General features: G+C 37.8%; 6 protein-coding genes across 7 annotated transcripts in view; 4 read left to right on the top strand and 2 right to left on the bottom strand.

Annotated features, from left to right (window-relative positions):
- The window catches only part of LOC137957160 (uncharacterized), a 16,022-nt gene extending 13,825 nt beyond the window's left edge, over nucleotides 1–2,197 (bottom strand). Inside the window, exons 1-2 of one of the 2 annotated variants that reach the window (XM_068804892.1) lie at nucleotides 1,775–2,197; nucleotides 1,460–1,686 (exon numbers count right to left, since the gene is read on the bottom strand). In XM_068804892.1, coding sequence (XP_068660993.1) covers nucleotides 1,460–1,686; nucleotides 1,775–2,073 — 526 coding nt within the window. In that variant the 5' untranslated portion in view covers nucleotides 2,074–2,197. The remainder of the gene's footprint in view (nucleotides 1–1,459; nucleotides 1,687–1,774) is intronic. The other variant, XM_068804893.1, reaches the window with a different exon arrangement.
- Nucleotides 2,198–4,461: 2,264 nt separating this feature from the next.
- Nucleotides 4,462–9,157, top strand: LOC137957162 (uncharacterized protein Os08g0359500-like). Its single transcript, XM_068804896.1, has 6 exons — nucleotides 4,462–4,550; nucleotides 7,779–7,965; nucleotides 8,070–8,223; nucleotides 8,314–8,351; nucleotides 8,432–8,642; nucleotides 8,751–9,157. Exons 1-6 carry the CDS (start codon nucleotides 4,546–4,548, stop codon nucleotides 8,852–8,854), a joined length of 699 nt encoding a protein of 232 aa, XP_068660997.1. The 5' UTR covers nucleotides 4,462–4,545; the 3' UTR covers nucleotides 8,855–9,157.
- A 7,634-nt stretch (nucleotides 9,158–16,791) lies between these two features.
- Nucleotides 16,792–18,767, bottom strand: LOC137957161 (uncharacterized). Its single transcript, XM_068804895.1, has 5 exons — nucleotides 18,505–18,767; nucleotides 17,989–18,095; nucleotides 17,681–17,828; nucleotides 17,312–17,506; nucleotides 16,792–17,212 (listed from the first exon to the last, which is right to left on the bottom strand). The coding sequence occupies exons 1-5, from the start codon at nucleotides 18,703–18,705 to the stop codon at nucleotides 16,943–16,945; spliced, it is 921 nt and encodes a 306-aa protein (XP_068660996.1). The 5' UTR covers nucleotides 18,706–18,767; the 3' UTR covers nucleotides 16,792–16,942.
- Nucleotides 18,768–22,979: 4,212 nt separating this feature from the next.
- LOC137955112 (glutaredoxin-C1-like) lies at nucleotides 22,980–23,267 on the top strand. The gene has a single exon (XM_068801983.1). It carries the CDS (start codon nucleotides 22,980–22,982, stop codon nucleotides 23,265–23,267), a length of 288 nt encoding a protein of 95 aa, XP_068658084.1.
- Nucleotides 23,268–25,461: 2,194 nt separating this feature from the next.
- Nucleotides 25,462–45,510, top strand: LOC137956275 (F-actin-capping protein subunit alpha). The gene is made up of 10 exons (XM_068803693.1): nucleotides 25,462–25,643; nucleotides 25,715–25,830; nucleotides 32,015–32,104; nucleotides 35,357–35,421; nucleotides 36,175–36,336; nucleotides 40,389–40,467; nucleotides 40,638–40,715; nucleotides 41,698–41,772; nucleotides 41,869–41,904; nucleotides 44,930–45,510. Exons 1-10 carry the CDS (start codon nucleotides 25,535–25,537, stop codon nucleotides 45,035–45,037), a joined length of 918 nt encoding a protein of 305 aa, XP_068659794.1. The 5' UTR covers nucleotides 25,462–25,534; the 3' UTR covers nucleotides 45,038–45,510.
- An 11,192-nt stretch (nucleotides 45,511–56,702) lies between these two features.
- On the top strand, nucleotides 56,703–57,014 carry LOC137956739 (glutaredoxin-C1-like). The gene has a single exon (XM_068804343.1). It carries the CDS (start codon nucleotides 56,703–56,705, stop codon nucleotides 57,012–57,014), a length of 312 nt encoding a protein of 103 aa, XP_068660444.1.
- The last annotated feature ends 248 nt before the right edge of the window (nucleotides 57,015–57,262 follow it).

The raw sequence follows: 57,262 nt of genomic DNA, 5'->3' as shown, positions 1-57,262 counted from the left end.
AATTCATTAACAGCTTCCCTACTTTAGGTTCCTTCAGATTGCTCCGAATAATAAAATGACAAAAAGTCACATCATAATGGATCTCATTAGCCAACAGGAAAAACACTAGGACTCCACATAAGTGCTATCTTACTGTTTCGTGTAACAATTTGTCAATTAAATCCTTCATCTATTGCAGATATTATATCTTCCATTACTTGTACTTGGAATCATATTCTTAAGTCAGCCAATTCTGTGGCTGATAGGCTAGCTAAATTTAAAACCTCCCAGCAATTTCTCATTGTTTGGGATGATTCCCCCTCCTTGTAATCTTGCTCTTGTGAGCCTTTTAATATAACTCAGCACTATTTAAAAAAAAAAAAATTGTCAGTTAAATCTACATCAGCTACTCAGAAAACCACAGCAATACTATATTAAATTTTGCCAAATGGAAAACACTTTGTGACCTAAATGTGAAACTAGCCTTTGTTAGTGTCTCTATGTGAGTGTATCAACCAAAGAATAAGAAGCAAAGCAACAAACTTCCTAAATTCAATACTTAGCCCTGGTTCAAGCCACCACTAACATGAACTATAGTGACATCTTGCGACTGATGTGGAATAGCAGTGGCACTGACAGTTATCAACAGGTACTGTGGTGACAGGAGCTCCATATACCTGGTCATCCGTGGCTATAAAAGAGAGAAATTACTAATTACTTGTGTCAACATCTCTAAGTTTGATGCAGCCATGAACCATAAACAAGTTCTACTATTAATAGGAGACTATCTTTCTCTCACAAAGCCCCCATCATCTGACCACGGTTGCCGGTAAAAAGGCATGATACCTGATTTAGCTCTTCACTGATTGGGTCTATTGTCATTTTCAATATGCTCCAAGTAGTCCCTACGTAATTGAGTGTATGGAATGGTAGGCAGAATTTAATATGTTGACTAAGAGGATCGATAACATCAAGTAATTAGTATAAGATTGAACATGGTTGCAACGTGCTTTTACAAACCAAAGTATTTTCTGAGACATTTCTTATCATATTGATGCATAAGTAGTTCCACTCTAAAACATTTTTGAAGATTGTTACTGAGGATTCGGACAATATCAAGCTTTTCTATTCTGAGATTCCTTCAATTGCTCAACACCATGAGGAAACACTATTTACTTGAAGATGAAGAAAATAACCCATACAGAAAACGCACCATTGCTTAAAATTGGGGAACGTGTTATTTTTCACATGCTTGTATTCAAGAAAATGCATCTCCTGTCAGTCGGCCACGATCAACGCTACTATGAGAGAAAAATATAGGAAAAATACAGATGAAAATTCCTCTTGAGTTCGTTTAGCTTTCTTGGGTAAATACAATAAATGCCAGTTTCTGCGGTAAAACTCAAACAACACACAGAAGGAAATGAAACAAGTAGAGGAACAACAAGAGCACATGAGAAACTCAAAGACAAAGCTTTACCAGATCCAAGCAAAAACGCCAGAAGCAGAGTCCCCGTAGACTTCAAAATGCGGCGTAAATCTGCCTTGAAGAGCAGCAAGGGGACAGCCATTGGGAGTAGATATTTCATAACCACAGAGTAAGCGGGAGCTTCTGCAGAAACGAGACCAAGATTACTAGCCGCAAGCCCGACCAGAACACTCACCAGGGCCCCACTCAAGGCGCTCCCTATCTTCGTCTTCTCTGACCTGAAATTTGATACCCGGAGAAAGAATCAGTGAAAATAGACAATTTTGGTTGACAGAGAGTGACATGGTCGATATAAGAAAGCACGACCAGAGACCGAAAGCACCGGTACCGAAGAGCACAGTCCACATTCCCCAGTGGTCATCTGAAGAAACGAGAGGAGTGTTGAAATGGGCTCTGGTTTGCAATAGGCGGGTTTTTGTGGTCAACGTTGCAGTGGAACGTAGAGGAAAGAGAAGGGAATCATCGGGAATGGGCGTCAGAATAGAAGATGATCGGCTCGTAGACGTTCGAAACGGTTGAATGCGGGAATGGGAAGGTAGTTTATTAAAGTTTGGGCAGGAAGACAGGGAGCAAGTGGAGACGAAAAAGGAGAGCGATGTCGTCATGAGATCCTTCGAGTTCGAGATACAAGGAAACGAGGAATTATAACGAGAGCAAGACTCGAGGTACAACGTAGAGAAAACGAAAAGCTCAATCGATATACAGACGAAAATATTCGATAACAGAAGAAACTCGACGGAAGGAGGGAAGAAACTCGATGGAAGGATGGGTCCCGAGCTTCATTTAAATCGTTCGAATTTGAGCTCGAGTGACTCGACCTAGCTACGAATAATTTTAACCGAACTCAACCGAGTTTTCTCACAAAAATTTATATTTAAAAATTTATATAAAATATATGTCAAATAAACTATATATAAAAATATACACATATTTTATATAAAATTGGGCATAACTTGTACTTAAAATTGAGCATCACCTTTGTACATTACCGTTGTATAAAATTATGGATAGTATCGAGTCGACCCAAACCTGCCTATGTTCGAGTTGAGTTTGATTTAAATATTTCGTACTCGAGTTCGATCCGAACTCAATCTTGAGCCTAAAATTGTTATCAAGCCTAATAATTTTAATCGAGTTCAAGCTCAAACTTACATTTAAAATTTTGCATAAAATACATGTCTAATAACCTTGCATAAAATTGTGAATGACAGGATAATTTTTTCTTTCCAATCAGTATAATCGTGTCCATTCAGAGGAATAATATAGGAATAATAAAGTTTCAATAAGTGCAAAATAAACAAAAAACTTACTAAAACATGCAATGAAGTCAAATATTGAATATTAAACCCTAAATAAATTCAAACAAATAAATCAATATGTCATTATAATATTTCATGTGAGCTTAGATTATATCACATAAACGATTTATATATCTTTATGATGGGATCAAAGTTTGTTTGTCAAGAAATTTTCTAGGCCTATGGGCAATTAGATTTTTTTTTCAGTATTTCTATCTCATCTTGATTAATCACTTAAGCATTTACATTGTGGGGTTAAATAATTATATATCCATAATTAATCATAGTTTTTTATGTCATTAACTTTTTTTAACTAAGTTTAATGTTTTCATAATTAAGAATGTTGTGGCTATTACTCAATTATTCAAATGTAAAACAAAAATATGACATCAAGATAATTAACTAAAATTAATGCCAATTATTAATTCATTGTATTTAGGTGAACGAAAAATATGTATAAAAAATTAAGTATGCATAAAAGCCTAAATAATTTTTTTCATAAATATGCATTTATAAATTCATATTTGCATGTAAAATTATTTAATTCATACGAAGTAAATGAGAAATGACATAAAAAACAAATATACTATTTTTTTAGTTATTCAAATATCTATTAAATATATCCAAAGATATCACTCATGGTTACATGGATTATAGGTTATTTTCATAACTTTTAAGTTGAGGTCGTGGATTCAAATCCCACACTCAACAATAAATTTTTTGTTTTTTTTCTTTTTCTTTAGGATTTTCGAGTTGACCGAGTGAGCCCAAATCAACTCAATTCGAACCGTTGTCTTCAACCTCCAGCCCTGCGTTAGCCTCCATCACCACCTCGACATCGGGCGCCATCGTAATCAATGTTGGCACACCTAACAAATAGAAATTTCCTCCACGAATTTTAAACCTGCAGAGCCAAGAACGCACGAGTATAACTCCCTCATTACACCCATTGGTCATTGTCAGCTATGAAGACCTGGACCGATGACGGTATCTCCACTGCGCCAATGTCTCAAAGTGCTTCCAAAATCTCGACAAATCCTTTACCATCGCCAACCTAGCCCTTTAAACAAATCTCTCCATCTTCCACCAGTTCAATGTCCATCACATAACCCAGCTTTTGCTACATCCCCTCCACCGAGGAATGCAAAGACGGCAAATAATGAAGATGCCGAAGAATGAAGACGACGAAGAGAGAAGACGCTCGCTTGAATCCCTGATTTACTACTCCTTGAAATTGAAGCTCGAAGAGAGAATAGAGCCTAAGAGAGGAAAGGAAGACTGAAAGCCGAAAAATATTAGGGTCGCCCCGAAAATTGCTCGTTAAGTAACGAGTCGACTCGCGAGCCGCCGAACCGAACCGTAGTTTGCTCAAACTCGTAAACGAGCCCGAACCTTATCCCAAACTCGGTTCAAGTTCGGGATTTTTGAGCAGGACCGATTCGGGACCTAGCCGAGGTCGAGTTATTTTCTAGCTCGGTTTGATGCGAACCCTCCCAAAAGATTGTTCATAAATTATCATGCTTTGCGCGTTTACTAAAAATGCAAAGAAGCCCACTAAGACGGTGGTGGGCTTCGCTACGCCTGTCCGAACATGGCTGTGGGAACTCACTAACGCCCTGTCCATGGGCTTCCAACCAGTCCATTTGTACTTGTGCTGATTCACTTTTGCGACTCTAATAAAAGCAGAGGCAAGGTTGCTTACTCGCAGGTTTTGCTTTAGATTCGTTCCTGCTAGGGTTTTGGGTTTTCGCTCTCACACGTAAACGCATCGAGCCAAAGATGAGGTATGTGTCAGCAGTCTCTTGAATGATGAACTCTCTTTCCCTCATGGGATCATTTTCCTTCTCTTTACTAATTTCCCTTAATTGTCAAGCACTCTGCACCCGTTCTCTCACTGGAATTTTCGTAATGCTCTTGTAGATTTCGCCTTGGTTTTTGGTTCTATAACTTCGATATCTCGGAAAGTATTGTTATTTTCTATTCTCCCTTGCTTTTTGAGTGTTTGGGCGGAGTCTCTGCGGGGTTATAATTTGTATGTTTTCCATAACAGTTATTCAAAGAAGAAAATCTACTGTTTATGAACTTAAATGTTTTCCATTTTTTCTGGGTAAACTTTGATACCCGGGGTACGGGGAAAATCTGTTTAGGGACGTAACGGTTATGTTTTCAGATTCTAAACGGTTGTTTTTTCAGGTATAGATGGTATCATTTCGATTTGAATAAATTGTTATACATTTAAGTGGCCCTTTTTTGTTTAATTGTGCCTTGTGGGGTTTTTAATCTGTGGTCCAGTTCTAGGTTATCTTCATCTGCTTCCAGATGCTGTAGCGTGATGCAATTTGAGCTTATTTAAATGAGAAATCACACTGGAAGTCCAATCTTGATATAAAGTGTCTGCTTGGACTGAGTTAGTGCATTTTCTGTAAAAACGGATATTTAGAGGTGCTTTCCGTATGTTCTAGGTAATGTCTTAAATTTAACCTTAGTGCTCGGATGCCCATGTCATCAGCACCCTTGTGCTATTAAAGGCAACATTTTCATACTTTGATTGTCTGAAGCATCCCCAAGTTTTTTTAGATATGTTCCTTAACCTGTGGTAGTTTAGCTGGTCTGAGTCATCTTCCTTGATGTCCTGGCGTTGGCAATGCAATTTTATTTATAAAGTATTGACAGCTCAAGGAATGGAACTGTGAATTTTCATTCTCCACATCTCCCCTAAAAGGTCCTGGTTCCTGTGAGGTTGTGTTTTGGATTTCTGTTGGGATGTATTTGTCTATGCTTGGCATTCATGCAGAGAAAGAGACAGCTGGTGTTATGTGTAGCTGATGGTTACTTTTGTTAGTGGTTGCTGTCAGGAGTTTGTTCACACTAATCAATTTCAATGAGGAAGTGTTTTTGAGTTCAAAACATGAACCTGCATTTTCTTTTTAATGTTTTAGTTTAGGCGACTTATGCATTATGTTGTTTAGTTGGTAGTATACTTACCATTTGGTGAAGATACTTATAAATCTAAGATTCTGGATGGATGGCTACTTGAGAGGTAGTCTGTTTTTGCAGGGGCTTATATGTGTCCCCCTTCTTGTGCTGTCAGTGGATGGCTCCCTGCCTTCCCCTCCGCTTTATGGAATCTCCATGAGGCGGAGCAGAGGGTGGGGACCTTACCCTCTGCTGGCACAAGAAGGGAGGAGCGAAGCTTCCCATCCATTACTCTATCTACAACAGGGGAGGTTTCCCCTGGTCTTCTACTGCCACTTGATGGTGGTGAAGCTTGGGAGTTCCTTCTATGTTGCTGTATTGAACAAGGGGAAGAGAGGGGAACTGGCCTCCCCCCCACTCTGTACTAGAGCTGTAAATGTATCCGAACCCAAAATCTCGGATATTATCTGAAATGGGGTTCCATTGGAACTTAATTGGATACCTGCTAAAGGATCCAATATAGTTCCAAAACGGCACCTGAATTTTGAGGTCCAGATCCAGTAAATATATCTGAAATCTCAACTGTTGGATATAAATCCAATGGTGGTGGCTGATCTGTTATCCTAGCCCTCCCTTTCAAGCCTTCTTTTTTTCTTCCAGAAGTATCTGTCATAACTCTGCATTGACCGCTCTTGAAGTCCTCTCTCCTGTCTCTTTGGCTTTTCTCTGTTATCTCTGCAACCAGAAAAGGCTGAGAAAAAATGTCATCACACTATCCCGTAAGCTCACATTTCTCTCTTCTTGCTATACAAAGAGTACTCCAGAGTCCATAGGGAGATATGACCCGACAACAGTATCTCTCTGGATTTTCCACTATCTCTTTTAAAAAAACATCTGTCTTTCTGTTTCCCTGTCTTGGATCTGAAATGCTGCATCCTTGGCCTCTCTGACAGCTTGACAAATTTCTAGTGCATGTGCAAAAACAGAAGCTCCAACTGCCGCTACTAATCTTCCCCCTGTCTAACTTGCTTGATTTTGATACCTGTAACTTTATTCTCATTTATTTCCGTATATCTGTTTTCTCTCACTCAGTGTCCCTTTCTCACATCCTATCTCAGCTTCTTTCTTCTCTTGCAGCCCTTCTCCCTCACTTCTTTCTCTCTTTTGCTCTTTGGCCTTTATTCTTCCCTTTCCTTAGGTCCATGTGGTTGTTTCTCAGACTCTTTTTCCCTACGGCTATCAATATTATTTTTTCTCTTATCTTTTTTTTTCTGTCTAGCTCAATGCCTCAAACTATACATCCTATTGTTTTGTGTATTTTTCATCATTCCATGTTTGGAGCTTATAATATGTACTGAACAGGTTTTCTGTTTTCTAATAACTTTTATTTGAGATTTCTAGTCATTTTTGTTATAGGTTCTCAGATCCTGATATTATGTGATGGAGCGGATTCAGATGTCTAGCTTTGGATAATTATTCAGATTTTGGATATCTGTATAAAACAGATCGAATCCAGAAAGGAAGTCCAGCTTTGGATAGTTATTTGGATGTTGGATATCCAAATATTTGTAAACAAATTGTACCCAGAAAGTTTATGTCTGGACCGAACTGGCAAACATGGCCCTGTCAACCGGGGTTGGGGTTGAGTGGCAGGAGGGAATTATTTTCTCTTGCCTGTGCTACCCAGACTGGTTGAACTGGCAAACATGGCCCAGTCAACTGGGTCTTGTAAGTGTATGACTTGGACAAGAGACTGGGTCTGGTTGATCCTTGTTGGTTAGGCCAGGGTTTTATAACCTTCAACTCAATGATGGAACATTAATATACTATATTTAATAAAATTGTGAGCTCATTTTGTCTCTTGCTGTGGGATATTGATATACATGGTCATGGTTCAATTTTTGGTTTTTAAACTTTTGCTATCTTTTATTGTTGCTATTAGACGGAACATTATAAGTAGTAGATCATGGGTCATTCCGTGCTTAGTTTTTTGTTTGCATTGTTAGAAGCATAACATAAGAATAGAAAACAAAGAATGGGTGAATTGTGTATGGTGTATGTCTGACCTTGATTGGTGATGGTTCAAATTTTTGTAGTCGTCATCCTGAATTGAAGTGGGCTCAGAGAGCAGACAAGGTTTATCTCACTATCTTGTTACCTGATGCAAAAAATGCCAAGGTCAATCTTGAACCAGATGGAGTTTTCTTGTTCTCTGCTACTGCTGGATCAGACAATCACTCCTATGAACTGAAGTTGGACCTTTTTGACAAAGTTAACATAGAGGTAAAATGATTATGCTGATTGTTTTTTAAAGTTCAGTTACTAAATACTGCACCTGCATTTTGTTTTCATTTACTATTTATCTCTAACTGCATGACTGTATCCAGGAAAGCAAAATAAATATTGGTGTTAGGTGCATTTTCTGTGTGCTGGTGAAAGCAGAGAAAGTGTGGTGGAAGAAACTATTGCGTGGTGATGAAAAATCTCCACACTATGTCAAAGTTGATTGGGACAAATGGGTCGATGAAGATGAAGATACTGGTTTGCTATCTATTATTCTATTTGCATTTGAGTTTTAAAACTTTTTATTTGTGATCAAAAGTACATAAATGCATACTTCTTTCACCGCAGGTGCAGGAGATGTGGATTTGGATGGGATGGATTTCTCGGTATGAATTCTCTTATTCCTGTGCTGTCTTATTGAGTGCTTTGCTCTGGAATTTGATCTGATTGATTTTGGTAAATGCAGAAATTTGGTGGCATGGAAGGCATGGGTGGCATGGGCGGCATGGGCGGCATGGGTGGCTTGGGTGGCATGGGTGGCATGGGCGGCATGAGCGGCATGGGCGGCATGGGTGGCATGGGCGGCTTGGGTGGCATGGGTGGCATGGGCGGCTTGGGTGGCATGGGTGGCATGGGCGGCATGGGCGACGAGTTTGATGATGATAGTGAGGATGAAGGTACAATCTTTCTTCTTTTGACTTCAAAACTAAGTAGGAGCCTTGGATTGCTGAGTTTGCAGTGTTTCTTTGGCACTAATAACATTTGTTGCATTTCAACTCTCTCAGGACAAGTGGCTGACGAGACAGAAACCACTGCGAAGACAGATGCTGCCGAAAAGGTTGAAGAAGCTCCTCAAGAGGCAGCAAAAGAGGCAACTGCTAGCACGTAAATAGCAGAATCTGAATTTAATCTTCTGGCAGTTATAGAGAATGTGCTCCGGTCTTGCGTGGTTTTCAGAATGAAATCAGTGGCTCCTGTGTCTCCGTCTGGATCCAGCGGGATGCACTGCTTTTCGTTATTAAATTTTATTTGATGTCTGGTAATTACGGGATCCCAAGGCTACAGACGAGGTTCCCATGTTTGTCTGGCTAGCATGAACGGTGTAAACTTTTGATTGGTTTTTTGCTTTAGCCGGATATGTCCGGAAGTGGGATTTATGACTTATGATGTTGCTAAACTAACGTTACTCTCATTGCCACGCCTCGTTCAGTTAGTTTTACAAGTGCGTTCTCTTTGTGTCCTTCGTGGTGTGACCGAGAGGTTTGTCTCGATCAGTTCAGCAGGTTGATGAACTGTTTTAACAGGCGTTGGTGTAAGAAATTTTGCATGAAGTAGATAACTTTAACAAAGAATAATACCTTCGACTACTTTGGCTACTAAAATCGGCTTTTCTTCCTGGTGAGGTCGTTTGAGCTGAATAAGTTCTTTGGTATAGTTTGTTATGATCCTATTTACTAGCACAGTCACTTGTATGCAGATAATCTTCTGGGATTGGAGAATTGGAAAGCAGATTTCGTGCTTGGAGGAGTCTCATGTCGATGAATTGACACAAGTTAATCCATGTCTGTTATTTTTTCCATTTGAATATCAAATTGCTCCAGAACTCATTTTGATTTGATATTTTCAGTGTACCTTCCATATTCTTCTTCAAATTTTGAACCAATTGTATGTTTCCACTTTGTAGGATTTGCCTCAAATCATCAAAAAAAGCTTATTTCTGCTTCTGTTGACGAACTAGCGTGTATTTTTTTATACTAATGGATACATCAATGATGACAACCATTTAGAATCAGTAAGTAATAGCTTGAGGATCCTATGTACATCATGGTTCAGATCACCAGACGTGCTAGATTTTCATCACTTCTTGGTTTGTAGAAGCAGTTTGTTCCAAATACAGGTATGATGGGGTCTGAGAGAACCTAACTTTATGCTTCAAGGTCTTAAATAATGCCATCATAATCTCATCACGGTTTTGTGTTATGCTTCAGGTGACGAATGTGGGCACTTCTATCGGAAGGGTGGGGTTCTTTGGAGGGGGAAACCGGTTATAAGTGTTTGAAACTTATTGCTTTTCTGATGTGGAATAGTGACATTGGGGAAAAATAGAGGGGAATCAAAGAAAGAGAAGATAAATTGAGAAAAAGAAGAAAGAGGAGTAGAGAAGAAGAAGAGAAAGATCGGGAAGGGGAGAACAAAGGTTAATTCTCAATATATCTCGGTTCATGAAAAACAGTAAGAGGCCTTAGCAATTACTATTTACTTGGAAAATATCAAGACATATCTTGAGGTGGCCAAAACTACTTCTCAACTCCTCAAAACTCCTCAATACTTCTATCGTTCGATAACATAAGTGTAACACTGTTTTGGATACCAAACCCTTCTTCAACCTCTCAAAGTGTGGTATCATTTGCTATGTACTTAGATAATAGGGGTACAAATTCTACCACCAGGACACGGTAGAAATAATAGAGGTGGCCAAGGAAGAGGTGGTAGAACTGGCTCTGGCCCTTCGAGGACTGATAACCAGGTTTGCACCCATTGTGGTGGACAAAATTATCTAGTGGACACTTGTTGGAAGCTTCATGGCAAGTCAAACTAGGCTACTACCCCAATGAGAAAAATGAAGAAAAACCCGAGTTACAAACAGGCAAGAAGACTGTCTCAGGTGATGATTATGAATTATTACAAATGATGAAGACCTTGATGGTATCTACTCCTACATCTTCTACCATTGTTGTTGCCACCACTGCATCTGGTATGATCTCTACTACTACCTCCTCTTCATTCTGGATCATTTGCTCAAGGCCCTCCGAGCATCTTATAGGTAAAAAAAGTTTATTACATTCCACGTTGTTAAGTTGTGGAGTCTAATCAACGCCCTACGTTGAGTCGGTACACGAATTGACCTTTGCGATAAGGTCTCCATTGGGGTTGGAAGGGGGGCGGGAAACTCTATCCCAAGGTTGTGGGGGCGGAGACCTCACCCGGTCTACGATATATTAACTGTTGTTTCATTAAGGGCAGTTTGGGAATACTACTCTTGTATCGTAGTTGCCATTTTTTTTTTTATACTTGGGGTGCCGCTTTAGGGTTTTATCATCCGAGGAGCATCAATTGCGGTCGAGAGAGGTTAGAGATAAACAACTCCTGTAAGTGTGTGCGATGTCTTTTGTAAACTATTTCATCTTCGTAGTGGATTATTGCAGTGGCGGAAGATGGGATGTAGTCTCACTTTGAGGCGAACCTGTATAAATCTTGTTTGTTCTCGTGCTTGTTTTTCCTTTTTTCCACGATTATTATTATTGCTCTCGTTAGTTTGGAATTAGGGCGTCTAATTCCTAGCAAGTGGTATCAGAGCTTTGGTTCATGATTGAGAGCAATGGCTGGCAGAGAAGAATCGACACTTGGAATCAACAAGTTCGATGGTATGGATTTTGCGTTATGGAGGATGCAGATAAAAAATTATCTATACAGTAAAAAGTTGTATGCACTGCTTTTGGATATAAAACCAGAAGATATGAAAGATGACTGGAATCCTCGATAGACAGGTGTTGAGAGTAGTCTGGTTAACACTGTCGAAGAACGTTGCTTACAACATGACGTTAAAGAAAACCACAACAAGGATGATGAAGATTCTGTCTGACATGTATGGGAAGCCTCTAGCAAATAATTAGGTACATCTCATGAAAAAACTCTTCAATATAAATATGATAAATAATATATCAGTGGCATCGCATTTGAATCAGTTTAGCACGATTGTCAATCAATTGACTTCCGTTCAAATTAAATTTGATGATGAGGTTTGTGCTTTAATTCTTTTGAAGTTTCTACCAAATTATCGGGAGCCTATGAGGGCTACGATCAACAACTGTGTAGGCAATGGGAAGTTGATTTTTAATGATGTTCGGGATACCATTCTTGCGGAAGAAGTTCATAGAAATGACTCTAGAGAATCGTCGACATTTAATTCTGCCCTAAGTGTTGATACTAGGGGCAGAAACTTCAAGAGGAATTCCAACAAGGACAATGGTAGAGGGAAGTCCAAATTCGAAAGGAATGTGAAGTGTTGGAATTGTGACAAATTTGGTCACATAAAGAAAAATTGCAAAACACTGAAGAAAGATGAAAAAAAACGATGCTGCAAATGTAGTGACTGAAGAGGTATAAGATGTTTTATTCTTGTCGATTGATAGCCCTATTAACTCCCGGGTGTTAGATTTAGGAGTTTCTTTTCACACCATTGTACACTGTGAGATTATGGAAAATTATATTGTTGCAGATCACGAGAAGGTGTATCTTACTGATGGAAAACTTTGGGATATTGTTGGTATTGGTAATGTCAATTTGAGGATGTCAAATGAATCAATTTGGAAAATTCACAAGGTGAGACATGTACCTAAACTGATGTGTAATCTGATCTCAGTAGGGCAGCTTGATGATGAAGGTCATAGTGTGACTTTTAATGGTGTTGGTTAGAAAGTCACTAAAGAAGTCATGGTTGTTCGAGGAGTTAAAACTAGAACTTTGTATATCACTTCCAATTGGAAAGACACTGTTGCAATTGCTGATGATATTATTGATTCTGACTTGTGGCATTATTGGCTCAGTCACATGAGCGAGAAGGAAATGAAAGTGCTTCAGTCCAAAGGGAAGCTACCAGAGTTGAAAACTGTAAACAACGGTTTGTGTGAAGGCTGTATTTTCGTCAAGCAGAAAAAGGGTTAACTTTTCTGAGGTTGGAAAGGAACAAAAGATAACAAAATTGGAGTTGGTTTACATAGATGTGGGGGGACCTTTAACTATTACTTCCCTTGGTGGTTCTAATTACTATGTGACATTTATTGATGATGCAAGCAGAAAGGCATAGGTTTATTTCTTGGAAAAGAAATTTGATGTCTTTGATACCTTCAAGAGATGGAGAGCAACAGTTGAGATTGAGACATATTTGAAGGTGAAGTATTTATAATCAGATAATGGGGGAGATACATAGATGATGATTTCAAGTGATATTGTGCTGATAATGGAATCAAAATGAAAAATACCATTCTTGAAAAATTTCAATAGAATGGTGTGGCAGAGAGGATGAATAGGATTTTGAACGAGCGTGCTAGGAACATGAGATTTCATGCAAGATTGCCAAAGATGTTTTGGTCTGAGGCTATTAGCATTGCTGCTTATTTGATCAACATAGGTCCTTCAACACCATTGGATTGCAAAATATCAGAAGAGGTATGGAGCAGCAAAGAAGTAACATTTCTTTCTTGAAAGCTTTTTGTTGTGTTTCTTATATTCATATTGATTCTCTTGCTAGAAGTAAACATGATGTTAAATCTACGATATGTTTCTTTATTGGCTAATCTAGTACTGAGTTTGGTTATCGCTTTTGGGATGACCAAAGTTGGAAGGTTATCAGGAGCAAGGACATGATCTTCAATGAAGGTGCCTTGTATACACACAGGTCGAGAACATAGACTGAAAGCACAAGTGATGAAACCAAGAAGTCTGAAGTGATTCAGTTAAGAGATTTTCCAGATATTGAGATGGAGGATATTGCTCAGGAAGACTAGGAAAACGTACCCCTAGAAGTAAATCAAAACATTCTTGTGACTGAAATCAAGAGATCTGCCAAAACTAGCATACCACCACAGAGGTACTCTCATGCATTGAATTATATTTTGTTGACTGATAAAGGCGAACCAGAGAGTTATGAGGAAGGCGTGCAAGTTGATGAATTAACCATGTGGAAGTTGGCCATGAAGGATGAAATAAATTTACTGTTATCTAATCACACATGACACTTGATCGAGCTACCAAAAGGGAAGAAGGCCTTCCAGAATAAATGAGTGTACTAAATAAAAGACGAACATGATGGCAACAAGTGGTACAAAGTAAGACTGGTAGGAAACAACTTTCAACAAAAAGAAGGCATTGACTACATTGAGATTTTCTCTCCAGTAGTGAAATTGACTACTATTAGAACAATTCTTGGATAGTGGCAAATAAAGACTTGAGTTTAGAGTAGTTAGATGTAAAGACAACCTTTTTTCATGGTGATTTGGAGGAGAAAATTTACATGATGCACCACAAAATTGCAAAACATAAGGAAAGAAAAAATGGTGTGCAAATTTCAAAAATACTTTAGTCTTAAACAAGCTCCAAGACAATGGTATAAGAAGTTTGACACCTTTATGAGTAGTAATAGTTTCTTGAGGTGCCAATCAGATCATTGCTGTTATGTGAAGAAGCTTGATGACTCCTATATCATATTGTTACTATATGTTGATGACATTTTGATAGCAGGTGTATTCAAAAAAGAAATAGATAAGTTAAAAAGGGAATTGTCCAAGAAATTTGCAATGAAAGAATTGGGTGTTGCAAAACAAATCCTTGGGATGAGGATTATAGAGATACTGATGTCTTGAAACTGTCACAAGAAGAATATGTGAAGAAGGTACTAATCAAATTGAACATGAATGATGCAAAACCAGTGAATACTCCTTTGGCTAGTCACTTTAGGCTATCTAAGGAACAATCACCTTCTACAAAATAGGAGCAAGCCAACAAGGCCAATGTGCCTTATGCTTATGCTATTAACATCCTCATGTATGTCATGGTATGCACTAGACCAAACATAGCTCGTGTAGTGGGGGGTTGTGAGAATATATATGAGTAATTCGGGTAAGCAACATTGGGAAACAGTGAAGTAGATTCTCAGGTATTTGAAAGACATTGTAGATTGAACCTTATGTTTCAAAAAGTCAGACTTGGGATTACAGGGTTATGTAGATGTTGACATGGCTGGAGACATTGATGGCAGGAAGAGTACCATTGGATATGTATACACATTGGGTGGTACAATAGTTAGTTGGGTCTCTAAGTTGTAGAAGATAGTTGCTCTTTTTACTATTGAGGCAGAATATGTCACCATGATCGAAACCAACAAAGAGATGGTATGGTTGCAGTCTTTTTGGGAAGAATTAGGTCTCAAGCATGGGAATAATGTGTTATATTGTGACAATCAAAGTGTTATTCATTTAGCGAAGAATCCTGTTTATCATGCCAGAACAAAGCACATACAGGTGCGTTTTCACTTCATCAGATAAACTCTAGAGGATGGAGTCTTAGCACTTGAAAAGATTCAAGAAAGTTAGAATTCGGCTAATATGTTGACAAAGACTGTTACGATTGAGAAATTGAAATTGTGTGCAACTTCAGTTGGACTTAACTATAAGGATTGAGAAGTTGTTGCCGCTGCAGAGGAAATATTGATGATGGATTAGTCTCCAAGTGGGAGATTGTTAAGTTGTGGAGCGTAATCAATGCCCTACACTGAGTCGGTACGGGGATCAACCTTTGCGATAAGGTTGTGGTGGGAGCGGAACCCCCGCCCGGTCCATGATATATTAACTACTGTTTTATTAAGGGCACTTTGGGAATTTTCCTCTTGTATCGCATTTGCCCAAATTTCCTTTTTATATCAGGGTTTTATCATCCGAGGAACATCTGTTGCGACCGAGAGAGGTTAGAGAAAGACAACACCTGAAAGTGTGTGTTTTCTCTCTTGTAAACTATTTCATTTTCATAGTGGATTACTACAGCAGCGAAAGACAGGACGTTGTCACACCTTGAGGGGAACCTGTATAGATCTTATTCGTTCTCCTGCTTGCTTTTCATTTCTTCTGCGATTATTATTATTGTTTTCGTTAGTTTAGAATTATGACGTCTAATTCCTAACACGTCTCCATATTTTCCAAACAAGTATGTTACCACAGCAAATGAATCCCAAACCAAAGTTCTTGGGAAGGGATCCTCCTTTGCTACACCCACACTTCCACTTACTGATGTCTTATTTGTTCCCCAATTTTTATAAATTTTTTTGTATGTTAGTTAGTTAACAAAAATGTTTAATTGTTTTATCACATTCTCACCTATTTCTTGTGTTTTCCAAGATCTAGCAATGAAGGAGGTGATTGGTGCATGCCATAAACATTGAGCCTCTATTACTTAGACTCGTCTCTTTTGACTACAATTTCCACTTCTCAAACATAAGCAAAATTATGGTACAACAAATTCAGATATCCGTCAGCAGCATCACTTCAAAACCTGTTTCAGCATCACTTCAAAACCTGTTTCCTTTCCTTGTCTGGTTTAAATCGTGATGTCTATTGAGCAAACACCAAAGGACTACATATTAAATTATTTCATGTCATGGTGTCCACTCAATTTGGCCAAAAAATACAAGTCCTTTGTTCTGATATTGCCAGGGAATACCTATCGGAAGAATTTTAGTCCTTTTGTAAGGATAATGGTATTATCCACCAGACATCTTGTGCCTACACCCCCCAAAAGAAAAAATCGACATCTCTTTAATGTAGCTTGTGGCCTACTCTATTATATGAATGTGCCCTATGTTTATTGGCTTCATGCAATTCTTCCAACTTGTTTCTTTATTAATAAATTATCATCTTTAATATTTAGTTATAAGTCCCCATATTCATTGTTATTTTCTAATGAAGACCCTTTTCCCCTTACTTTGAAGGTCTTTGGTTGCACATATTTTGTTCATGTCACATCCCACAAAAGATTAAGTTGGCTCTTAAGTGTATCTTTTTGGGTCAAATCCCATACCCACAAAATATATGTTTACTATAATCGTTCTCTTTGAAAGCTAATTTTGTCTAAGGATGCCACATTTTTTTGACACATTCTTTTATTCTTCAAAGGACACATCCTAAATAGGGTGAAAGAATGACAAGAAAAAAAGAATTTTTACATCAATGCCACTATAGATAAATTATATCTTATAACAATGAACGTGTTCTAGCAAGTTGTCTTTTGGACCTTTAAACGGATTTCTTTCTCTTCTGAAAAAACTTTTCTGTGTAATAGAACCAGCAAGTCTCGACTTTGCTACAGACAAATCTTCTGTAATGTGCAAACAGCATTTATACAATACTAACAGCAAATGTTAATAAACTTAACTACGGAATGCTGAAACATTTAATACACTTGAAATCATTGCCTGAGCTGAAATAGCTGGCAAATTAGACGAGCAGAAATCCTGCCATGGCTCTGCAACTTCAGTTCCGGTAGTTTTTTCCTGCTCAAGATCACCCATAAACGCCTCGTAAACTGATTTACCGGTACTCCTAGCTGCATCTCGAGCCTCCGGCAACCTATCGTTCAGTAAATCTGCAGCAATTTTGATCAGATTTGACAACCCAAATTCCTTCATTCCTTCATGAGTCTGCAAAACAGAAAAATGTCCAGAATCGGCAAAGGTTCCGTCAAATGTCCTGAAGAAATTTCAGGGAAGAGCTTAAAATAAATTAAGAGTCGGCCATACCATGTTGGAGATACAGTTGGAGATAGACACGGCAGCTTTAGCTCTGACCTTAGGGTTGGTATGTTTAACGTATGAAGCTAGTCTTTGGAGCAGCGGGCATGGCGGCAGTGAAGCTGCCATGGTAAGAAGCGCTTTGTGTGCTTCCTCGCAAACGAATTTCTTATCCTGAGAGGCCGTCAGCAGAAGACGAAGTAGCTGCACCCACAAGCATTTGGGTCAACAATTTCCATTTTAAAATTTCAGTTAAAGCTTTCTTTTTGGTTTCTAAGCGTTCTTTCTGTGGTGAAACTATTGGTGCCAGACCAATCTACAAGCAGCGGTTTGAGAGCAGCACGAGATACAAAAGCTGGGGACTTGGGGGACGCTTACCAGTTGATCAAAGGCTTCGCTGGTTGGTGGGGAAAGCAGGAGATGGCCAAAGCACTGGAAAATATCGGCAGAAGCCAAGAGTGATGTCTTGCAGAGAGCGCTCCTTGGACTCTTCATGCATTTAACCAAAACTAACACAACTTTGTCCCTAATTCACATAAAGAATACAAAGGAAAATTAGGGTTATTGATCACTGAAGTACTATGAGATCCATCAAGGGAAATGGAAGGATATAGAGCCATAACATTTTGAATCTTTCCAATTCACTGTCTCTAAAGAGGTAAGTGAACCGAGTAAGAATCGCTTACAAAATTGGCACTAAGAGGGGGGTATGACGTAGTGATAATCTGCGAACATCAGTCAGGGCTTCGCAAACCACCATCCAATCCTTTGAATCTAAGTTGTTCAGCAACCCCTGGTGATTTTGGCAATCGGAATGTCAAGAAAGGAAAACGGAAAAGGCAAGCTTTCTAGAAGGTAAATGACCCAAAGGATAATTGTCAAGATTCAAACTTGCGATGGTTCTGTACAGAAATAGATTTGAAGATTAAAAAATACCCAGAAATCCAAAAAGCGAAAATGACCAAGAATGAACAAATGTCTTCATTATTGAGGTTAGGAGAAACTACCATTTAATATTGAACGCTCTAGAACTAAAATCCCTAATATGAGGCCAAACAATGCGGGTATCGCAACTTTATCTGTATTCAAAATCCTGAAATTGCTGTATAGAAACAGCAACCAATTTGCTGTGAACCCTAGCAATAATGCCAAAAATGTTATCATACAGAACAAAGAGAAAATAAGAAAATTAAAGGGTTTACTTGGAGCTTCGCTTCCGGCTCAGGTAAGGCCTTAAGGTCGTGGGAAGCAGCATATTCAGGCGTAGGATCCATCGGCGCTGTGTTCTCGTCATTCACGACGGACTCTGGAGGAGAACGAATCAAGTTTGCGGCAACTTTTGCGATCTTTTTGGGTCTTTCCGGCGAGAGAGGTAGAGCATTGTCAAGAGACCTGAGAGCCATTCTTCTTTGTGTCTTGCGTTACAGAGAACAATCACCAAGGTGGAGGGAGAGCGACGAACAGTGAAGACACAGATGTGGAAAGAAGGGGATTATTATAATAACAATAGCACTAATCCCTTAGATTTCAAATTTCAGAAAGAGGAAAGGAGGGGCAAATATCGCTTTTCGTAACGGCTAGTCGGCTACATTTTTTATTGAGAGAAAACTAAGTAACTTCTGGAGTCCAGTCAAGAATTCAAAAGGTTTCAGCAAGAACCGGACAAGCCCTCGAGTCTGGCTAAAAGCGAAAGTCAAGCAGATGAATGGGGTGATTGATAAATTCATAAATATGAATAAAAACATAAAATAATTTAAAGAAAAGTTCGAGGAGAGCCCCTCCATAGGCACTCTAAGTCGAAGGAATAACATGACCCTGGAAATGAATAATCTCACATGGATTAGTGAGTACAAAGATCTTGAATTTATAAGTTAGGAACGAAGTTTCCTAAGTTAACTAATCATTTTGGGATAAACCATCTAACTTCACATAGTATCAAAGTTTTGGCAAAGAAACAAGTTTTTGAAGCTTAGAGGAAGAAGAAGAATACCAACATGAGAAAACTTATCTTCCAGAAGGTAGAAGGATAAGTAGAGGATTATGCCGATTAGGTATGATCGTGCATTGTGTTTTTTCTTTCTTCATTTTCATTATTATATGAGTTGTATTATAATAAGTAGATTTTTCACTATAAAGGGAACATTGCTCCTTTCACTATCTTTAAAATTTTAATATAATGAAATTAGCAAGAGAAAGAATTGATCATGACTGTTTCTCCCCATTCTAGGAGGCTAATAACTTCTTATGGTCGTTTAAACTTAGTGTCCCATTTGGCGGTCTGAAGAAAAAGCAAAACCACTACGTAGAAGGTGGAGATGCTGGTAACAGGGAAGACAAAATCAATGAGTTGATACGGCAAATGAATTGATCAGTTTCATGGTTATACATGTTTGCCTTTTCTGGTATCAAGGTTTTTCATTAAAATCCAGTTTGTGTCATCAGTTTCTACTCAACTTTGAAGTAGCATCCATTTTTGAACTTTTTTTGTAGTCATGAAATACAATATCCCGATCAAAATCAATGAGCTAGTTTTGTTTGTGGACATATGTTCGTCAAGTGCTTTTGTTGCTCATTTTCACTTTGATGGTTCCTTTGGAGCACTACGTGTATTCTCTAGGCCGAGCAATATGTTTTTGGCAAGTGCATGATACAAACATGAAATGCCAAAATATAATGTTTGCGTTCAATCCATAACGACAAAAGACCCTATTTTAATGTAGAAAAAGTTTTAAAAATGCTATAAGATAATTTACTTGAGATGTATATGAGATGAATGGTTAAAAATATTTGGTTTCATTCATACATGACTTGGTGGTTAACGATGTTTGCTTACTTTCATATATGATTGTTGGAAGACACTTCAAAGTGATATCAATGTAATTACATTTCCCATGTCAAATAAGTGGCAAATGAGGTAATTTAAAGGTTTTCTCATAAGGATAGCACAAAGCTGTAAATATCTAAGAAGATGTATATCTTTTCCTTTTCAAAGCTTGTAGCCCTAGGTCATTGTAGTCATTGTAAACTTCATTCTACAACTATAAATATAGGCCCAAGGTATGGGATAAATCATTAAGTCTCTCCTCTCTCTCAAATTCGTCCTTAGAATTGTTTCCTCTCCCAAGCTCTCCCTCTCCATATCTATAGCCTAGTTCTCTCTTCTTTCTCTCTTCTCCTTTATTCTCTTCCTTTTCTTCTTTTCCTCTTTCACTACCTTGGTCGAGGACCTTGTCCTGGGATCCTAAATTCAACAATGACCTTTTCAAAGACATGAATGTCTATCTTACCAAAATAAAAGTTGAAGTTGAAAACCAAACGAAGAAAAAGATGAAGCTTCTCCTTAGTAATAGAGGAGAAGCTTCTCCTAATTTTTTTTCCGTGTTTGAGACCTTCGAAATTGAGAACCAAAAACAACATAAGATTTTTAAGTCAGTTTTACAATTTTATATCAAGTGTCTATTTCTTATTTTTCATAACAAAGTGGAAAGGAGAAATCGTACCTTTGTCAAGATTCATCTTCAATTTAAAAATAAAATAAAAAGCTTATTCATAATAAAACATTGCATGCCTTCTCCATTAAAATGGAGAAAAAAAAAGCCTTCACCTCCAATTAATTTACATCACTTCAGTTTTTATATGCTATCCAGCGTTACCCAGTGCATCAAAGTCAATTCATTTAGACCTTACTTTCACAGGCTTAAATCCATGTCACATCTTCAAAAAGGAGGTATTGCTGGGCATATCACAAGATGATTGGTTCCCTAATCACCGCCGCACTTCAAAGCTAAGGTTCACTGGATCTCTTCTCCTCCCATCGTACCCTGGTTGGTTCCCTCCGGAAGAGGAAACTTGACTTAAGAATCATCTTACTGCTGCTAAAGGGTGACAACCTTCTTTGATAGGAGTAATTTATGAGAAGGCAGCAAAGACGACGACGACAGCCTAAAGGGTAACGTTATTACAGTATAAAAAAGCTAACTCAAGAGTTTCTTTAAAAGTCCATCCCCGACTTTGGAATGGAGACGAGAGGATCTGGGCAGAGAAGCACATATTCGAGATGGAAGAAGCCAGGAAGATGGGTCCCAAGGGTGCAGCAAGTGGCAATGTGGAATGAGCCACTTTTGAACCCAGAGGACAGAACTTGATTACAGAATGGGAATATTTTCTCTGCTGGCTGACACTTGAGAGAAAGTCTTGGACTTCAAACCTCAAAGGATCTCATACTTCCATGTGCTATGTGGTCCGTGGTTACCCGATCCGGGGATTCTCCATGGCCATCCACCCAGAGCCACTGGATGGCACGAATCTTACTTTCCCTTCGGTGACTACTCACAAATGCCCTACGCATACTGTACCTTCGGACTTCATTCAGGCTTCAGGGGTCCATGTCCTTAAAGTAGGGATATCCATCTCGCACATATGAGGCTAGCGTCTCAGATTTTTTAAGGACGGAACACATCTCATGGCTCTTAATGATGTCTCAAACCTAGATGTCTGAGATTTTTTACATGGGAAGAAAACTGAGATGCCTACTCCTGGTTGAAACTGGGAAAACAAAAATTAGAAAAAAAATGGATTTACTGAAGCTCAAACTAATTTCGGTGCCAGATTTTTAACTTTCAAGTGGAATATGAAAAGAAAAAAAGTCGACGGAGAAATTTTAATTACACTTTCTGAAAGAAAGAAAATGAAAATTCTGATCTTGGAAAATGGAGATTATTTCTGTCTTTTTTTCTGCCTTTTTACGTAGATTCTTTGAAAAAGATGTTAAAAGGGTTCGGGGAATTAAAGATTAAAGTCAGTATCTATGAAAAATATGATTCGGCAAATCATGGAATCTTATTTTTCCTTCTACATGCTAACAGCCAACTGCTTTTTTTTAAACAGAATTATTTGATTTATGAATACAATTACGCAAATAAAAAATTACAAAAGACATAGAATCCATAGTATCCTGAGTGTAACAGTAATGATTTGTAAACTTTTTCAAAAAAAATCTTTAAAATTTGTAAAAGATTTGTTACTTTATAAGTCTTTTCTCCTGGTGAGATTCTAATTACAGCAAGTTTATAAGAGTTGAAAGAAAAAACAGAAGAGATCAAGAAGAGGAGCTCAAGCAGAGGTCCAGTACTGTCTACTCAGTCCTGAGCAAGAATCTTATTTCCCTCTTCCAGAGGATGAGGACTGAGGACTTCCCTTTTCTGTGGCGGAGTTCTTGTGGCAGCGCACCTGACAGACGGCCGAGGTCGATCCACATGTTGCTTGTTTTCCCTTTTTCCACGATTGAAGGTCTTCAGACGCCAGAAAGAATAAAAGAATCAATGAACTATACATCGAACATCCTCTTTTTGACTGATTCCATTTCAACAAAGGAATTCCATCGCCTTTCTGCCTATAAATAGCTTACATGAACTACTTCGGTTTCATCAGACCAACCCAAGCATCCCCTTCAGTCGTCCATAGATACCTTCTAACCGGATCAAGAGAGCCGTCGCCGTCCTTTGTTGTCTTCAAGTTAAACTTTACCGTCTCTTCATAACTAGTTACTACACTTAGGCGCCGTCCTCAGGTTGATTAATTGCAGCGAGACTCGACAACCCTTTTTCGTTTACAGTTTTTTTGTTTTTTGGGTACGTTAGATCAGGCATTAGCAGTCGAGATGAATAGAATATTGGCAATGGCTTCCCAGCATCCAGTGCTCATCTTCAGCCTGACCTCCTGCTGCATGTGCCATGCGGTGAAGTCGCTCTTCTTCGAGCTAGGGACTAATCCGGCGGTCCACGAGCTGGACGAGGATCCCAACGGGAGGGAAATTGAGACGGTGCTCATCAAGCTAATGGGGAAGAGGCCGGCAGTGCCGGTTATCTTCATCGGCGGCCAGTTGGTGGGCACCACTGACAGGGTCATGTCTCTCCACCTCGGTGGCTCGTTGATCCCAATGCTTAGACAAGCCAGGGCTCTTTAGATGTTTCATTACCATGTTCCTCTTTCCTCTCTTATATCTACTATTCTGCAAGAATAAGCTCACTCTAGGTTCTGCTTCAGAAATTACGTCAATGTTGATGCTTATGTACTTTGTCTGTAACTAGATAGTGCCTTCTCTCTCTCGTCGTCTACTCAGTGTAACTAGTATTTCTACTTCTTTTTATGAAAAGTCGTCTCGTGAATGATTCGCTTTGCATGAGACAACACTTCAGCTCAAGCATTAAAACTGCAGACTGTAATTGAAAGTTAATACTGTTTTTAAGGTACTTAAACAACCATTACCTACACCTAGATTTTATGCAGGGAAATGGCTTCTGCTGGAGTACATGATCTCCAACTTAAGCCAAGGAGCAATAAGTATTAGGCAAGAGGCGAACAAACTCATTTTGATGTACACATGTGGAGGTTTTTTAGGATTTCAGCAATAGAAGTGCTTCCATCTAGCTCTGCTTTTTGGTCTTCCGGAAGATTATCCTCGTGAATTTTTATCCTAAGATTCATGCATTTTAGCAGCACAACAAGTGTCAAACAAAACGAGCCTAGCTGTTCATGTCCAAAACTTTCTTGTGCAACACCTATTTATGATATTTTCTCTTCCGTGAGAGCTTACTTAGACTCCATGAGACTTTCTCTTCCGCGTTCACTCGCCTTCAAACTGAAGTTTATTGTTTTAGCTTGTTAAAAAAATTGTGCTTAAGTCTTCATAAATCAACATATACATCTTCAAATCTCTAGAAAGCACAATTTGGTCATATATCAGCTTCGACTTGTTCCACTATTAGCCACTAATCATTATCTTGCAATCAAACATCAAAAACAAGTTTCAACAAAACTATTTTATTGCCGTATAGTACCAATACAAGTGGTGGATCTTTGGGCATTTCTTTGAAGTGATGAAGAAACAATTGACTAGAGAAAAATTAGTGGAATTTTGGAAGCCTAATACTCATAAAGAACCCTTTCTATGTGATTTGAACAACACACTTGTCATACCCAATAACTAGGTTTGTAAGATACTGGAAATGACGAATTCTTTTTTATATTTGGCTAGTCATTGCAACCTCGGAGGAATCCATGCCTTTATATCAAATCTTCTTCAAATAACTTCTTACTAATCAAACATACTTATCACACTATTATGACACAATTTGTCGTATCATTTACATACTAACTTACCCTCATTGATTATCCAAACTGGGTTCTAATTCTCACTACAGATAAGGCACATTATTTTGCATATCTACTCTTATGACCTAGGCTAATTTCGTACCCTTATCCCTTGACCAACATCCTGAAAAAGGTCCTTATTCCCCACTTGACATCCCAAGTGAAGTCCACACCATCTTGTCAGAGCCTTGACAAGGTTACTTAGATGAGGCCCAAACTCCCTACTACAAATAACGTACTATCATCCTCATCCAATTCCCCGTTGAGGTCCAAATTCCCCACTGTAATCAGGGCACTATCATCCTCATCCTAGGTGACTATACGTAAATTTATATTTATCTATTTTAATATTTCTTGTGAAAAATACTAATTATTATTTAATTTTTATTCGAATATATATAAGCAAACAATTGATGCCCTCAAAACTTGGGGTACCCATTTGAGCCAATTTTCCTTCTAAGCCATCATAGTGTGTCATAGTTATTACTCATCATGATGGTGCACATGTGATACATTTTTTGTGACCCTAACAGTATTTTTTTAATCCAGCCACTAGGTCGATCCCTCCGTGAGTTTGCTTAGCCTATAGGGAACCCGCTTTGATACTAAATGTTAAATACCTAGCCAATACTATCCAAAAGATCGAATAATTTCTACAACTAATTCACTTGCCAAAAAAGAATAGTTCACTTGATTTATATATGTTAATATAAATTTATTGTACATCTACAAAACCATGGGTAGGCGGAAAAGAAAAGAATGCGCATGAAGAATAAGAAAAAACAATGGAAGAGAAATATATTTTCTAGTTTATGTTTCTTTTGTGTTTTTCTCTCCAAATTTTATGGTGACTTGTAACAGCTCACTTGCATTTTTTACGCAGCGTGCGCATAGGCAATCTAGCGTAACTCGGTTGTGAGTTGCTACTGGACTCCAGAGTTGTTCATGAGGCGAGCATCGTTAGATTGACAGCTTGGCATTCTTCTCACAGTGCACGCCAGCAAGGGAGTTCGCATTCGTGTACCGCTACTTAAGAAGAGGGCCGGAACGGAATCCGATCTGAGTTCGATCTCGTCCGCCATGGCCGATGATTATCCTCAGCCAGACCTCACTATCAAACAGAAGAAGGAAATCGCCAAATGGTTTCTTACAAATGCTCCTTCCGGAGAAATTCAGTACATTGCGAAAGGTATGCGTACCTTTTCCATTTTCTGTCCAAGGACTCGTTTCTTCATCTGAAGACTGTTTCGCATTATGTAGACATTCAATCTGTTTTGATGGATGAACACGTTTACAAGATGGCTGTCTCCGAAGCTTTTCCGCTATATAACAAAGCTCACATGATTTCGCTTGAAATGCCCAACAGAACAGGCGATGTGAGTTACTCGATCTCTTGTTTAATATTCGGTCGCTGTTGGCCGTTGTCTCATTGCGTTGTTATCTCGACAAAAGTATTTTTCCTGCTCTCAGTGGCTGCTGATATTTTTGAGCGAACTTCCTCGACATGAGTTAGGTGGTTAATTTTGGTCTAATACTTTGAGAGAGTTTAGTTCACTAGCCTCATTGATTAATATCACTTGTCTAGAAGTTCCAACATATCATAAACAATTCAAATGTGATTGAAAAGCTCATTGCTGACTTGGATTCTGTTTCGTATACCCTATGGTGTACTAGCGGCCCTAAGTTTGGCGTTTGGCTGCTGGTTTTATTTATTTTTTTATGGTCATTCTTTTGGTTGTTGTTGTTAGATTTTGGTTTCTTCACTCATAATTATGTTAGATAGAGTTAATGTGATGTTGATTGGTTTCTCAATCTTGTGTGGAATGTAAGGCTTTAGTTGTTTGGTTGGTGTCCATGGATTGAAATCTTATAGGTCTTTGTTCTAAAAAAGGAAAACATATCAGGCCTATCAAGTGCAATTTTGTGACATCCATCTGCCACATCTTCTAGATTCAGAACCTACAGTCATTCTCTCATGCTTCTGGACTATCTGTTTCCAAGCAAGGGGACGATTCCTAGATTGCAGCTTATAGCTCGTTTAGGCTTTTTTCCACAGGATAGCCTCCTTAAGATTTTTTTATTCATTTATTTCTGATCTGGTAGTTGGCCAATAGAAAGAGGAGATGGGTTAGGTGCTAGAGGTGCTGCGCATCCAAGATGTGGGTTGCGGGAAAAAGGGTGGAATAGAAAGAGGAGATGGGTTAGGTGCTAGAGGTGCTGCACATCCAATATTTGACGAAATTATTTCAAACTGCTGCATTAAAGTGGCAATGCAGAAGATATGAGCGTCATTATAATTCTTAAAGGATCTTCTCTCTTTTTTGCTTGTTGAAGGTCAAAGCCTTCTCTTGATTTCAATCTGCAGAAACTACATGACCTTGTAAGATGTTACTAAACTCCATAGCTTTTCAATATCTGCCTCTGCATGATTATTCAAGAGAAAATGTGGTGTAGTTGTAGAGGAATAATTAGGAAAAGACCAGTAGAATCAACTTTGCTCTTACAACTACAAACATGTAAGTTACAGTTCTGTTTGCACTAGATTTGTTTCTCATCCTTTGAAAGGATTGTTATTATCATGCAAGATGGCTTGAGATGAAGAATTAAAAATAACTTGCAGAGCTTTATTAGCGATAAACTTGATGAATGTGCTATCTGGTGAATGAAGTACTGTTTTTTAAGCTTCCTCAAAACTCACTTTTCACGTGAACTTATGAGAATTAGGATTCCTTATTTTAACAGTTGTACTAATTTACAAAGTAGTTCCACCCTTAAAAATTTATTGTCCATGCTCATTTCATGTCCATTATTGATCCCATAACCACTCACTTCTAGGTTCTTAATATTCCACACTTTGTTTAGAGGAACCTCTTCTTCAAGGTTCCAAACCATTTCTGCCTTTGCTCCATGACCCAATTGTTGGCTATTATACATTCTACTTTAGATGTTGCCCTCTCTTCCAAAAATTTCTTGTTCCATGACCACTAATAAATTTTGTTTCAGGTGCAAATGAATTGTCATCTCTTCCCACAAATTCGTCTTTGTCTTAAGTTAATGGTTTTAACCTGAAATATTGACTGCTAAGATCAATGGCTCTTTTGAGTCTTTTATGATATATGCACCTTTGTTGCAATCTTTTGGATGTAGCCTTTTGCCATTCTCCAACTCTAGTTTTTCAGACGAAGTGTGGTTCACCTAATATGTGCATCAGTGAGACGGAGGATGAAGCCATGGTGTGGCCAGACACCAAGGCAAAAGACTGTGCAAGTCCAGTGCACAACAATAGTAGCAACGGCCAAGGCCAAGTGCAATGGCACGGCCCATAGGGGCGCACACATATGGCGGGCCCGACATCAACTTCAGCAAAAGAAGACACACTTGAGCTTACCAAACGGATGGCCAAGCAACAAGGTGCACAACAACCCCAACAACCAGCTCAGACACAAGGCAGCACGCCAGCAGACACTCCTGGCGAGGCGAAAGGGGTTGCTAGCGCGCGGCCAGGACTCCAGGCGGGGCGAAATGGGGTTGCCCGCGCGCGACCATGACTCCAGGCGGGGTGAAATGGGGTTTCCTTAGGACGCCAGGTGCAGGAGCTCGCGGCAGACTCTAGGCGCAGGCGCGCGCGGCAGGCCAGGTGCCCGCTCGCAAAATGGGGTTTCCTCAGGGCCAGGTCACCAGGCGCCCACCTGACCAGGGCGCCCTTGACGCCAGAAACCGAATTTTTGGGATATGACGGATTTCTGGGCGTTTTTGGAGATTTCTAAAGGCCAGGGGAGAGGCTATAAATAGAGAGGCCTCTCCCATTGTAAAAGGGTCGAAAAATCCTTAGCCTTCTTTACTCTTTTAGTGTATAGAGAGGTTTTTAGCCTTGGCCTTCAAGAGTGTTTGGCCATCCTTTGTAATCTTGTATTCTCAATACAAAGTAGGCTTTTCTCTTCTATATCTTGGTCTTTTCGTTGTCCCATTTGGCTTGCAACTTCTTGTGTGAAGTATTGGTTGGAAGATCCGAGGCTCAAGGAGGCTGACTAGTTTTTTGGAAGAGCTAGGCCGCACGGGGTAGATATTCCGCTTGGCTAGACGGACCTAGCCTAAATCTAACCGCGTGACAATCAGGGGCAATTGAGGTGTGTTGCTTGTCATTGCAACCACACCCATTTTGTAGCCTCTTGTCTCAAAGACAGTAGCGAGCCCTCTCCATTATTTTAAGCGTTGCTACTTAATCCTACCCTTCTAGCTTTTTTTGTAACAGTGGGCGCCAGTAAAAGGTCCTAGCATATCACTTTTGCTGCTACTTCAAGAGTGTGGACTTTGCTTATCTGTATGTCCATCTCTTTTGGCAATGCATCATTGATGCCTTCTCAAAATTCTCATTCCCCAATAACTAGCCTACTCTTGCACTTGTCTTTTTTTTTTTTTTTTTGTTCTGAAAAGGGCATAATTTTATAAAGCCAGAAAGCAAAACAGCGAAAGATACATCAGAAAGGAGGTCTCTCACAATGACAGATTGAAGGGAGACCTTCTCTTTTGCAAGAGAATCAGCTAAACTATTAGCTGATCTAGGAATATGTGATTCCATTTACAAACAAAAAGTCGAGATCTTGAATTTCACTTGCAAGGAATATGATTGAAGAAATATGACTAGCCTACTCGGGCATTTGCAAGTTGTTATATAGTTACCCTATTTTCTGATGTATCCATACTGCTTCTATCAAAATCCTCTTTTGATCAAATTTTGCATCTGGTCTATTGGGTATAGAAAAGGTAAGGAGAGAGAGAGAGAGGGAGATGAAGAGAGAATGAGAGAAGATTGAGAAGAAGGCTCAATAGAATGGGCTGCATTGGGGGTTGTGCACGACCCCAACCTATTTATTTAAGTTAAATTTCATAAAATTATAATAATGCCCCTCACTTAAGTGAAACCCTAGAACTATAGACATAATTCAACATAGGGAACAAGATTACATAAAGATATGAGAGTGAAGGTAGGGTGAAATGACTAAAACGCCCTGCTACTAGTTTTTCAGTTGGATATTTGGCATACTTGCCATTGCCTCTCACAGCTCCTGAGCTATGTGCAAAATTCAGTTTGACCTCCAGTGAAAGCTCTTTCATGTTTTTTGAACCCTTCAAGTTACTTTTCCTTCTCTTCTAACTGACTTTGGGTCATTATTGTCATCTTCCTTTTAAACCCAATCAGCCCCAATCAGTGTCGCAAATGATTGATTTTTTACCGATGTACAGGACTTTTATCGAAGACCAACATTTGACCAAGCTAAACCATTCATTGAGTCCACAATATCCAAAAATCTAGGAATGCCCCCTTGGGTCACTTTAACAAACCCTCAAGATTGTCCAATCAGATTTTGTCTGTTGATTTAATAGCCTTTGATGTGACCCACCATGATCATGACCAATGACTAAAACTTGCTGGACAGCACCATACAATTTGTCCTCAGTGTTGTGAACCTTAGAAATGTCTCCATGATCACCTTGATTGGCTTTCTGGAAAGTTAAACCATGAACCACCCACCTTAGAGTTGTCCAATCACCACTAATGATACCAAATCTGTCCAATCTGTACTGTCCAATGTGTCTCCAACAGTGGAAAAAGTCAAAACTGTCTCCTTCATCACCTTTATTAATCTGGGAGGTCTCATCGAGCTCCTTTAGTTTGTTTTTATTTTTTGAAAGCAATCTAGCTTCTTTATGGATTGAATTTGAGCCATTCTGTTGACAGAATCCTTCCCCTCTAGTAGCATTAGGAAACCTAGCTGCTGCCTGTTTTCTGCTCCATGTTCCAGCACCTCTTGCTGAAATATCTCAAACTAGACAAAGTAGAGGAACCTCTTGTTGGATTCCTCTTTGTCCTGCGAGTACTTTTAACTGATTTTCTGGTTGATTGACCTTTGTTCCAATGACTTTTTTGATCGATTTTCTTCATCTCTTTCCTCCTCTTTTCTGCAAGCTTCCTACACTAATTGTTGCACAACCCTCCTTTAGGAGTGTGCAAGTTCCAACCAGATCTGACTTTTTATCACATGAATTATGTGCATTGACTTTGGTAAGAATCTTTTTGCATTCTGCTCGAGTTATTCTCTCCTGCATGCATCTCTCATCTTCTCCTCATATTGCCAATGCCTTTCTGGTAATCCCTCTTTGCAACCTAGTTTCAAGCAATGTGAAATTGCATTTTCCTCCAAAAAGTGTTTCTCAGCCTCCTCACAATCCCTTCCAGATCTTGACACAAACCCCTTCCAGATTTTGACTGAAATGCTAAAATTTAACAAACGTTGTTGAAACTTAAATGCACAATAGTCAACAGTTCTCATGCCAATTGTCGCACTTGCAATTTATATTTTTGGGCACATCTGGGACTTTTTGGTGGAAATGGATGAAAATGTCACAGGATAAATGTCACTTTGAAGATTAACCCTACTTGTGCTCAATTCAAGGAAAACATACCTCTAAGATCAATTGGTTGACTGAATTGGTTGGAAATCACTCATTCCCTTTCTTGTGTGCATTTCACTATTTTCAAAGAAACTTGGTTATAAGTAGTCCCCCAGGTGGTGCCCCATACCCAAAACCCAAACTCGGTTCATTACAAAACCTTCAAATGACTATCCCAGATTTACTGGCTCGACCTATTGACTTATTGATCACGCCCACTACATGCCCAAGACACATGACGTGGTATCAGATTAGAGAATGAAAGTGCAGGATGTGGCAAACAAAGAAGGTGATATGCTATCACTTGTTCTTCCTAGGCAACTGAATAAGTCAAAACTAAATTAGAGTAGCTCCACATGTCCTCTCGAGCATCTGAAGTAATGCCAGGTATGAGGCAGGCATATGCCTGTTTGTTCTTCTTTCAATAGCTAACAGCAGCTTCAAAATGCTTGCTTCTCAGTGGCAGCCAGATGGCTTTATTAACAACTGTTTTTTCTTTTTTTGAGAAAGCGAACTTTTATTAACACCTTCTAGCCTTAAATTCTCAGACCACCATGTTTCTTCAGTAACTACTCTTTCTCACTCAAGGAAATTTAAAAACTCTCTGAAGAGTCTGCCACAAATATTTTCTGCAGACTGCATCCATTTTCTTCAAAACATTTTTCGACTTGGAGGGCTTGCTTAAGGGTGACTATGTGATCTAGTGGCTAAAGTCTCTTAGCTTGCAATGATGATGCTCTCTTTTCACTGTAAATTCTGGTGTAGTGCTGAGATATTTTTTTCTGGAAAGCAGTCCAGAGATTGATATTATTCCTAAGTGGACAAGTTAGAACTTAAAAGTGTTAGAGCACTCCTGATATTGCTCTTAAGTGGTGTGCTTGAGAGGGGAGCAAACTTCTAAATAAGATATTAGTGGTTATATTGTAATTGGGGGAAGCCATGGCTCTCTTCATCTAAGCTTAACAAAGTTGTTCAAATCTTGAAGAAGTTTCCATTTAAATGTTTTCTTACTCTTTATTATTTTGAATTATTTTTTAAATGATTTTTTTTTTGAAAATGTATTTTGAATATTTTTGACATTTGATAATGTTTGTGTTCTCACTGCAGGTGCTCATAACACCATTTGGGGAACTTGATGACATTGAGTATCTTGATCCAAGGACTTGCCAAGTTGCTACAATTGACCATGTCAAACAAGTAATCCCACTGTTGTTCACTTGTTATACAAATCTGTTTTTTCTTTTTTTGTTTGAAATTGTGAAAAATTCTAATAAAATTGAAGAAAACAATCTCATAGACAAGGGAGAAGCATATTACAAGGGAAGAGAGCGTCCCACAGCAACAGTTTGATGGGGTGCACCTTTTGCTGAAGTGTCCATGATGCTGTTGGCTGTCTGATGGACATGATGCCAAGAGATAAAGTGGGGTTCTAAACTCTTTGATTTGATCATAGTAATGGCTCCATCTCTGTGTCATCTTCATTGTATGGGGATCCCATTCCTGATTGTATGTTCTTCGCTCTCTTGTGCTTAATGAAGCTCGTCAATTTAAAAAAAAAACTCTTGTCTACCAACTGATCCCAAAGGCAGAATCAACCTAGTCACTGCTAGATAAGTGCTGGAAGTAGATTTTGACATCATAAAGGAGGCTTTAATTTCAGCCTCAGCTTTCTACCAAAACTTTCAGCTTCAGCTGAGCCACAGAGATCAGCAGGTTGTGATCATGCAAGTGGAATGGCCACCTGGTAATCCTGAATTAGCCTACCTAACCCTGCAGGGCCAGAGTTCCCAAGGGAACTGCCATTAAAGTTTAGCTTTAGATTACGGATGGGAGGGGACCAAAGGTGTGATAGAAGGGGAGTTGTGATTCCTATGATTGATGATTAAGCACCAATTTCTGCACACAACTTAGCTTTGAAGAGGAACATTGTTGTGTGCTAGAGTCCAAAGAATTGTGGAGTAGGTGCCTTCTGTATATCCTCCTACTGAACTAGAGGAGCTAACCCCAGAAAATAGCCACAACTGCAAAGTTTCATACGGCTTTACCTGTTTTCTGGAAAGGGCCTGAGCACTTGTGGTTAATGAAATCTGAAATCATTTATACTGTTACGTCCCTGTATGTTTTTAATGTGGCTGTAATCTTGAGCACAAGCATCCAATGGCCATCCCTTGGGCATATTCTAGCTTCCCTGAAGGTCACTCATTTTCTTTTCGTGTGCTACAAGAGGTAAAAATCTTACACTTCATAAAAAAAGCAATGTAAATTATTAACTGTAGATCAACTAAGAAAGAGGGAAATATGATTGAAGTCCTGACCCTTATATTTGAGCTCAACCCTACTCGGACCAGTACAACCAAGCCAAAACTGACTGCATCCAACCACATATGACCAGTCCCTTATACTTACTAATACGACAGTATTTACTAATAAATAATTTAACTGATTGGAACCTTGTATGATGCTATAACGAATCTTTCATGCCTAAGTACACCAAAAATTAAGATTTTTTATGCACTTATTCTGGGAAGCATATGTCTTCACTAAACCATCTCCTATAACAAAATATGCAAGATACAAAGCATGATTTTTTTTTTTTTTTTGAAATGATACTGATTTTTATTAAGGCAAAAGCTCAAGAGAGCATATTACAAAGGAGGAAAGTCTTTCGAAAAAATGAGAGATTGCTGGGAAGTTCCAAATTTTGCCAAAATTAGCCAAAGAGTTGGCTGATCTAGGCATGAGATTCCAATTACTATGCGTCGAAGATACAATGTCAGCAATACTATTAGTGATGAGCCAGTGGCGCCAAGGGGGGAGGCTGTCTTTGTAACACTAACTAATAACCGTCTTCGAGTCGCCTTCAATGATTAACTTGCCATGGAGACGATCCCTGAAAATTTGGAGGCCGAACAACAGAGCACTAACTTCAACAGTATTAGAATCGGCAATGCCCACCAGACCAACATAAGAAAGAATAGGGTCTCCATTGTGACCTCTGAATACACTACCTGCTCCTGCTAGATCAGGACATCCAATAACACTACCATCAAAATTCAGTTTTATGCAGTCGCAAGGGGGAGGATCCCAGATAGCCATACTCGGAGCTTTGCTGGGGCCAGACATATGAGCGATCAAATTCCAATTTTCCCGAAGGGAAACCCTCGACAGAGTAGCAAAATCCTTCTTTGTATGAAGCCAGCTCGAGATGAGGCCAACGACATGAGAAGCCGTGTTGTCTGGGGTGCTAGCTTTGGAGTTATAAAACATGATTAATACTATTAAAATGTTTCCAGGTGATCCAAACCATTATAATCCTTATATTCTCCAATGGATGATCTAAGTTTTGGATTCAAGAAATACATTAATCTAACAGGCCTACACTTTTATCAAAAGATATTTGATACTTGAAGTGATCAAAGTCATTAGATTTACTTACATATTCAACTATATGGTAATTCAAGAAGAAATTGATTAGACTAAAGAATTATGTGCTTCTGAACCTGAAATGTATGTGTTTAATTACTAGAATATTTAATTTGATGCATCCATTCTGCCTCATCTGGAACAAATGATATCTTTGGAGACATCTCTGATTTTCAGGTGTACGGTTATGACCTGAGTCTGAGATGTGAAATCCAGTTTCACATTACATTCATGCCTTGATTTCAACAAAGTGTGCTTTTTTATTTCCATTATATGATTGGAAATGAGCAATACCATGTGGTTTCTAACCTCCCACATCAACTTGCCCGTCACTCAAAAAGCCCACTAAGACAAAAACATGTTTATCTAGGGAAAGCCCAGCTCATAGAAAACCTTGGTCATGCATTTCCTAGCAAATTGATAAGATATACTTTGCAAAGAGATAAACGGTGTGTGGTCATTAGTACTTTTTATCTGACCTGTAAACAAGAACAAAGGCAGGCTTACCTTTACCTCGTGCACAAAATAATAGCTCATACAAATCACTTTTATCAAAAAACAAAAAAAAAAAATAGCTCACAAAAAGCTGTAAAGCATCACTCAGAAATAGTGGCAGCTCAGTCCAAGAGGCAGACATGGACTGTGATTTGTGGGAAATGGTTGTTGGACTCAAGTCCAGAAGCTGCTACTTGATCGGTAAGTTTACCAAATGAGTCAACTATCCAAATGAACAGGTGGAGAAAGATAGTCCATATTTGAATTGACATAAAACTGACTGCCGTGTTTGTGCTGTGTCCACCTGAAGCCTACCCTATGCAATGATAGTACAGTTGTTCTGCAACCACCTTCGCTGGTTGATTTTATCTCTTGATATGGTAAATAAAATGGACTTTTGATATGGTCAAATTTCTATTATTTCACCTAAGTTGAACCTTAACTAATTATGATACTTTTGTAAATATTCTCACTATTAAGGAGGTTATATATAGTCTAATAGTCATCCTTTTGGTCTGATTCTGCATTCAGGCTTGCAAAGCAGTGAGACCTGCTACAGATGAAGAGCTTCCATCCTCTTACATCGAGGAATTTCGGTAGGTCAATGTTACTTTAATTTCAATTCTTGTACAATGAACCTCTACAAACTAATATTGTAGTATTGTTATTGTTGGGTTGAATTCTAGTTTCATAAAAAAATGACTAGCCACTTAGGAGGCCTAGTAATCAACCTTATAACTTATTAACTTTTCTTCCCACTTTTTCAATGTGAGACTTTTTTTAATACAACACTCCCCCTCACATCTAGGCTTCAACTGATCATACAAACTCCTACTTCATGGATTCTACAACACACAAATTCTTACCTCATAGAGTCCACAATACACAAATTCCTGCCTTATATAGTCCACAACACACAGATAAACAGGGTAGTACAAACTGGGCTTCGGCCCACATACACAACCTGCTTTGATACAATGTAGGGTTGAGCCCTATGCCAGCCCAAAATGATTGGCCACTTAGGAAGCTTATTACTCAACCTTAAAATGACTAGCCACTTAGGAGGCCTAGTAATCAACCTTATAACTTATTAACTTTTCTTCCCATTTTTCAACGTGAGACTTTTTTCCACTCAACAGTTATTATTATTGTTAGTGTTATTGTTATACTATTATTATCTGAAGCTCATCCTAGACTCTGTTGGGGTTGATAGATGTCAAGTTTCTTAAATCTTTCACTACTAAGTTAACATCCAGTTGTCCTTTTGATTTGTAGCACAAGACTGAATTACTTAACTAACCTGTAGGAATACTTTTTCATTTATCGTTTTCATTTTGAGCTTTCTGCAGAGGAGCATTGGACGCTGAAGTTCTCAAGTATGTTACTGAAACCTATCCGAAAGGAACATGTGCAGTCTACTGCACTCATGGAAAAGACATTGAGGGACCTGGTGCTGATTTTGAGCTTGTAGTGGTGATTTCTGCTGCTAGACATAGCCCTCAAAATTTCTGGTGCGTTGATTTTGCACAGTACAATAAGAGAACCATCAATTTTTTCCTTGCTTTTGATGCGTGATTTTATTGTATCCTTTTCTGAAACTTCTTTTTTATTTTTATTTTTTACTTTTTATCAAATTTTACAAGTCTATACCCAGTATTGCATCAGACAACACAAAAATATGGCCATCGACACACATTTTAAAAACTAAGCCCTTCCGAAACCATTTTATGGTCTGAAAAATGAACAGTAATTTGTTACTTAAAAAACGGTAAAATCTCCTGATATGGAGGGCTAGTAGCTGACAAACTTCTGATACTTAACTGTGAGTCTTGCTTCGGAGCTGTGGATCCTCTGTAGAATGTCCAATGTGCTCCTTATTGTTAAAGGTAAATCTACAGGTGTCATTGTCTAAAGTTTGGCGGGCATTGGAAAGGGCGTTTATGGACCAACATTCTTCCTTGTGTTGTTTGATGAAAACTTGACATACCTCTCGTAGTCTCTTTTCAGATAGGTCCAATAGTATTGGTCAATAATGAGAAGGACGTTTATTTTGGCTAAATGTTCCCCAGTCATGCTACTTCTACAAGATTAGTAACCCTTGTGAGCAATCAGGGAGATAAAATTTACTTCTGGTGAAACATTTTTTTTTTGTTTCATTTTCTTTTTTATGACAATGAGATGAGATCATTCAGTTATACTGTGTTTCAATCATAAATATCTTCTTGGAAGACAATTTTTTTTCTTTCTTTCTTAAGTATTTACCCATTGACCAATTATCTGTCATAGTTATTTCTTTGTCTGGGTGTTAAAGGATCAGCCAAAATGCTTTCTTCCATGTTTTGATGAGTTAGACAATATGACTGGACCAATAAATATTTCTTGGTCACACACTTCTAGCAATGCTAATCACCTGGCTTGAATTGAGTCTTCTTGTAACATCTTGTTACTGGCTACTGCATCCCTATTTGCTGTACTTAAAAATTGGTAATAGATACTTGTTGGAGTCTGTGAGAGCTGCAGGTGCATGAATGCTGAGATTGGTTGGAATATAAATTTGATTGAAAGTGTTTTAGACAGAGATGATGCTGAAGTTGTTAGACTTTAGTGCTTGCTTGATCAATTCTACTAGAATGGCAGAGGGAATAAGAAGATGGTTTGGACTGCTGATACTTCCAGGAGGTTCTTGGTTGCCTCCTCTTATGCTGCTCTTGTTAAAGGGGCTGTCTCTTGCCCAAACATTCCCACTATAGCCTGGCGTTGCATTTGGCCCCCAAAATTCAAGGCTTCTTGTGGAAAGTATTCAAACATTCTTTGCTGATGTGGCTTTTGACCTCCAAATTTGAATTGTCAATTCTGTGATGCTGGGGTAAACTATTAATCACTTCCTCCTAAATTGTCCTGGTGCCTACAAAGTTTGGCGCCTCTACTACATCAAAAGGTTTGGCATTTTCCTTTGCTTACTTTTAAAGATTGAGGATTTCTAATTGAATTGTCATTTCTGCGATGCTGGGGTAAACTATTAATCTCTTCCTCCTAAATGGTCCTGGTGCCCACAAAGTTTGGTGCTTCTACATCAAAAGGCTTGGGATTTTCCTTTGCTTACCTTTAAAGATTGAGGATTTCTAATTGAAATCTCCTCTTTTTCCCTCTTCCTAATTGGGGAATACTCTTTGGAAGATAGTTCGTGTCCTATAGTGTTCATGACTCAAAAGGAATAGTAGGATCTTTTCTGGTCAAATTATCTCATTGGGTGTGACACAAAGAAATCAGTCCACTTGGTGCTTGATTGGACCCGGCTCAATAATGATTTCATAGATAATACAGGGGCTTCTTTAGGAAAAATATTGTGGCTTGCTGTACATCTCAGATAGTTTGTCAGGAAACTTGGGATCCTCCTCCCTTGGGCTTTTTAGAGCTCAACTTTGATTGGAGTTGTAGAGGAAATCTGGGTCCTAGAGGTGTTGGAAATGGAGGTATTAGAGATTATGATCGGCCTGTCCTTTATCTTTATTTGAGCCTATTGGTGAGGTGGACTCCACTAAAGGTGAAGTGAGAGCTGTCCTTCAAGGTCTTCTTTTGTTCTACGAGCATTTTTGCTGGTCCCTTGCTCACTGAGGGGATTTTGCCATAATAGGAAGATAAAATTGGCTAAAAAACTAGAATTTTTGGAGAAAAGAAAACTTTAATCCACGCCAATGCATAGAGAGATAATAGGAAAGAAAAATAGGAAAAAGAGAGATTTTTGACAAAACTGATCTTTGGAACTTCTGATATCGATATCTCCCGAATATAACTCAGAATCACAAATGGAAAATAGCTTTAAATTGATACCTAATTTGACATAAAAACCTTCGTTCTTGAATTTGTTGTGACCTCTTGATTTTCTCCATTATGTGGCTTGGCCCTTGCGGACTCCAATGCAAATATCTCCTTACATATAGATCAGATTGACATGAAATTTGCTCCTTATGAAACTAGACTTTGATATCATTCATTCAAGTATAATATTTCCCCATATAATATACTTCTTTTGAGATAAAGAATCTGATAAATTTCAGACTCTATAATCTGGTCGAACCGATTACTCTTTCTTCTTTGGCTAGCATGAGCATTGACTCTTCCGACATTGAAATCTCCCTCTAGAAAACTTGGATTGAGAATTGGTTAGATAGGTAGGAAAATAGATTTACAAATCTTTCGTTTGACATGTAATTTCTTGTATGAAGTCTCTTTCTTGATGGTATAAAATGCCTAAAAAATTGAAGCTTTTTGGTGTTGCTCAAACATCTCTTCCAATCTGACCTTTACTGATTCAAATATCAATTTATCTTTGTAGAAAACTCCAATTGCCAAGATTTTGTTGCGTTCAAAAGTAGACTCAAAGATCTTTCCATCAATATATATTTTGCAATATGAAAAGTTCAGTATGGAGGTGCAAACACTAAGGAAACAATGGGTATTGGGAAAGGAAATAAAGAAAAAAAGGTGGAATACGAACCTAAATTACTAGAGATGATAAATCAGAAAAGGATCACATTATCTCTATGGGTTGATCGAGTCAACTCATAGAACCCACTCTGATACCATGTTGAAATTCTGGAAAAGAGAAATGTTTCATTAACTTGTTGTAATTTGAGTACAAAATGAACTTCTACTTATAATAGAGGAAACAAGTAGAATCCAATTGCAATTAATCTACCCTTGTTCTAGTTACACCCAAAGTTAAACATTAAAAGATAAGTCCTAGAATAATTGAACATAAATAGAAGACTAATATAACTAAAACACCTTTGACCGAGACTCTTCTGTGAGACCTCCTCCTATGTGATTCCTATAAGATTCCACCGTAATAATTTTGGCTCTATGAAACTTCTTGCTGTGTGAGTCATGAAGACTCTTTTATACCTACTTATCAACATATATTTGATATGAATTCTGATGTTTGCCACCTTTACGGGTGTGTCACTGAAAGTGCATCCAACTGGTCCCATCCAGAATGGGAGATCTGTAATTGATTGTTATTTTGTTGGCGGTTTGACCTTTGATAGACATTCTCTATATATTATCCTTTTGTGGCACAAGCAAACTGGTGTTTTGCATAGGCTAAGGCCAGATCAGATATATATTTCTCTATAAGCGCATTGACTTGTCTCTGAAGTTGATTTACTCTCAATATGCATTCTCTGTGTTACAATTCTGTTTTGGCAAAAGCAAAACAGGTCCTTTGCAAGGGCTAACTTTAGGCCGATTGTATGTTTATTTATAAGCTTTGGCTTGTCCCTGAAGTTGTTCATGTTCTCTTGGTCTCATCATCTAGTTGTTTTTCTCGGGCAAGACAGCACTAGAACCAAGTTGATTTGGTGAAATTCTTGCGTTGGTAATAACTGTAAAGGGAATTTTCATGAAATATAACCTTAAATTCTTCAAAAGACATGCTCTCTGTGAAAGTAAATATCTAAGCTACAAAGATTGGGATGTGCAGATCAGCCACAAGCTACATATTTGTTTAGTGGATACACTACACTGATTTTTCTCTTACAAAGTCTAACTTGCATCTGTCCAGCAACGGGAGTTGGCGCTCAATTTGGAGTGTTGCTTTCAAGGATGAGTTGCAAGAGATGGAGGTAACAGGCAAGATGCAGGTATCGTCTTTGTACAGTATCCTGTAGCCTTCATAAATAGTTGCGCAAAGCACTGGAAGTAGGATATTATAAAGCATTCCTACTACCTCTAATTATAGTGGTCTGGTTTGTTCTACTAATCTATACATCTCCGTGATAACTTAATGCTGCTTTTTCATTACATGATTCAGGTAGGTGCCCATTATTTTGAAGAAGGAAATGTCCAGCTAGATGCGAAGCATGAATGTAGAGATTCTACCCTCTTACAGGTAGCATTTTTTACCATAGTTGCAATAGCAGTTAATTTTTTTTAAAATTAGTTTCTAAGAAAGAAAAGAAGAATCATTGATAAAAAAAACTATTATTCCCTACAATTGCTTAATATCAGGTTGTGGGAGCATCTAACAACAAAATTTAAATTCCTTTCCGTAAACCAAATCAATGAGAAAATCAGAACTGAAAGTTTTACAAGCTATCCTTTTTTTTAAAAAACCTAATGGCCTTCCTGGAATATTCTCAATTTCTTATACTTTTTATTTTTTTGGAATTGCATAGTGATACTTCAGAGTGGAATTGAGGATTTTGTGGTAGTGATTAGGTAGCTTCCTGAAGTCATGTGTCAGTTTTAAAATTTTGTAATAACACTAATGACACAATAGCTAGAATATAATTGCTATTGCTATTATTTTTATTATATTTTTCCTCAATCAACCATGGCCTACTCCCTACTTGGGAAGGAATTGAGGGCCAACTCCTTGCTGTGTCCTCTGTAAGAATGACCATGATCCCTCATTTCTTTATGTTTTTGTCATCTTGTGTTGGCAGGCTGAATCTTGCTCTTCTGCTGCCGCTGACTAGCTGATTCATGCTCCCTCTATTTGTGTGCTTTTAACAATCAAATATTAATCATTTAAAGAAAGAAATTATACAATTTGTTCTTTTACGTGGGAGGACTTGGTTCAATGGCCTAGTGGGATGTTTCTAGTGTGAGGTCTTGGGTTCAAGTCTCTCCAGGGGTACTGGGTGTAATGGGTGTGCATAGTCACTGTTCTAAAAAAAAAAAAACTTTCACTGTGTTCTTAGTTACTGGAGATATCTGCATCTTCCATTTTTCAGTGATCTGGAACTGAATCATGTCAACACACCCAATGTCTAGTAGTGAGGCTAGTGCATGTGCCCTTCTGAATTGTCACTGATTTCACTTTAGAGATGAATAGATCTGTATGTTTGATTCTGGGAATTGCATTTCAGTCCCCTGAAGACTCTGCAGTAGCCATTACAAACATGATTCACCATCACGAATCTGAGTACTTTGCGTCTCTAGAGGTTGGTACTTTCATTTTATAGTAGTTCGATTTATGATATTTCATATTGCAGTTGCAGTTTTCTCATTATTGTTTGTTGTTTCAACGTCTTTTGCAGTCATCTTACTCGAATTTGCCTGACACAACCTTCAAGGTATTTTTCAGATACTTGCATTACCAGTTGGCAAAAGTTAAATGATATTCAGGATATTTGCTGAAAGATTAAGCCTTGTTAGATCCTCCATATGGAAACTTATATTCCCTGCAAAAGTTGGATACAGGTTTTCTGGAAATCTATTATCTTCAAGCAATTAGTGCTTTTCCCAGGAAACTATATGATTTAGTACCCCAGTCTTTCTCAATATGATGAGCATACCCTCATCCCTTACATTCTCCAGCTTTCCAGTAAAAAAGGGAGAGAAAACATTTCTTGAATTCCATAATTGAGGAGGGAAAAGTAAAAAAAGGCAGAAGAAAGAGACGGGAGTTGGAGAGAAACTGCTGCAGAGAATGACAGCTCGTTAAGGGTCAGAACTCAACCCTTAACCCTGTTTTTATTCACTTAAAATAAAAATTATAGAAAGTGACACGTTTGCCCCTCATACAAGCTTTTGAGTTGAAACTTCCTATACAGTCAGTCTATTCTTATCTTATGACTTTTAACACCATATAAAAGACCAGTGACACTTTTGAATTTAGGAGGGGCAAACTCCATGATATCAAATTACAGACATACCCTTACATACTTTATTTCCTTAGACTCTCATTCAAGCTGGAGCATATATATCAGAGAGTTCTAACTTATTAGAAAAAGACCCAAACTCATGCTTCCCGAGAGCCTTTGTAAACAAAATTTCAAGTTGTTTAACAAACTTCACGTAAGGGGTCACAATCAGTTTTATTTTTCTTCCTTCTAGCTTGCTGTTGGTGCTGGCTGTTAGACTTTGCCATGGTTAGCTGCTGCTTTTGTTGCCTCTGAAAATGGCCAACAAAAGCTGAAAACTGCTGCAATGGCTGTTATGCAATTCTGGAGGAGAGAGAAAGAGAGCTATGCGATGTCCTTTCCTAAGAAAATAGATGTCTTTCCAAGGTAGAAAAATAGGCTAGCTTTGCAGGAAATCAGAGACACTAAAATTTCCTAAAAAATATATTTTTTGGTTGAAACAAATTTCAAATACATAACATAATGTTTTAAAATAAAATAAAATCTGAACACATTATTCTGAAACCTGACTGATTGAGTCGCTAAATCTCATTTAAGCAGTTTAACAGGTTGGCCCAATGGTTCAGCCAGTGATAAGAAAATATACAGATAATAGTTAAACTCTAGTACATATTTATTTCCTAATTTAGCCTTTAAATTTATACCTAAAAAAGAAAATAGAATTTTTTTATTTCTTCTTAGAAGAAAATTCAATTTTTTTTATTTTATACATTTTATTTAAATTCAATGATTGATGTCTATATTTTTAATTTTTAATTTTATTTATACATTTTATTTAAATTCAATGATTGATGTCTACATTTTTAATTTTTATTTTATACTTAAATGGTAACATAGAAAAAATATCATCAGTTTTAAATAATCAAGGATTTTAATTCCCATCTACACCTTTTATTTCAGCCTAATTTTAAATACAGTCACAATTTTTTCTTATGTCTAATATGGTTCTACAATTGGAATTTAATGGACAAATTTTAGCTGCATCGATAGTGTATAATGGATTGGGAACATGTAAAATATACTTTGGCTTATTTACTTATATTCTCAATTACAACATTAAAAGATATGAGCTTCTTCTTCCTATGAGAAGGGGAAAAAGAAAGTATATCCCAACTTCCCTTGGTGGGGGGTGCGGTGTCTGCACGGCTTAATCTTTCACTCCTGCTTTCCCTTGCCCAATCATTTTTTCAGTGAAATTTTAAACAGATAAAATATTAAAAGACAGTTATACTTTCAAAAGCAATGGACTTTAAAATTGTATCTAATTTTTTAAATATATATCATTTAGTTTCGTTGCAATACCAAAGTGGCAAAAAATTAGTTTCATTGGTTAAATAGCATTGCAAATTTATGAACTTGCAATAAAAAAAAAAAGGCAACTTGGGAGAAGAATGACCTGTAAAACAATTAAGCCACTTTGAAATTCTGGAAGGAGATTTTTTAGGGTTCCCTTTTCTCTTCTATTTATAACATAAAATAATGATAAAAAACACTGTCAAGAAATAAGAAATAGAAGATTGAGTGGAAGAGGAAAGAGGAGAAAAAAGTGCTGAAAGAGAGTGTGAGAGAAGCTCTCATTGGGTTTGGTCTTCTTATTCACTTGAGTGTGAGAGAAGCTCTCATTGATCAGTTACACATTTACGCCTCTTACACAACTCCTTAAAGTACCGATCCACACCTCTAAAACATAAAAAACTGGACTATAGACACATCTAAACATTCTGAACGTGATAGTACCCTCGCTGAAATACTACATACAAAGTAAAAAGACCAAACTGCCCTATACTTCATTTTAACAGACACTAATGCTCCTACTCCCTTTACATCCTTGAAAATAAGATTTTATAAGATTCCTAGAAACCTATATAAACACAAGTTACATCTTCGAACACATCCCATAACTTAAGAGCTAAATTCAAGAGATTTAAATTATTTGAAAACATATTTAAGTTTTTAAATAATTTGTCAAGATTATAAAAGCAATGGGCCTGCGTGTAGAAGCAAATAACTTTTACTTATGGAAGTTAACCCTTTCCATTGATTATTTAGGAGTCTTTTGAACACTAGTGGCATATGATGGATTTAACTTGCAATGATATATGTTGTAGCTCAGTTTTTATCTACCCATAGAGACAATATCTAGTTGCAGCTTGAGTCTTGAGGTCTTCATTTTTCACTCATCTACCTTGGCAAACAACTGGACCCACTGGGTAGCAGTTGAACTGAGAGAGAGACCGACCATTACGGTACTGGAGAAAGCAAGGTATCCTATAGTCTTTGCCCTGGCAGGTGTCTGGGTCTTGGTCAAACCACTTTGACCACTCAAGCTGGACTAGATTTTTTACTTCCTGGTTATAGGAAAGGGTAACACTAAGAGAACCTTAGAGATTGCTATTGTAGAACTTTTAGTTGAGAACAAGAAACTGTTATAGAATTTGATTGGTATTCTCTGCAGGATTTGCGGAGGAAACTCCCCGTTACTCGCACTCTATTTCCGTGGCATAATACTTTGCAGTTCAGCCTGACTCGAGATGTTACAAAGGAACTTGGTATTGGAAAGTGAAGATATGCATCATCAGGCGCGGTTTTAAGGTTTTTAGAGATGTGCCTTTTGCTTTGAAATGTGGGTTCGATTCCTTTCTCGCTGTCATTGGTATTAAACGGTTTCTTGCATGGCCATAGTTGCCCATAGTTCGCCATATCATCACTATAAGAATTGTTTTTGCCTGCTTTGGTTTAATACATGGAAGGGGCCAATCAACAAATGTCAAATGTGGGTAAATGCTGCATGAAGCATGTAGTTACTTTTTTTTTTTTTTTTTAACATCTGTGAGTCACTTTTTTTGTTTATTTTTTATAGTTTTTGTTATTATTATTATTGTTTTTTTTGTTGTTGTTGTTATTGTTGTTATTGTGTTGTTATTATTGTCATTGTCAGTGTTATTATTTTTGGTGATGACTCAGGTGGAAGAAATAATATACTTCTAAAAGAAAAAGAAAAAAAGAACTCCTTCCATGTTTTCTAATTGTCTTGTACATCTGTTTTCACACGTATTTATTTACATAGTAAGGTGGTCATATATGTAGTTACTCTCTTATTTATTGATAAATGAACCTAATTTCATTAATTTTAATAGTTTCCAAGAGCTCATGAGTTTGTATCAGTATCATTCTGTTTCCGCTCATGTTCATGTGTTCGTGGTAACTCACCATTTTCTGATCGAAGCCATATACTGACAGTGGTGAAGATGTTGCTTTTTCAGCAAGAGAGTCAGTATATATTTTATATCTTGCAAATGACTTATCCTGTAGTGATTGTGCTGGCAGCTTGTAATCAGGATTTTCCAGACTTGGAATTGGGATCCCACTCGGTCCTGAAAATCTGAGTTGGATCATGACTTACTAGTCTAGTAGGTGGTTTTGGGGCGAGTCGGGGAGTTTTCGCCCTCAATAGAAGGGTTGAGTCCAATCCTGCAACCCGACTGACCCGCTCTCAAATTAGAGTCGACCCAGCTGAATTGTTGATCCCACTAGGCAAGTCGGAGAAACATCCTTGTAATAAAAATCAATGACATTTCCTAAAGAGATTATGCACCATGGCCAATTAGGATATCAGACTAGATCACTAATCCTGGATACTGTTTCTGAAGAACTTGGCAACATACATTAAAGCTGACGGATAGGCCTTCTATAGTTTTTCTTCTAAATGTTTTTCGCTCAGATTGTTGCTTGATGGCCAATTTACCTTTTGATTCATTTTTGGATTCTAGGAAATGGAAAGGAGCATGAAATATTGAATTAAAACAGTGGAATCTATTAGATTTCTATATCAACATTGCTGAGATGTAGAAAACAACCTCGGGATCTAATTCCATGAATTAGATCAGCAAAGGGGCTGACCTTATTAAGGATCTTACAATCTGATACATATTGGATTGCTCACCAAAATAGAAGATTGCAAATCTAGTGTAGAGTTTTAGGGTTTGGTCAGTTGGTACAAAATCTCAATTTTTCTATACTTAGCAAGTGGAATAACTTTGGAGTTAGTGTTAACTTGTGAGAGGTTCACCTTGCCGAGGTGAGTCGACTCTCTTTGAATAGCAGTTGAACCATTACGTAGAACTGCTCACAATGAAAATGAGCTTAGAAACTCTATTTGGCAGTCCGTCTCTACCCCACTAATAAAACAATAGAACAATAAGTAGACCCACATGAATCGGGGTTGACTATGTCGATGGGATTTGTCTTATTTTTTAACAACAAATAGACTATTCACTTTTTAAAGATAGTTCAAACAAAAAACACCTCTTAGGTGAAAAATAAAAAGATTTGGTACAAGCTAGATGTTGGTCACACTCTTATACTTTTAGGTAGCGGGTCTATAGGCATTGCTCGGGAATGATTTTAACTAACACAAATGGATGAAAGTATTTTGAGGAATTAAGGGTGTGAATAAAAAGATAGCAACTCCCTTACTTCAAAATGAAGGAGATGTTCAAATGCAATTCTTCTTCCAAGTAAGAAGGAGGTGCTTTTATTCCATTTGATGGATAAAAAGTGACCAAGTTTGACTCAAGAGGAAGATAAAAAATTCCTCTACTTAGGAAATTTTTTTTTAAAAAATTCTAATATGAAAGTTTTGAGATGGAACATAATAATGGAAACTTTCTAAAAATAGACTTATCATATAAGACAATTACTTTTTAACACATCTTGACTGATTTTGAAAGAAAATATTCAAGAGATAAATTCTAGAATAAAAGAGATTTAGAACAATAATATTTGGAATTTGGAATGAGGCAACAAGACTTTCTAATTGAAAATTTGTAATTTATCAAAAACGAAACTAAACTCATAAGGGGAAAGACTTCTCTTAAGGATACTAATGTAATGTGAGATGAAAGAAAGGAAACTTTACGAAAGGAAAGATACTCAAGTTGGAAAACGTTTGACTAGATTTTAAAAACAAATAGAAAACTTAGCCAACAATAGCAACTAAAAAAGTAATACAAAAAAAATCGGCTTAAATTCATATTTTGAATGCAACAAGCAACCAACATGACTTCTTCAAATGTGGATATCTCTCTCTAGAAATATCAGACTGAGAAAAAAATTTATTGGAATAGAAAGTAGACTCGCATAGACTTCTTGTGAGATATAGTTCTCTTTATAAACTCTTAGTCATGTTGGTACAAATTGTTTGGAAAGTTGAGGCTTTCTACTACTACTCGAATGTTGCTTGACCTTCGCTATTTCAAATGTCTATTTCTTTTTATAAAAAAATCTAATTACAAAAATTATTTTTGAGTTTGAAACTAGACTCAAAAATCTTTACAACGATATATAATTTCCCGTATGAAGCTTATGGTATGAGAGTGATAAATCAAATAAAAATAGGAATTGAGAAAGAATAAGACTAAGGGGAAAATGAAAAAGTATTCCCTTTTTCCTTTTTTTTTTTTCTTCTTCCTCCCTTTCATCTCCATCTTTCTTCTCCTTTTCCATGTCAGATCTTTATCTGCTTTGATACCATATTGATATCTTTCTCCATCTTTATCCTCTTTCAATATTGATTTCTTCTTCTAGAAAGATCAGATTAAGAACTGGTTTGATAGGTTAGAAAATAGACTTATGATATTTCTTTTGACATATAGTTCTTTATATAAAGTCTCATTCTTGATAGTATAAAATTATTCAAAATTTGAAGCTTTCTACTATTGTTGGAACCTCTCTTGCTATCTTACCTTTGCTGCTTCAAATATCTATTTCCCTTTGTAGAAATTCTGATTGCTAAAATTATTTTTGAGTTGGAAAGTAAACTCAAAGATCATTATGTAATATATAGTTTACAATATAAAAATTTCAACATGGAGGTGAGAACGTCAATGAACAATGGATACTGGGACAGGAAAGAAAGAAAAGTATAGAATATGAACTTTCTACTAGAGATATGAACCAAAAAATGGATTACATTATCTATGTGAGTTGACTGAGTCAACTTACAAAACTTGCTCTGATATCATGTTGAGTTTATGAAAAAGAAAAATACTTTACGGACTTCTTGTAATTTTGAGTACAATGAGCATCTATTTATAATAGAGGAAACAAGTAGAATCCAGTTACAATTAAACCACTTTTGTCCCAGTTACACCCAAAGTTAAATATTAAAAGATAAGTCCTAGAATAATTAAACAAGTAAATATAATTAGAAGAATAACATAACTAAAACACCTTTAATTAAGACTCTTATGTGAGGCATCCTCCTGTGAGACTTTTATAAGACTTTACCTAATTAATTTTGATTGTATGAGAATTCTTACTATGAGAGTCATGTAAGACTCTTCCATACCTATTTTTCAACACAACAAATGGAAGAAAATATAGATTTAATATTTTTTGTATGAACCAAAGCACCAGAGTCTAGACCCCGACTATTTTTAGGGGTAATTTGGAAAGTGCTCATACAAAAAAGAAGATGAGAACTATCGGTTGTGGCCAAGGTGCCTAGCTGAGTCGATCAATTACTTGCACTCATATATAGTAGATGGGACAATCTTCCACTACTCAACCAACTTAGACAATTCATCTGCAAAAGTGACATGACCACCACTATTCTCATAATGTTCTATATTTCACACAACACTATTGTTCGGTATGTTTTGCAAACCACTGCCAACAATGATAAAAAAATGTGTCCCACCTTGCCACAATAATAGCAAGACTTAAAACAATATCACTAGCCTTGTTGAAAGCATTTCCAGCCGTATAACTCGAGCATATGCTTTTGTGAGATTAGGAATATTTACACTCAACAACATTTGTGTATACACTCCTATATTCTGGTCCAAACCCATACAAAAATCTAGCAACATCTACTTCAACTTGTTGTCGTCGTAAGGCTACACCATTTTAGAAGTTTGAGCTTGATAAATCCAGAGCTTCTAAATTAAATTGTTCAATGTACTAAAATATTTTTTACACTTCTTTGTTCTCGTTGAATTGTGTAAAAATTTGAATGTATCTCATACACTATTTTTATGGGAGTAAGCAATCTCCAAAACCTCCCAAATTGCTTTACCTATAGAACAATAAACCTTAGTCTCGAGCCTCAATAAATATCTTTACTTAATAATCTGAATATTGGTAACACCTTTCTCTTTACCATTCATTGATCCACTTCTAGAATTCATAACACATATAATATGATCACTAAACTTCCTTCATTGATCAGTTAACCTTAAAACAACCTCTTTGTATGGTCAATCAATTTACTTCAATGATCGATCAACCTTGGAATACTGTTTTGTGTGATCGATCAATCTCCTACAATCGCCCCTACACAACAATGCACATCATCTAAGATCCACCCACTCCTAGGGCACTCAACACTCACCAGTCCTTACACATAAACACCACAGGAATAGAATTCGGAAAACTAACCTGGGCCATATACAAGCAATTTTTTGGATTTTCTTACTCTATTTAGTAACACTTAAGAATCACAAATAAGCATAGCAATTTCCTTGGGTCAATCTTGCTCTAATACCACGAGAGAGGGGTAGGAACACTTTTCCCCTTAAGTTATAAATCCCTTTTCTTTTTATTAAACATACTTTTCTAGTTACATGGGAAAAGACCATTTTTTTTTCCTTTAGGGCTACACAAGTCAACAATGAGAAGCTCTCCAGATGCTGAAGCCAGTTATATCAATGTTTAATTGAGATGACATATCCTCACTATATTAAAACCTTGAAGAAATGAAATTTCAATGTAACTTTGAAGCTCATTTGGCTTATTAGTTCCATGGATTTGACCGTGTAGCTTCTCATGATGCAACCATTTGGCTTATTGGTTCCATGAATGTAACCTTTTGGCTTATTGGTCCTATGAAGGTGACACAATCACGTGGGAGAGGTGTTGGGTCCTATTCCTTAGGACCAATCTACCAAATCGGTTTCATCATTTTGCAAAAAACCCATTATCACTTCAGAATGACTCGGGATGTGCTAAAACAAAATCTTCACAAATGCTTCTCATGAATGGAACTTAACTCGTGCTGGAGGAGTACCAGAACCAATCTATTGACTGAGTTTCAACATTTTTCTGAAAACAATGTTAGCATATCTCAACCAAAGAGTTGGGAGTTGATGAAATGGGATTCAAGGAAACAGGCAAACCTCATTCAACTGATTGGTCCAGCAAATAGGATCCATTCACATAGCAAGGATGGATCCTATTCACTAGGACAAGTTTGTTGAACAAGCTTTAGCTGTTTGCTGAAATTGGTTTCAGCGGGTCTCAACCCAAGAAGAGTCTAAATCATCTGCTTACAGTACAGGATTCCTGGAAACACAGACCTTTTCGTTTTCACATATTATTCTTGTCCCCAATTCTTGGTGATCGCTCGGAATCGGGAAAAGGAAATGCCATGCGACAGAACTAAACAATATGGAACCCCTGCACCTGCAATTATGCCCACGGTGAGCATCTCCTTCTCCTTTAATTTCCTCTTTTGAGAATCTGTTATATAAGATGAGAACCCTATATAAGGAGACACATTATGGTTATGGTCCCCAAAAAACTAAATCACACACAGTTTCTTTTCTCCCCATCCGGAAGAGAGACGAAGGTCCTATTGAGGAACTAAGGAGATTTAGTTGAGGAAGATCACAAAACCAATCATTCGTTCGTATCGATTGCTGCAAAATTCCGTAACAGTAGGTGATCGTTTGGAATGGTTCCAAGTATTTATCTCGAATCCTAATATTCTAGCATGATGTAAACTCTGGATTAGGATTTAAGATTATGGGTTTTCTAACAGAGAAGTCTTTTACATATTTATCACTGAGAGAAGAACTGCATTTTAGCTGCTAGTACAAAATTGATGAAGGCCTGCTACGATGTAAACTAAAACAATCTAACAGCACTACATGACCCAGTAATGTAAGTAAAACACAACGTACTCCATTAACTGCAAGAGAAGGGAGGGGACAGAGAACAAGACAGAGAAAACAACAAAGACACAAAGAGAAAGAAGCAGAAATGCAGGTAAAAAAGGATTAAAAGTACTCGCTAGTGATCATCATGCCTAGATATTTCAGTTGATTTTATTCGTTGCATAGAGCTGAGTGTGAAGACTGAGAAATGTCTAAACAAATATGGCTCCTGCATCTCTGAGTATCTGGAAGAGACGACCTTGTAAGTGAAGAGCCATGATTCGTTCATTTGAACCGATGAAGTTCCCTCCTATGAAAACGGCCGGTACCGGGGGCTTCTTACCCACCAGCTGGACTAGAGCCTTCTCTAACTCTTTCCCGCTCGGGAGCTCGTCGAGCTCGTAGACAGTGGGATAAGCCCCGAGTCCGATAAAGAGTTGCTTGATGCTGTGGCACATGCAACAGGAGCTGTAACTGAAGATCACCAATGCTTTCTGAGACGCCAAGCTCGTTACCTTCTCCATGGCAGCAACCCCAGATAGCTTTCCTTGCAACTAGGTAGCTCTGCTCGCTCTGACTAATAATCTCAAGTCACTTCAGGTTTTCTGGTTTTCAATGAACTGAGCTGTGACTTATTTATACCCGTTGCTGAGTGAAAATAAATAAGCAAAAAACAGGAAGCCATGTGTTCAGATATTTCAGTGAAATATCCAGAACGGGCTCTTCTTCGTGATTCTTCAGATGAGATGGGGACCAAAAGTAGATGGCACATTTGACGTACACAAATCAAGTAAAATGAAAATCTTCATTTTGAAGGTACGATAGAAATCGACCGTACTCTCCTTATTCCTGAGTCGTGCATGAATAACCGAAGTGCCCTCTCTGCTCTCGTCTTTTCAATCCACCAAATGGATTAGAGATTGGCTTCGGTGCCAATGGGAGTGTAGATTGGAAAGTAGAGACCCAGATCGGAATCAGATAGAAATCGAAAGGGTTCTTATTGTTTTCTCAGCACATGATTCACGAGCCTCGACTTTTAATCTCTTACAGGTTTATCAATCCTCTCGTGCGCTTCTGTTAATGTTCGGTCAAGGCATCGATTATGTCGAATTAGTTGCTGTTGCACCGAAAGAAAGATTATGATTTCGATTCCGATTCACTGTCACATAAACCAATCTTTTTTCCCTCAAACTACTTTCTGTTGCACCTGCGCTTCCACCGAAAAATTACTTTTGTTTAGTTCCACCTAGGTAATTAAAATCTTCAGGTAATGAACTAGTTTTAACAATCCTCAGACATGAGAAGCAAACAGTTACCAGCAACTTTGCTCGAGTGCATGGGTTTCATGCAGGACCACGTCAATGGGGTATCTGTCTTTTATGTCTCGAGCTCATTTGTTTGTGCTTCTTTGTTTTTATCCATCTGAGGAGAATCTACTGAGGTGGAGAAAGACGATGGAGTTCATCCACAGCTGATAACTTTGGCGAAATAAGATTCGCAGTTGAGATGGTTAAGCTACACCTACATGGCCGGGCAAAGCCAAAAAAGAACTGAGAAGACGAAGTTACAGAGGCGCAAGCAGCAGCAGCCACCAATTTGAGAAACGATATCTGATGTTCAGCTTATCAACTGTATTTTATGCCAGTACGTATGATCCGTACCAGACCTATCGATCGTCCGAGAACAATCCAGATGATCCGCCTCCATTACTTCCTTCTCAGGAAGGTCAAGTTTAATCACCTTTGGACTGCCGTATGGGCGGATAATGCAACTGCTGCCCCTCAGTTGCTTACAGACGGGAAGAATTTTTTTCTGGCTGGTCCAAAACCCTAAAATGTTGCTTTTTCAACCCAAGATTCTCTTTTCTTTCGAGCACTATTCAGATACATTTTATATATATTCTATATATTTTCCTTTTCATATTTGGGAAGAAGACGTACGATACTGTGAGGTCAAAATTTGCAGAAATCTAGTATGTATCATCAGGAAGAAGATGAGAATGAAAAAGAAAAGTATTTCCTTGACGACTTTTGAAGCAGTCATAGATTTGGAGAATAAAATGAATAGGAAATGAATGGACAGACGTTGCTTAACAAAATAATGATCACGCAGATAGAATAAGGCCTGACTGGAGAATATCTCATTCCCCTGTTCTCGTTACCACCAGAAGATTTTTATTCATTCATGAGATCTCCAGATCATTCACAATCCGGAGTGTGTATACACTCTCTGCTTTTCGAAGCAAGAGGACAACTCTTTCGGCACCCATTTTATCTCTAGAAAAATCTGAAAGGCTGCACTCTTTTCGACCTTCTTCTTCGCTGGATCGAATCTTGAGCATAGACGCATTTCTTCGTCATCTTTTTTACTTTCTCAATCGACGACGATGCGATAACGCAGAAACGATCGTTCAAGTGTAATGTAGGAGATCGCCATGTAGCTGCATCTGATAGAACCATCCATCGTAGGCAGGGAGCCAAAAGAACATCGGCTTCCCACTGCTGCCGTAACCTCTCCGGAGTAAAAGGGTCGTTTTTAAGACGCCATGCACGTATGCATGCTTACTGCATCTATGCAATGGAAATGGATGTCGATCTCGTCCTTCTATTTATGTATTCTCTGTTTTGCTTTTGCAAGTTAATAAAGACAACCAAATTTAAGCTTTAGGACTTGTTAAAACTAAAAAAAATTATAGGAAATACCGAACCCTAGGAACCTAGATCATCTCATTAATGTTAATTACGTGAATGAATCTTATTCATGAGACAGTACAAAATGACTTGTTTGATTTTTTTTTTTTTCATAAATTTTGTTTCCGCCAATGGTTTGTAGACAAACCATTTTATTTAATTTGTAGTAAATCATAGAAAAATTAATAAGTGCAGAAGAAAAAATTTGTGGGATAAAATTTTTTTGCTCCGATTTCTCTTATTTTACACAAAATTAAAATGAGATAGAAAAATGAGTTTCTTATTGCCCCAGTAACGAATAATGGAAAAATAAACCATGCAAGCACAAACACAAAAGAATAAGCCAAAGAGAACTTATTCACTATTAATAAAAATAATTTTTTTATCATTTTATTTTTATGTTGTTGAAGCTTAGGATTCCTTGATGTATAATCACAGTAGAAGAGGATTAAGGGGTGAGAAAAAAAACAAGAGTTGTGGAGAGAAGGTTTTAAGAGGAAAAAAAAGGAAGAGTGACGAATTTGGAGAAAAGAGGAGGAAGAAATTAGGGTCTTGAATTTAGTCCAAACCCGCCCCCACAAGTTATATATATTGGTATCAAAAGTATTAATATTACAAATATACCTTTCATCCTAATAAGAGTGAATAACAGACAGAAAATATAAATTAATTATATCAGTGTCACCCTAATTACATCATATCTTCCACCATATATAAGTACAAATATCGAGCCTCTATGTACTTAAAATTATGAATGAAAAACAAATAGGAATGATGCATATTGGACATGCACATATGTGATACATGCTATGAGCACAGTGAGAAAAAAAGAAAGATATCAAAGAGGTTGTAAAGGAGAATGATGAAGGAATGTGAACTTTTTTAGATTTAGATAAAGAGGAATGCGGGCTCGGATCGTGGCATCACAGATTTGATAGTGAGGTACACATCTGTACAAATTGGCCTTACATATTCTTCCCCCTCCCTCAAAGAAAAGCTGACTCCCTTTAAAAGATACCAAGGAATACATCAAAGGAAGGGCCACACAAACCCCAAAAAAAATTCCCTTCTCTGTGTTCTGTCAAGTGTTTTTCCCTTCTCTGTGTTCTGTCAAGTGTTTTTCACATGGTTTAGTGATCAAACAGGTTCCTTGTCCATTTTAAGTGTATCTGTTGGCGTGAGATCTTCCAAACGAGGACTTCTTCTTCTATTGGGTTGTCGAAGAAATCCCCCGTATCATAAGAGGCAGATATGATCCGAGAGATCAGAGAAAGATTAACAGTAATTTTTTGTATATAAATGTGGGTGTAAATGTAAGAAATCGAGAGAGGAAATAAGATTTTACCGGAAAAACTTACAGTATCATCCTATCCTTTGGGATAATCAGATTAGATTACAAGACTCTCCCATCACAACAGACTAAATTTGATTCCTAGGGTGGCTTCGTGTCTGTTTCATTTAAGAATCAAAAGATGCAATACTTTTGGTCAATCTCTGCAGCTTTATGAGATCACCTTTTTATTACTAAATGCCAGGGAAGACGATACTCGAACATTCTATCTTAAGATTGATGGGAAAGGAGCAGACAAAGGCCATCTTGATTTTAAATATGTTTCATTCAGATGATTAGTTCCTGATAGTTTAAAATTTTAAACTTAAAACCCAGCTTAGGCCTTGGCAGACAATCATAAAAATGAATCAGACAAGCCTACCGACAGTTCTTTCTCTTCTGATTCTTGATTGCGTTTGCCTTAAACTGAAGGCTTGAAGAACCAGCAAATCTTAATTATCCATTCATAACCTTATATTAGGGTCGGCTTTACTTTTAAAATGTTGTAGTATCTAAAAAAGACTCAGCCATGGTAGACTATGACTAAACTTGAGATGTGATTCCCTAGCATATGGAGAAGTGTGGAGCTAATGGGGTGGGGGTACCCTTTCTCCCAATTAATGGGACTAATCTCATTCTGCTAAACACTTTGTCTGAAATTAAGGCTATTAGGTCAAACCTGTTACTGTCCTGAAATTGCCCCTTACCACAAGATGGACCTAATATCCTTAAGGGTCTGTTTGGAAGCCGTAGAAAAGAAGAAATAAATGAGAATTTGATCATTATTATTCTTAAAAAAATAATAAAAATAAAATAATTATCAAATTCCTAATGGATAACCTTGATTCCATCTTATTCTGTAACGTGGCCAGGACATCTTTTACTAGTGAGTGTCACATTCAAGAAATGAGAAAAAAAAAAAAAAAATTGTATCCACTATCCCCTTTGGACTGTATAAATAAAGTCGATTGAGGTGCCCAATCTTCACCAAAACAAGTTTTCCTACTCACGACAAAGCATTCGTTTCCTGCCAACTTCTGCCTTTCCAAGTTTGCAGATAATCCATTATTCAGAACTTAGCCCATTCCTTCCGTCCCGATTGCTGCTTCTGTTCACATTTTGATTGTCCTGATTTTAGACTCTCTTTTCCCCATTTATTAACTGCATTTTCTCTTCCTAATTGATCACTATCTTACATTATAACTCCAGTCTCCTTTTTTTTCTACGTCCCTCCCAGTTTTGATACTCTCGTAGGAGCGCTCAATTGCTACGATGGAGGCAATTAAGAGATTGGCTTCTCAGAATGCCGTGGTGATCTACAGTCTCAGTTCCTGCTGCATGTGCCACACCATCAAGAGGTTGTTTTATGAACGCGGGGTGAATCCGGCCGTGTACGAGCTCGACGAAGAACCCAAAGGAAGAGAGATGGAGAAGGCACTCGTCAATATGCTTGGTCGCCGACCGGCCGTGCCCGCTGTTTTCATCGGTGGCCGTCTGGTAGGCTCTACTGACGAGGTTATGTCCCTCCACCTCAGTGGATCTCTGGTGCCACTCCTCAAGCGAGAGGGAGGTCTATGGCTCTAGTTTATATGTACTAAAAATTGAAATCTTCACTTCCCTTCTCTCGTGCATGGGAAAGGGGACCTTTTTGCTTATAATAAATAAGTAAAAGTTAGTAATTTTCTGTATTTCCCTTTGTACTGTCATCCTCCATTTTTTTTCCAATGGACTGATCACGTTTCATAGTGTACCCAGCAGTTATATAGTAGTATTTTCCTGTTGTAAACTCAGGTGTCACTTTTGCAATGAAATCACTGCATTTTCGCTTACAT

This window comes from Aristolochia californica, unplaced genomic scaffold (genome assembly GCF_029961685.1).
Source record: "Aristolochia californica isolate CCGP_79_NKW_82.1479 unplaced genomic scaffold, dmAriCali1.0.hap1 SCAF_2, whole genome shotgun sequence".
Taxonomy (NCBI): domain Eukaryota; kingdom Viridiplantae; phylum Streptophyta; class Magnoliopsida; order Piperales; family Aristolochiaceae; genus Aristolochia; species Aristolochia californica.
The sequence above is the reverse complement of the archived record's forward strand: the minus strand, read 5'-3'. Positions and strand labels throughout refer to the sequence as shown.

Excerpts from the sequence above, each read along its gene's own strand:
- LOC137957162 (XM_068804896.1), top strand. Across the intron at positions 8,224-8,313 it reads CGATGAAGATGAAGATACTG|GTGCAGGAGATGTGGATTTG; the intron begins GTTTGCTATCTA and ends CTTTCACCGCAG. Across the intron at positions 8,352-8,431 it reads TGGATGGGATGGATTTCTCG|AAATTTGGTGGCATGGAAGG; the intron begins GTATGAATTCTC and ends TGGTAAATGCAG.
- LOC137957161 (XM_068804895.1), bottom strand. The coding sequence starts at position 18,705 with ATGGCTCTCAGGTCTCTTGACAATGCTCTACCTCTCTCGCCGGAAAGA. Across the intron at positions 17,507-17,680 it reads GCGAAGCCTTTGATCAACTG|CTACTTCGTCTTCTGCTGAC; the intron begins GTAAGCGTCCCC and ends TTGTGGGTGCAG. Across the intron at positions 17,213-17,311 it reads CCAACTGTATCTCCAACATG|ACTCATGAAGGAATGAAGGA; the intron begins GTATGGCCGACT and ends TCTGTTTTGCAG.
- LOC137955112 (XM_068801983.1), top strand. The coding sequence starts at position 22,980 with ATGGCTTCCCAGCATCCAGTGCTCATCTTCAGCCTGACCTCCTGCTGC.
- LOC137956275 (XM_068803693.1), top strand. The coding sequence starts at position 25,535 with ATGGCCGATGATTATCCTCAGCCAGACCTCACTATCAAACAGAAGAAG. Across the intron at positions 32,105-35,356 it reads CAATTGACCATGTCAAACAA|GCTTGCAAAGCAGTGAGACC; the intron begins GTAATCCCACTG and ends TTCTGCATTCAG. Across the intron at positions 35,422-36,174 it reads TCTTACATCGAGGAATTTCG|AGGAGCATTGGACGCTGAAG; the intron begins GTAGGTCAATGT and ends AGCTTTCTGCAG.
- LOC137956739 (XM_068804343.1), top strand. The coding sequence starts at position 56,703 with ATGGAGGCAATTAAGAGATTGGCTTCTCAGAATGCCGTGGTGATCTAC.